At 35.1% G+C, this 72,089-nt stretch overlaps 2 protein-coding genes across 3 annotated transcripts; both read right to left on the reverse strand.

The window, feature by feature from the left end:
• Positions 1–10,330: 10,330 nt before the first annotated feature.
• LOC141712554 (transcription factor bHLH48-like) lies at positions 10,331–17,563 on the reverse strand. Of its 2 annotated transcripts, XM_074515538.1 has the most exons (7): positions 16,542–17,557; positions 16,345–16,461; positions 16,157–16,222; positions 14,376–14,444; positions 13,916–13,987; positions 11,282–11,495; positions 10,331–10,820 (listed from the first exon to the last, which is right to left on the reverse strand). In XM_074515538.1, exons 1-7 carry the CDS (start codon positions 16,947–16,949, stop codon positions 10,783–10,785), a joined length of 984 nt encoding a protein of 327 aa, XP_074371639.1. In that variant the 5' UTR covers positions 16,950–17,557; the 3' UTR covers positions 10,331–10,782. The 2 variants fall into 2 exon arrangements, with proteins under 2 accessions (XP_074371639.1, XP_074371640.1); XM_074515539.1 differs by lacking the exon at positions 13,916–13,987 and having other exon boundaries at positions 16,542–17,563.
• Positions 17,564–27,580: 10,017 nt separating this feature from the next.
• Positions 27,581–28,703, reverse strand: LOC141710809 (uncharacterized). The gene is made up of 2 exons (XM_074513338.1): positions 28,340–28,703; positions 27,581–28,215 (listed from the first exon to the last, which is right to left on the reverse strand). The coding sequence occupies exons 1-2, from the start codon at positions 28,700–28,702 to the stop codon at positions 27,718–27,720; spliced, it is 861 nt and encodes a 286-aa protein (XP_074369439.1). The 5' UTR covers position 28,703; the 3' UTR covers positions 27,581–27,717.
• Between the last annotated feature and the right edge of the window lie 43,386 nt (positions 28,704–72,089).

Raw genomic sequence — 72,089 nt, forward strand, 5'->3', positions numbered from 1 at the left:
AATGAAGTCATCAACGGATGTTCAGAAAGTCGACGGATGATCATATATCCAACGAATGTTCATAAAATCCAACGGATGATTATATAAAGAATTCAAACAGCAGTTGAACAGTGAAAGCTGATCACAGCCGTCGAGATGTATACAAATCTACTGTGGAAGCCCATTAACTAGGTAATAGAGGACGAAAAGCAGCAAAGCTTAAGTCTGATAGTTTTTATATTTATTCAGTTTTTTTGACTTTGTAATCTTGGTAATATATAAACCAAGAACGTAGCAAATAGATATACGAGAGTTGAGACACAAAAACAGAGAAATCTTTGTAAGCAAAATCCTTAGCATTTCCCTGTATCCTCAGCAGTTCGATTTTGTAAGCAGCTGTGAGCATTCTTGCACACAGAGTCCTCTCGATATATAATATATATCTCTGGTGGAATTGTTTAAATCCACCAGAAAGTTTTTAAAGACTCTTGTTTTTAATTACTTATGTTTTGATTCAATTATGTTTCTATTCCGCATTGTGCTAATCAAAACATTTATATCTATATTCGAGTTGAACATTTTTATTTCGAGAAAAAGGTTCAAGAATTCCATTCAACCCCCCTTCTGTAATTCTTGCTATATTGTTAAGGGACTAACAATTGGTATCAGAGCAGGCTCTTAATCTACAAAGAGTTTAAAGATCAAAACAATTCAGCAAGATGAACAAGAAAGACGTTAGAGTCAAATTCCTTTTCTAGATAAAGATAATTACGATCATTGGAAGGTAAAGATGCATCTTCATATGCTTTCTCAAGATGTGGCCTATGTGGACTGCATAGAAAGAGGTCCTCATGTTCCAATGAGAGCTGCAACAGAAAATGAGCCATCAGTCCCCAAACCAAGGCACGAATGGTCTGATCCTGATATTGAACAAGTCAGGAAGGATAAAAAGGCCATGAACATTCTGTTCAATGGAGTTGATGCAGACATGTTTGACAACATTATTAACTGCAAAACTGCCAAGGAAGTCTGGGATACTATACAGATAATCTGTGATGGCACTGAGCAAGTTAGAGAAAATAAAATGCAGCTCTTAATTCAGCAATATGAGCATTTTCATAATGAGGAAAGTGAGTCACTCACTGACATTTTTAGTAGATTCCAAAAACTAAATGCTCTTAAGTTGCATGGAAGAGTCTATCAGACTAAAGATTCTAATCTGAAATTCCCTAGATCTCTTCCAAAGGAATGGAAACCAATGAAAGTCTCATTAAGAAACTCACAAGATTATAAAGAGTTTACTTTGGAGAGACTGTATGGAATCTTGAAGACCTATGAGCTTGAGATAGAGCAGGATGAAAGGATGGAGAGAGGAAAGAAGAAAGGAGGATCCATTGCACTAGTTGCTGATTTGGAAAAGGAGAAGGAAGTGAAGATGGAAGTTGTAGAATCAACTTCAAAGGTCTGTGAGAATAAGGGCAAGGGGCTTGCAGCAGAAAGTGAAGATTCATTGAACCAAGATGACATGGAGGACATTGATGAGCACCTAGCATTTCTTTCCAGGAGATTTGACAAGCTCAAGTTTAAAAAGAACTTTGGAGCAGCCAAGCCAAATAGAAACATGGTGGATAAGTCAAAATTCAAATGTTTCAAATATGGCTTGGCAGGGCATTTTACAAATGAGTGTAGAAAGTCAGATTCCAGTAAGAAAAGGTTTGAGTCTGTGGATTATAAGCACAAATACTTTGATCTACTCAAATAAAAGGAAAGGGCTTTTATTACACAAGAGAATGACTGGGCAGCAGATGGTTTGGATGAAGATGAGGATGTCAGTTATGTCAATCTAGCCCTAATGGCAAAGTCTGATGAAACAGAGACAAGTTCCTCAAGCAATCAGGTAATTACTACAAACCTTGCACATTTATCTAAAGTTGAGTGTAATGATGCCATAAATGACATGTCTACAGAATTATATCATTTGCGTGTTACACTTAAGTCTCTTACTAAAGAAAATGCTAAAATCAAAGAAAATAACTTGTTTTTAAGTGAGAGGAATAATGTGCTTGAGTCTTAGTTTATTGATTTTGAGAAATTAAGAATTGAGTCTAAGATTGCTAAGGAGGAATTAACTGAGTCCTTGAAAAAGGAAGAGATTTTAAAGAAGCAGCTCGAGCCTGAACAAGAGGTGATTAAAGCATGGAAAACATCCAGGGATGTCCATGCTCAAATCACCAAAGTTCAAGGAATTGAGTCTTTTTGTGATGAAGCCTGGAAAAAGAATAAAGAGAAACTAGAACCTAATTTGGTAGATGGTTTGCTGGCAGATGTAGACTCGACGGATGATGAGGATTATCCGTCGGATAACAAAAAGTGTTATCCGTCGAAAGATGAAATTCCTCATCCGTCGGCTGTGAGCAAGTCCATTAGCAAAGCCAAACTAATCAAGCTAAATGAGAAGTATGGGTCTGTTTCCAAGAACTTTATTTCAGGAGAGTCAAGTCAAGTTAAGAAAGGGAAAAAGGCTAATGTTGGTCACATGACTGTCAAACAGTTGAATGACAGACTTGAGAAAATTGAGGTAAAAACAGAGACTAAAAGGAAAAACAATAGGAATGGTAAAGTAGGGATTAACAAACACAATAACTACACACCTGATAAATATGCTCCTAGAAAAATCTGTGTCAAGTGTGGTAGTGTGAATCATTTATCTGTTAATTGCAAATATGCCATGCCTACTCCCATGTCCATTCAGTCTCAATTTCCTAACGTGAATGCCATACCTCCCATGCCTGTTAATGTTATGCCTACACAGAATATGAATGCACAGTTTGCTAATATTCCATTTGCACCTAATCCATATTATGCTGTATATAGTATGCCTCAAATGCCATTTAGCATGCCTTACTGGAATAACATGTTTACACCAAGCATGCCATATCCTGGTAGCTATAATAAGCATGATAATTCTGTTGCATTGAATGGTTTAAAGGCCCAACCCAAATGACTAAGGAATAATCTGAAATTCCTAAGTCAAATGAGTTAAGACCTAAGAAATAGAAGAAGAAAGCTAACAAGGCAGGACCCAAGGAAACTTGGGTACCAAAATCAACTTGATTTGATTTTGATGTGTGTAGGGAAACAGAAGGAATCTTTGGTACTTGGATAGTGGTTGTTCAAGACACATGACTGGTGATTCTACCCTGCTCACAGAGTTTAAGGAGAGAGCTGGCCCAAGTATTACTTTTGGAGATGACAGCAAGGGTTAACTATGGGATATGGCTTGATTTCAAAGGACAATATCATCATAGAGGAGGTTGCCTTAGTGGATGGTCTCAAACACAATCTGTTGAGTATCAGCCAGCTTTGTGACAAAGGCAATTCAGTAACCTTCAACAAAGAAGCCTGTGTTGTGACTAATAATCAAAGCAACAAAGTGGTTCTCACTGGTGTGAGAAGAGGAAATGTGTACCTAGCTGATTTCAACTCAACTAAAGCAGAATCTGTAACTTGTCTTCTCAGTAAAGCAAGTCAAGATGAAAGTTGGCTATGGCACAAGAAGCTATCCCATTTAAACTTCAAGACCATGAATGAGCTGGTAAAGAAAGAACTAGTAAGAGGCATTCCTCTAGTGGAGTTTACAAAGGATGGACTGTGTGATGCCTGCCAAAAGGGGAAGCAGATTAAAGCATCATTCAGGAAGAAACTTGATTCAGCAATTGAAGAGCTTTTGCAACTGCTTCACATGGATTTATTTGGACCAGTCAATGTATTGTCAATTTCAAGGAAAAGATTTTGCCTAGTAATTGTAGATGATTTCTCAAAGTTCTCTTGGACATATTTCCTAAAGTCTAAAGATGAGGCTAGTAAAATCATCATCAATCACATAAGGCAAGTTAACAATCATCCTGATTTCAAAGTTAGAAGAATCAAGAGTGACAATGGAACTGAGTTCAAGAACTATGTCATGAGAGCATTTTGTGAAGAAAATGGGATCTTGCATGAGTTTTCAGCAGCAAGAACTCCACAACAGAATGGAGTAGTGGAAAGGAAGAACTGATCACTTATTGAAGCTGCAAGGACAATGCTTAAAGAATCTAAACTACCAACATATTTCTGGGCTGAAGCTGTAAATACTGCATGCTACACTTAGAACATTTCTCTGATTAATCAAGCAAGATGCATGACTCCCTAGCAATTGTTCAAGAACAAGAAGCCAACTCTAAACTTTCTTCATGTCTTTGGCTGCAAATGCTATATCCTGAGAAATCAAACTGATCAAAATGGGAAGTTTGATGCTAAAGCAGATGAAGGAATTTTTATTGGATATGCTGTTTGTAAAGCATATAGAGTCTACAATCTAAGAACCAACATTGTTGTGGAATCTATACATGTTGTGTTTGATGATAAAAAGATTGAAGGACTGGAAGATGGAGATTACCATGAGAGCCTCAAATTCGACAATGTTGAGATGGTTAGTGATGAAAGTGATGATGAGAGTGATCAAGAAACAGTGTCTAAGGATAATGCAGACAAATCTACCACCAATGAAGCACAAAACTCAACATCCGTCGAGTTGCATAATACTTCATCCGTCGGAAGGCAATCTGTGTTATCCGTCGGAAGACAACCTGCCTCATCCGTCGGTACTCAAAATTCACCATCCGTCGTGTTATCAAAAGGAGCAGGAAGTCAAGACAGATCACCTACAGAAAATTCTCCTTTCTCAAATCAAAGATCCACAAACTCAGGGGGAGTTTCTAGCAATCAAAACTCAATCACACATCAAAACAATCATGAGGCCTCTTCATCTAGAGCTAATCTACCTCAGCAAAGGAAATGGACAAAAGATCACCCCTTTGAGCTTATCATTGGTGATGTTTCTTCTAGAGTTCAAACAAGAAGAGCAACTCAGGAAGAATGTCTATACAGCAGCTTTCTATCAAAGGAATAACCAAAGAAGGTAGAAGAAGCTTTGTTGGATCCTGATTGGATTTTAGCTATGCAGGAGGAGCTAAACCAATTTGAAAGGAATAAAGTATGGAAGCTGGTACCCAAGCCTAAAGGAAAGAATCCAATAGACACCAAGTGGGTATTCAGAAACAAGATGGATGAAAATGGAATAGTAATCAGGAATAAAGTTAGATTGGTTGCTAAGGGTTATTGTCAGCAAGAAGGAATAGATTTTGATGAAACTTTTGCTCCTGTTGCAAGACTTGAAGCCATCAGAATCTTCTTAGCCTATGCAGCCCATGCCAATTTCAAGGTCTATCAAATGGATGTCAAAAGTGCCTTTCTGAATGGAGATTTGGAGGAAGAAGTATATGTCAGTCAACCTCCTGATTTTCAGGATCCAAATTTTCCAGAATATGTCTATTAACTTCTGAAAGCACTTTATGGACTGAAGCAAGCACCTAGAGCCTGGTATGACACTTTATCAAAGTTCCTTTTGGAAAATCACTTCACAAGAGGTACTGTAGATAAAACTTTATTTTTCAGAAATGTTAATGGCTCTAGCATACTTGTTCAAATTTATGTAGATGATATTATTTTTGGCTCTACAGATGAGAAACTTTGTAAAAAAGTTTGCCAAATTGATGCAAAGTAAGTATGAAATGAGTATGATGGGAGAACTAACTTACTTTCTTGGTTTACAAGTTAAGCAAGTTAGTGATGGAATATTCATTAGTTAAACTAAATATATTTTTGATCTTTTAAAGAAGTTTGATCTAATGGATTGCACATCTGCAAAAACTCCCATGGCCACTGCAACTAAGCTTGAATTAAACACTACTGAAAAGTCTGTGGATATTTCAAGTTATAGAGGCATGGTTGGCTCTCTTCTGTACTTAACAGCTAGTAGGCCAGATATAATGTTTGCTACATGTTTGTGTGCTAGATTTCAGGCTGATCCTAGAGAATCTCACTTGATAGCTATTAAGAGAATTTTCAGATATCTCCAGGTAACACCAAAACTTGGCATTTGGTACCCTAGAGATTCTGGTTTTGATCTAACTGGTTATTCAGATGCAGATTATGCAGGTTATAGAATTGACAGAAAGAGCACAACAGGAACCTGTCAATTTCTAGGAAACAAGCTTGTGTCCTGGTTCAGTAAAAAGCAAAATTCAGTTTCTACTTCTACAGCTGAAGCTGAATATATTGCTGCTGGCAGTTGCTGTGCACAGATTTTATGGATGAAAAATCAATTGCTAGACTATGGTTTGCAAGTTGAGAGGATTCCTATTTTCTGTGATAACACGAGTGCAATTGCCATCACTGAAAATCCAGTGCAACATTCAAGGACAAAGCACATAGACATCAAGTACCATTTCATAAGGGAACATATGATGAATGGTACTGTGGAATTACATTTTGTTCCAAGTGAGAAGCAACTTGCAGATATCTTTACCAAGCCACTGGATGAATCCACATTTTCAAGGTTGGTAAGTGAGTTAGGTATGCTTAATTACACTTAAATTTATCTGAGTTATTTTACAAGTTGGAATGTAGCCAGAAAGGTAGTTGATTTTTAAGTCTTGGATGAAATTTTGGCTAAGTCAAAATTTGCATCTCGACGGATGACCCTTATCCATCGAGTTTAGTCATCCGTCGATATATTACTTGCTAATAAAAGTCAATTATCTTTCTGGAATACTTTATGTCTCGACGGATATCTGTTTATCCTCATCCGTTGAATTGTCTTAATCTCAGCCGTTAATTCCCTGAACATTATCCATCGAGTATACTTACAGTTTGTACGCATTACACGACGGATAATGGGTGGAATTTTTACAGTTTACTTTTAAACGGCTATTTTAGGCAATTTCTATTGGTTAATTTATCTTTCTTTATTATTTTTGTCAGTTAATTTTGAGATAGTATAAAAGCTTATTTCATTCCAATTATTTTCTTTTATCATTCTCAAATTCAACTGCTCTTATTTCATTCTCTCTCAAGCAAATATTCTCTTTCTCTTCAAGCTTTCTTTCTCTAACAATGGCACCTATAGTAAAGATTATGTCTCAAACTGGGTTCATTTATGAGAAGAACAACTTCACTGCATTGGTCAATAAGGGTATTCAGCAATCAGAGGACTATCACAAGATGATGGACTTTGTGAAGAACTGCAAGCTAAATTACGCCATGCTGGAATCACCCACAATCTTCTGTGAAGTTGTAGAAGAGATGTGGACCACTGCAATCTACAACTCTACTGACAAGACCATCACTCTAACCATCAAAGGTAATGAATTCTGTATCAATAGTGATGTGATAAAAGCATGTTTAAAAATCCCTGATAATAATGTGACTTCACCACACACTGACACTGATATTATCAATATGCTTAATTCCATACATTATGCACTTCCTACTTCTAAACTGAGTGATTTTGGAAGAATAAGTCTTAGGAAGGAGTGGAGTTTTATGTGTGATGTAGTTACTAAGGTTTTCTCTGGAAAAGTCAGTAATTTTGATTCTGTGAACATTTCCATGCTTCACATGCTATACATGCTAGTTACAGATAAATTTTATAATTTCAGTGACCTTGTCTTGATTGAGTTAGGTTTTAAACTAGGTGAGTTAGATAAAAGAGGAAAGAATGTGTATTATGCTAGTTTTTTTATTTTATTGGCTAACCATCTATGTCAAGAGATTGTACTTGAGAACCCAAACAACAAACTGGCTTGTTGGGTTCAAGAGAGAAGACTCATTGCAGATTTGAACAGAGCCAACCATCACAGGGATGTGCCAATGTTCTATTTTCCTGTAATGCAGGCACCTCATGTAAGTGAGGTAAGTTCATCCATCCCTACAACTATTCCAACCTCCTCAATTTCTTTGAGTTCAGGAGTAGTTATGGCAACTGTGACAATGACCAAACGGTTGCCTACCAAAGCTGCCAAAACTACTGCTATTTCTAAATCCAAATCAAAGAAAACCCCCTCTGGTATCTCTCAAAAGGTACCGGTTGAAAAATCCACCAAAACCAAAGAGGGGAGTGTGAAGGAGGGTAAGTTAGGTGAGGGAAGGGGTGAACATCAAAGAAACCCCAAGAATAAGGTTGGAGAGTTGAGTGAATCCCAGCCTAGCCACACTGCAGTTTCCCAACAAACTACAGTGCTTAAAAAGGATAAAAGCTCACTTCTAGCTGCATCCTCCCAAAAGGATGCAGTTATTGAACAAAGCTCTCAGCCAAGAGCACAGGCCAAAAGGGTTAGGGACACAAGCTCACCTCAAACTTACACAAGAAAGAAGAAATCTAAAACCTCTGGGGATGCACAGGGCACACACACAGTGCAAACTGGTGCTAAAGACACTGGTCCATGCACTTTCTCAAATTCAGTTTAATGTGGCTCCAATAAATGTGGAGTCACAGCCAAAATCTCTAATAAAAGAAGCATCTGAAACACCATACTCACCAACAAACTCTCTGGAAGTGGATATGATAAACACTTCAATTCCTGATTCCCCTTATTTAACTCTGTTGGGGAAGCCAAAATCTAGTGCAAGTGAGCATCATCTTTTAGATAATTTGTTGGCTCACTTGTCAATTCTTTCAGATTTTATTGTGACATCTGTGCCTCAAATATCTTCAATCAACATAGAGTCAACAATAGTTTCTCTTCCCACCTCATTCATTTCTACTCTCTCGATGGATATTACTCATCCGTCGAGTAGTGATTGTATCCCGACGGATAAGCCTAACAGCAGTTATCCGTCGAATAGCATTACCACTCACTCGACGGATATCACTTATTCATCGAGTATCTCTGCACAACTTCAAACTTCAATTATTTCAAGTGCAGAAGATTTAGAGTTGTACAGTCACTCTTAGGACTGAGAGAGGAGAGTGTATTGAGTGAGAGGCTGGGTTGCTCCCAGGCAAAAGGAGAGGAAAAGAGTGAAACTCAGCAATCCATTTATTCAGGATTGGCAAAAGTGAGTGAGAGGAGTCCCACCTTAGTAGGTGAAGGTGAGGGTGTGAGGGTGGGGAGCCAGGGTGAGACCCTGATGCAACAAAAAAGAGATTATGAGAGAAAGGCAGGTACAGGAGAAATAAGGGTGTTCTTGCCATGGTTGTTGTGCTTTCCCACAGACGGCGCCAAATGTTATTGATCAAAAACTAAGGTATATTAATTGTTATATTTATTACTAAGGAACGTGAGTTTCGAGACTCAATTTGACTGCTCTTATGTTTCGTGACTCGATCTGCCTTAACAAGATACCTACGTACCTTGCTGATTGTCAAGGATCAAGTCAAAAACATAATTCTGATTAGTGGGATGAGGCCCCTTATATAGATGTTGGGAGTCCTTGAATTGAACTAGGGTTAGGAGACTTGGTGGACAAGTCTCTGAATTAGAATGGACTTTGGAGTCCTAAGAAGTTGGAAGTTGATTCATTATCTCATGAGGTTCTTTGGAGGCCAATTTACAAGGATTTAAATCCACACTAGGACTCATCTTAATAGTTGTGTTTTTTCCTATTAATTAATTACGAAATTAATTAATATTCAGGGTTTTGGGCCTTGTTAGCTGGGCTTCATTACTAGACCACATCAGGTCTAATTAATTTGACATTAATTATTTATGTAGGCTATATTTAGGCCTATATCAATATTCAATTTAGATTTTTAAAAAATCCATTGAAATCTGATAGTATTTAAAAGTCCAAGGATTTTTTGTATTTTATAAAATTGTAGATTTTGATTGATTTGTTAGTGTATTTTTTGTTTTCAAAAATCTTAGTAAAATCCAATATATTTTGATGGATTTGTAGAAATCACTGTTCAAATCAGCTAAGACTATACAAGATTTATTCAACAACTCCACTAAAATCCGTGTACAATTAAAATTAACCAAAATCAACAACAATCATTAAAAATAAATAGATTATTATAAATTCTCTAAAATCTGAATCGAATACATCCTTAAGTTTCGACATAAAATGCTTTATTTCGGGGGAAACTTTTAATTTCCAAACGCATTTCCACCAATTATTAAACAAACTCATATCTCAAGGTTCCGGAACCTCGGTATCTCTCATAGTTATTTTCTTATATTTCTAAACAATTAAACAGAATTTTTTAAAAAAAAAACATAATATTCAGATTTATCTTAGAACAGGATAAAAACCATGACAACTGGAATATAGACAAGAAAAAACAACTGGGCGGCATGTTAAAGTAGGCGCCCTGTTCAGGTAGGCGCCCCTTGGGACCGATTTAATTCAATTATATGCGGCTGCCCCGCGACCCCAAGTCTGATCTCATGACATTAATAGTTTGTATTATTGTACTGTGGATCTAGGTGTCCTCCTTTCACAAATACTTGTACTTGAATCTAAAACAGAAGCGAAGTACAGTCTTATTCCTAATCACTGAAGTACAGTCTTATTCCTAATCACTGAAAACACAAGTTAACCCCCAGCCTGCCAAGCCATCACTCATTGATGGAAAGAGATTCGACGCAAAGGGCAGAGAGATAAGATGATAGAATGTGATAAATAGTCCCTACATACATATTCCATAACATATATAGAATCTCCACTCTGGCTGTTCTTTTTTCTTTTTTACACAAAGAGACCAATCATCTCACGCTTAAATGGTGGAACGAACATGTCTCCAAGTTAGTATTAGAGATATACCATGCTAAAAATCTCCCAGCAGCTAAGGGATTCTGACTGTCGCATCAAAAGCTAATTCAACGCATAGGCTTCCCCTCTGCTTATCCACTATCTACTAATACTATATCCAATATATACAATCTAGCTACCAGTAATGCCTGTGACTTCCCTCAATCTTCACATCTCCATCTTCATCTGGTTTGATTGCAAAGAAGCTGTAGCACAAAACAACCTCGAATTATCAGAATTGCAATATCATTACACATCACACACACTCTGATTACCCTTTTCGACCCTAAATATTTATTCCGTTATATTGTTCACAAAAAAAAAACATTATGTACCCTGTGGGTGGACAGACTAATTCATGTGTTACACCAAATATAGATCAGTGTAAAGGTATGAATCTCTGCTACACGGTGTGCCCTAAATAACTTGAAATGGGTTAATATGTGAACATAAATACACGTCCCAATGTCAATCTCGGGGATATTTTGAAACCAAAATGAAATTTCTGGTATCTATTTCTAAGTGCAGTATCCGCATTATACTCAGAGTAAAGAACTAGAGAGTATGGATAACGTAAATTACAGTTGGTTTTTATGAGTAGAGCACACAGAATACAAAATAAATCATTGTCTGATTAGAAGCAGTTATTCTGACAAGTGTAGAGTACCTGAATTTGCCACTGAATCGTAGCTTAAGAGCGAATTATCTGGTGTAATGAAATTAGTATTGTCTTCTTCCCTAACCCAGGCAGGCTGATTGTGCAAGTCAAACTGCCATAGATGTTGATAATGTTGTCTGTTGATGTTTCCACTGACTTGTCCTTCCAGACATGTAGACGGCATACACATGCTCGGAAAGCTGCTTTCTATCATCGATCCACCCTAGAAGATAAAAGAAACAAAGGATTAAACTCATGATACACAAACTTATAGGGCACTAGAAGTTGTGTGGATCTAGTGTTGAACCTTAACTTATTGACACGACTTGTCTGTCCAGGAACAAATCTGGCCGGTTCACAATTTTTCATTTATCCAACATAATAACTATTAGTCTGATTGGCAAAATATTTCCATAGACTTTTTTATACATATATTTTCTTCCTGGGTTATTTCATATATTTAACTTAAAAGAAACAGTTTGTGTTTGCCACAACTCGAAACACAAAAGATAACATAGCTGTCGATAGGGGGCTTAGGCAAACAGAGTCATAGATAAATTCACTTAACTAAATTCTAAATCTCATTGCGCCAAACCATGCCATTTGAAGCTCGCTCTTATTTAGCACTAATCAGGAATGCAAAGATGATACTTCATTTTAAAATTTCTCTCTTCCAGATTCTCTCCTTAAATGACATGGTGAAAATGCATATTAAAAAGAGTTATCATACACTAGTATAGGGGGCATCTATCAGATGCCCATTCTTCTATGGACTGTGTTGGGGGACCTATTATCCTGGAAATCCTTGCAATAGTAGTTCCTAATACAACTGAAAGTAACCCAAGCTTGACGTTACCCTTTTGGCATCTTAACAAGCAGTTGAAGGGGTAAATATGCCAGACAGAAAATGGCATAATGATCCAAATATGACCCACTGTCTTGCCCCAGTATTAATGGTAAAACACTATCCTTTGAGATATTGTACAGGGACCCAATAAAGAAGAGAATTAAAATAAGTCCAATTTTTTATTGTCCTTCCCACTTGCCGATTTATGATGGATATTTATACGGCATTCAGAAGGATAATGTTCCAGAGTAGAGCTGGCAAGATGGTCCTAAAACTTTTACCCGACCCATTAAACCTGCACCTGTTGGGTTGGTTATCCATTAATATGTACATGGTTTTATAAACCAGCCTCAACCATGTAAAGATAACTGAATCTAGATAACCACCTAACTAAGACTTACAATAATATATAAGGAATAGTTTATGTAGGTGAGTTGGTAAAATTTTATCTTGTGTTGTTTTTGTTATAAATTTCTTTCTTTTGTCCCACAACACAACAGTATAAAAGCAATATGCCAATATTACATATATTGTAAATGACAATGTAATAAAAGATTAAAATATATAGTAGTAGGTCGCACTCTATGGAGAACACATATTAGGGGGAGAAAAATTGTTCAACACGCTTAAAAAAGTGCACATCAACTTTTCTACATGTTCTCCACATTTTTCATATTATACTGTTCTGAACAATTGTTCTCACGGCAAGAACTGTTCTCCACCAATTCATTGCCCAGAGTAGTATCTTTTAAAAAACTAAAAAGGAAATTTTCCTAAGAGAAAAATATAATTTAAAATACTATATTTTTATAGACGCTTTAAATATATATAAGTTATAAAATAATTTAGAACTGCATACGAATATATGTAGCATATAATTTATTATAACTTAATGGCAAATCCGAACCAAAGCGGTGCTAGTTAGCATAGTGATTATAATCCTAGCGTATCATACTTATGAAATTGTTGGACATTTATTGTTCATATGCTTTGTTTTTAAAGTAGATGCTCATGAAAAGTGAACAAAATATATTATGCAAGGCTCATAAGATTCATTGATAACTTGGTGGAAAGACTCTTTCTATCCTCTCCTCGTGACAAAAGGTCATTGGTTAAGATCTTCATTCCCACTCCTTCAAATACTTATCAGCTAAGCATCGAGACATATGTAACATACCCAAAAAAAAGAACCAGAAGAGACAAGTAAGAAAGAATGGACAAGTATAATGATGATCAAGTTAAAAGATGAGGGCAGAATAGTGGCTGAATGTAAAAATATTACTACTATTTTAACTGAAAGAAGATTTAACTTCGCTAAATGAATAATATATACATATATATATAAATATATATATATGTTAGAGAAAGACTATAGAACTTACATAGATGTTGATAGAGTTCTATATATAAAGCTACCCCAGGTCGAAAAGAAAGAGCTGTGATTTGGTAGTCAGTAAGTACTAGCACAAAATAATGTACTTAGTCTCCATTACTCCCCAGTTTACTGATTAGACAGACAGGAACCTACCAGGCTAAAACAAAAACTATATAGTTACGGCCTAAATGGCTTGTCCTGAACCATAATAGATTTCAAACTGCTTTGACCATAACTGATGTTAAAATGGTTTGGTTTAATGATGGATTAAAATTTATAGCTAATGTCAAATTTACTCATGAACTTGTCTGTGAGGCCCACAACAGAGTATAAGATTATTGGTGCCAATCATGTTGCTTAAAATTAAAAATTATTTGCTATTGCTGCTAAAATTAAGTAAGACATGTTTCGTAACACTTACTTCTGTGGTGAAGAGACCATCGAGGTTGATATCGACTCTTGGATTTACAGCAGCAAGTCTCATTGATAAGAACTGAATCATAATAGACATGCAAATAAGTTGATGAATAAACCAAAGCTGTATTATATCTTTGACTTCATCGTTCAACCAAACTATTGCAAAGAGAATGAAAAATATTATCTTGAACAGAGGAATTGCAATTTTAACAGAATTTAAGCAGAGAAGTTAAGACTATCACAGCAACTACTGATGGACGAGTCTTAGGTGTACAATGATATTTTGGCATGCATTACGAGTAGCTTCAAAATTATTATTTTCCTGGTGAGCTTAGATCTTAGGAAAAGATCATATTTATCCCCAACTAAGCTGTAGAGCAAGCTTTCAGTATATCACTGACTAACCAATATATTTAGTAGAAAAATAAGAATAACATTACGTGCAAAAAAAACAAAGGCCTCACCTCAACTTGGCGTTGTAGGGATTGTACATGATTGATGATCTCGTCCAATACCATTGCAGTACCTGAAATCTGCAAAGTAATCCATTTAATATTCTATGCTTATAACAGGAGAAGCGCTTCAGGCAGAGACTATACACTACTCAACATATGAGGCCACTTGTCATAAATCTCTGAGGTGCTCTGAACCGGTTACTTAAAACCCCCAAGAAGTGTTATGCACAGATAGAAAGCAAAATTTAAGGGTTACTTAAATGTAATGATTCTATAAGCACAATGAATCCCTTCCCTGGATTTATAAAATTTACAGGCATTTGAAGTAACAATGACTACTCAAAAGAACAGAAAATTTTAACTGAAGAGAAGAACCATTGTTCTAAATGCCACTAAGATATCCTGCCGACACTTCTTGAAGAATTGCAACTTGCAAGGGCCAAGCCAGTGTCCAACCACTTAATTTCAGACCTTGATGATCTTAAAGTCACAATGTCACGTTTCAAAAATAGAATAATTCGGATGATGCAAAAAAGAAGTCTGAAAGACAGAATAAAGGCATATATACAAAAAATACTATTATTTAAAAAATGCATTGTAGAACTGAACAGAACAAAGAAAGATAAAGTAGCACAGAAGACTAGTAAGAAGTGAGAAACAATATTATATGGGTAAGAAACCAATTATAAAATAACTCCCTCTAAATGGCTTGAATGATGCCAATTTCACAAATTATGTACACTGGCATATACAGAAAATTTTCTGCACTTGTATTGTTTATGAACACTTGTTATGGGTTAAATCATAGCCTAAAAGAGTGGCACAGGCTAGACTGATATAAGACCTCAAAGGGATCAAAATTTAAATCTGAAACAACTTCATCTGTGTAAGGTATTTTACATTTCAGATTACAAAATGCACAATTAAATGTCCTAGTAATTTTCTTAAATAGGTTTAGTAATAAAATATTATTTCAACAGGTAAAAAATACTATTTATAAATGTCAGCCTACCTGTGACTGCAAATGGTATTACATATGCCTAATATTTTTGGGATGCTTATAAGAGTCTACTTTCTGCCATGGTTGACAACTATCACATCATAACCAAACAAATGTCTATGGTTTTAACTAGTTGGGACAACGAACCTGGTTTAGTTATCATTTTAGATTCATCCCCCACCTATATGATATATTGCTTGTAATATGCACCTCTAAGTGCCAAATAAACATCTCAAAAGACTCAATCAAGTTGAAATAGATATATTAATAGCAGTAATTGGGGCCACAATCCACATCAAGATTAGCTTGCAATATACATTCCTGTCCCCAAGAGATCCGGTGCATTATGCATTTGACATTAAGTGATTCCCAAACCACATTTAATTAATCTGATAGCAATCTTTTGCCATTTGTAAGGATATTTTAGAAGTTAAGCATTCTGCTTCCCCCTGGAACGGTTACTCAACCTCTCAACTAATTGAATACAACCCACCAATCACTAGAGAAAGAAGGATATGTACTTGGTACTTGCAAAATCAAAACAAAAATAAGAAGAAAGTTCTTTCTTTACTTAAAATAACAAAAAAAAAGTCTTCAAAAAATGTACAGAGATACACCAACCAAGCAGCTGGCACTTTTCTTAGTGCAAAGACTAACAATTGTTATTAAAATCTTAATCTGAAAGCAATATATTATAATAATTTTCAGTAGACTACTTTTCATTAGCATCATTTGACATAAACATAATCAATCTAATTACTTTTAATTTAATGATTACATAGTACTGTACCTTGTTGCAACCTGGGACCAGTTCCTGGAGCAGCTTCATCCTCGCATTTATCTTCTCTCTCCTTGCCTGCCCCGCATTATAATTTGAAAATATAAATATAACTCGTAATCAAATAAAATATTAATTAAATAATTATAAGTACTTAACAACTAATGACAACTTAAGAATTGAGCTAATAATGAGATTACTCTTTCAGCTAAGCTATGGCTATCTGTAGCTTGGCCTCGACGAGCTCGGACGTGAACATACGGAAGCTTCTCCTTATCATTCTCAGTGTTTTTACTCTTTTTCGATGGTGCTTTCACCTAATTTCACAAAAAAAACATCAAATTAGCCACAAAAACATAAATTACCATAAACGGAAACCCTAATTACACACTCCTACCTTCTTTTCCCTCTCTTTTCGCTTACTCGACTTATGATCACTACTCGGAACCACTGAATCAGACATTCCTGGTGACGAATTACGATGCGAATCGGACTCAACAGGCTCCTGCTTCACAGGAACTGAATTCTCTGTAGCGAAAACAGAGAATTTGGAAGCTCGGTCAATTAGAGCAGAATTGGAAGGAAACATAGGAGCATAGGAATACAGTTTGGGAGGTCCGGTTTTTTCGGGAGTGTGTAACAGCTTAACGGCTTGATTTGGCGGGAGTTCTAAAAGAGCTGTGAAAGAATTGCCGGATTCAGGTGGCACGGACATCAAGGTTTGAAGCTCTTCTCCGAATTGAAGTGACTCTTCGGCGATTTCTTCGGGTATTTTACCGGATCGAAGCTCTTCTGTTGGCTCCATGATAAATTTGATTTAATTGTTGAAATATTTAAGTAATTTAATTTATAATTGTTGAAGGTACAGAATACAACTAAAGAGAGAAAGAACAGGATGGAAATGGTACTTGAACACTTCCAACAGCAGGTTTGTATATATAAAAATATGCAAGTAAGTGGGAGAGAGAGAGAGAGAGAGAGAGAGAGAGAGAGGATATCGATGGCGGTGAGTGAATATTATTATATTTTCATAATTAGGAAAAGAGAAAGGAAATGGAAACAAGGGAAATGAAGTAGAGGGAAAGCAACGTTGTAAGAGAGAAGGGGGGGGGGGTACTTAGTGGTTAAGTGGCGCAGGGGAAGGGGACCGTGACCCGACAGTAGATTATAACCGTAGAAACCAGGGCTGATCCGTCATTATCCTTGCATTTATATCTAGAGGAGGGTACTACTATTTTACTCTTTCCAGCTAAACACCATACTACTTGTACCCCCCTATTTACTTGCGTACCATCCAACTTGCTGCAACTTCCGAGTTGCACTCTCGTTATAGATGCACCTTAAGCAACTCCGGTGCCCAACTTTACTGGACTTTGGTTGGCCGGTATTGAACCTCTGTCTACCCACTAATTCTCGCATTACAATTCCACTACAATACTAGTGTGCCACGGCTTCGTTTGGTTATTCTAGGGTTGTCAAACCGATGATATCGATATGAATGTGCTTATATTCGTATCCGGATCCGAATTCGAAAATCTATATTCGGATCAGAATATATTTAAAGAATAATATTTAAATCCGGATCCGACGGATACTATATGAATATTGATAATATCCGGATTCGAATCCGATTTTTAATCATATTTTTTATTTTTATTTTAGAAATTGAAAAAAGTTGAAAAATTATTGTAAAAATTAAATATTTATTTTTAAAAATTAAAATAAAAGTTAAAGTGATTTATCATTTTTTTAAAAAATTATTTATTTTTTCAATATAATGGTTATCTTTAAATTGTTGAACTCAAATGATTTTTTGTACATGTATATAAAATTTGTACAAACATAATATTTAATATATATGTATAGATATACACATACACACTATAAAATTTATTATATAAATTTTAAATTATTTAAATATTTAAATATGATATATTTTTATTCGGATTCGAATATTATCGGATATTAATATGCCTATATCTGTATCTGTATTCGCAATCGTCGGATTCGAAAATAAATAATATCTATTTTATTTCATATATGGATAATATCCGTTTTATTTTTAATATAAATACAATTTTTTGGATGAATATCGAATTTTTAAAATTTTTTTGACAACAATTCCCTGCAACTAACTTCATGTGGAAAAATTCCTCTAAGATAATAAAAAACCGTGTTCGGTTAACCAGCATGTAACTTGTAGTTAATTATTTTATTTCACAATTCTAATATTTAATATGAATATTTCTTTTGAACAGGAATATCTTTTATGATTACTAATTATATTAATACAAAGATAAATATTTAATTAATATCAAATAACTCCAGATGACCACGATTATGTTAATAAACTAGGTTACCGTATTTTATAGTAACTCAAGAATCATTGGAAGTGTAGGTTAACATTTTTTTCAACCAAACATTCTATAGCTTCTTGGAGTTCCAAGGTAGTGGTATTTCCATTGTTGGGTTATAACATACCAAACGAGACATATATATTTTAAGTTTTTAATCGATTACTTAAGATGTGTGTTGCAAAGAGTAAAATTTGAAATAACATTTTAGTCATGTTTTTTTTCAAAAATATTGATTTAATTAATTATATATTTTTAAATAATTAAAATTATATTTAAAATAATATTTTTTAATCAATATTAAAATTGAAAGATAGACATTATACGAAAAGTGTAGATAAATTAAGATATGATATGTATTTAGTGAATATTGTAATATATTTGTAAGTAAATCCTTTATTAAAATCTATAATATTATATATAAGAGTTAATTAAAAATGTTAAGTAACCCGCAAGGGTTGGTTCAGTTAGTTAAAGAGGGGATAACTATCCTCTTCGTCACATGTTCGAATTCCACGTGAGGAAAATTTATGATTATGCCTCCAGAGCCAGAGCCGGAGTCTGTCGCTTAAATGCGGTTTACCTTGATTCACGTGATTTGCAGGCTATTGCGTGAGCCCGTAGGGATTTACCCAGTGCGCACTCGAAGGGTAGCTGCTTGCGGGTTAACTACGATAAAAAAAATGTCAAGTAATCATGTTCACACTAATACGAAGAATAAAATAAATAGTTTATAATGTGTGTTCATTCAATAAAAATTATATTGTTATAAAGTATATGTTATATAATTATAAGGAAAGCATGTGTTAAATTGAAGTCATTTGACTATATTGATCACAAAAAATTAAATAAGTCAACAATTATGGGATATATTGAGTAGCGTAAAGTGTATTCACAATCCCTAAATTCATTCGATTTTTTACTCAGACTACTATATTTAAGATTATTTCAAATTTAACATCAGAATCTACTCGATTTAAAAAACACAAAAATTGATCATTTTTCAGAAATGTATCGGATCTTATACGAGTTGAAGTGCATTTTTCAGTTAACAAATTTAGAAAGTATGTTTATTGTACCGAATAGAACGTCATACAAAGAAAAAAAGTATTTGTAATATTACATTCTTAATGTGTTCAAGACCGACCAAGTCAATAAATAATATATATCAAAATTGCAAGATTAGTTTATTGTGATTTGTCATTGACTTGACCCGATTTTATGAAAATTACTCATTATTTGGTCCACATTATCGCACGATCAGGTAAAGTTACGTGATTGTACTCAGCTAATTTTTTCCATATTCTAATTTATTTAAACAAAATATACAGTAATATCAAAATTTAAACTATATGTATGTGATTTTTTTTAATAAAGGTGAATTATTAAAGAGCAAATTCTAATTTCTAATTTATTTTCATATAAAATCAAAAGAAAGATGTTAACTTTTTTTAACAATTATAAAAAATCTAGCAGTTAATGTTATTTAAAAAATGTATTGACTAACGATTTCAGATAGTACTATAATTATTAAAAAAAATTGTATATTACTTCATAGAATCAAAATTATGTATGTATTTAAAAGTTTTAAAATGAAACACTGAACTTCTTGCAAATGTTTAATTTTCTATAAAATTGTTTCATGTTATTGTAGAATTATTTATATATATGAAATTATAATATATGACTAAAACTTATATATGCACTAAAATATGTTATTTGATTTGATCTTTATACTAAAAATAAAAATTAATTATATTGATCAAATGAATTATCGTATTATTTATGTCATAATAACATTAGCATTAGAAATTTATATAATATATTTATGAATATTCTATCAAATTTAGAAAAGTTTGGTACGGGAAGCCAATATATAGGATTATTAAATCTGTATCTGAAACAAGATTGAAATCATTCACGAAGAAAGATACAACGATTACAAATAACCTACATTAATCTTTATAATAGAACATATTACGTGGTTTGCCACCATCCCTACCACATATTTTTTATGCCCCCAAATTCATCACCTTGCGAATTTTAGTCATCACGGTGCCATTCACTTAACCTGTATTATTATAATATTTATATTCATAAATCACATCTACAGTGGCTAACACTCCATAAATCACATCTACAGTTTGCTGTGATAGGGATTTTGAGTAGAGAGTTTGCAGTAGATTTTGTACATGTACATGGGATTTGAGGTTTAGATATTTTGAGATAATATTTGGCTAGGTGTTTGAGTTGGGATTGGCAAGGTTTTGGATATTTGGTTTAAAGGTGTTTTCTGTGTGTCTCTTTCATCTTCTTCATCCTTCTTCTTCTTCTTCTTATTGTCATCATTTCCCTTATTTTCATCCTTTCCCTTTTTCTTGTCATCCTTACTAGATTTATCATTTTTATGGCTCACATTACCTTTGCTTGATTGACTTGGATTTGATCCAAAAGATTTATGATCATCTTTCTTTTGTTCATCATCATCCAAGTCATCATCTTTTTTATTTATTTATGTCCTTGGTAGCATAGTATCTACATTTTTCAGATATCTAGCAAAGATCTTGATCATCTCCACATTCTCATTGGTTTTATTTTTCTTACTCTTCAACTTAGTCTTTATGATCATCATCAGCTTCTTGTTGCCCATTACAAAGTGTTTTGGTAGTTGGAAGTGTTTGCATCTTTTGGTGTTGGGGTAAATTTAGGCCACTCCTTTACTTGGTTGTAGGTAGGCTTCATGGAAAGTTTCTATTTGACCATTTTTAAGCTCATGAGGAAAAAGAGTATCCTCTGGACTCATCACCTTGACCTTGTTGATTAATATATCCAGTTCAGATGCCCTTCGAGATTGCAGAAAAGATAGGGAGACTAGCATGCATCTATCAACACCAGAGTCATTTACATTCACAACCACTCTCGTTTCTCTGAAATTTTGTCTGGTCACTAGCACCTCTCTCAGAAAGTTGATATTCTTGTCCCCGACCTTCTTGTAGGTAAAGTGATTGAAATTGAGGGAGACTCACAGGGCTTCCAAAAATTCAGCAAATTCCTTATCAAGGGAAGAACCTTCAGCTGTCATCTTGAGTCTTTCAAAACCAATGTCATCTTTACTTTGGCTTGATTTTAGCTTGGGCTCCATCATCTCCTCCTTAAGCTTGGTAGCAGGCAAGGTTGAGTGTTGAGTGATCTGGGCCCTTACCATTTGAGGTATTTCCTGGAGTGACACTCTTAAAGCACCTATAATAGCTCCTAGAGACAAATTTATTTACAGTTCAAGTACTTTTGGGAGTCTATTAGGAACTTGATGTCATGTTGTTGTCTTTGGACGAAAGCTGTGAGTTGAGAGAATTGATTGGTGAGAGAAGCATTTGAAGCTTGTAATTCAGTGATTTGATGTTGTAGAGCTTGAACTTGAGGAGTGGAAGATGTGGCAGGAGCGGACTGTGGGCTTGTTTAGAGAGAGGTACCAAGAGTACTTTGCTCTGCATTTCTGATCTCCTCTATAACCAATGCAGAAGGCTCATAACTAGCTTTGTATAACTGATCCAACTTGACCTTGTTGTCATTGTTGTTTGTAATTTGTTGTTGGATCATATTATGCAGTGCAATGAAAGAGTCCCTTAGCTTCTTGATACTTTCTTCAACTGGAGTGAGAGAAAGAAAGAGCTTGAAATTTGACTGAGAACTTTATGTATTTTTTTCTTTATATCATTGAGAGCGGGCATCAGTTCATCAATTCTCTTATTCACTAGCTCATTGAATGCATTGTGATGACCAAAAAGAGTCTATCTACAGCCTTGCCAACAAAATTGAAGGCTTTGAGTCGAGCTTTGTAGATTTTGTAATGGTATCATAAACCTCTTGTGGAGTGAGTACCTTGACATTATTTCCTAGAATTGTGATATACTCCTCCTTAAATCTGGAAAGTGCCTCCTCCATGTTGATTGAGAAAGTTTTGGAGAGCCAGACATCCACATTTCCATCTCTGTCAGCTTCATCTACAATTTTATCTTGCTATTTTTCAACTTTTTCCCTGTAGGTGAGAACGATGGCTCGGTCGTCTTGGTTTGTCATGTCTGATGTAAGCAATTATTGAGCAATGTTAGCAAACCCTTCAATTTGATCTATCAGCATCTCATCAACAGTTTGGGTTGGAGGTTGAGTGTCTTGTAGCCACTGAGATAGGAGGTGTGAAGGTTTTGTAGAAGTTGAATATTGGTTAGGGTCAGTTGAGGTGGATGGAATGGAGGGTAAGATGGTACATGTGACTAGAGTCATAGTTGAACTCATAGTTGTAGTTTTAGTTATGGTTGTAACAGTGTGTTGTTCACTTGTACCATGACCTCAAACCCTTGTTCCTCCTGCAAGGAACTGGAACGTTAATGTGCTAAAGTACTTGCCTCCCTAGTAGCTGGATCATAGGCAATTGAACTCCTAGCTTCAATTTCAAAATAATTTCAGCTAGGGTTTTGAGGGGAGTTGTTTCTTCATGAGAAACCTCCAATTGAATGGGACAGAATTTGAGTAGCTCCCCCTCAAGGGTACTACCCTCAAACCTATCAGTCTTTGAAGATTGTTGTGCACATGAAGGTGCATTGGAAACTTGCACAGGGTCTTCAGTAAAAATTGATGAAACTTCTGTCTTTGTGATGGTGTCGTCAAGGTCTACCTCATTATGTAGTCTCTCACCATCTAGAGATTGTGTCTTAATGGTGATCATAGTTTCAGAAACCGTGTCACTTAATTTTGGCATGAGTTGAGAAAATTATTCAAGTCCTTCATTAAAAGTAGAAGAAATTTGAGAAATTAGAGTTGTGAGCTCATGAGTGATTTTTGTCAACTCCCCTGAACATATGAGGGAGTTTCAAGAGATGTGCTATCACCTATGTATGTGCCATCCAAATGACTTCTTTGACCCTCTTGAGAGTGCTCAAGAGGGTGTGCAGACTCTGTATAGGATGCATTTGGGAGAATACTTGATTCAATAGTGACATCTTGTTGAGAAGGTGCCATTAGAGTCTTTTTAGATCCCTTTTGTACAACTGTATCTTGTTGAGAAGATACAGAGGTGGTCACTTGAGTGGTCGACTCAGTTTTCTTTTACTTCTTTGGTTTCTTGACCAAGGGTGACACTGTTTCTGTTTGATCCTCACCACTCTCACTAACTACCACTAAAGTTGGTTGCTTTCTCTTATTTTTACTAACTCCATCATTTTGAGAGGATGAAGTGGTTGGCTGACTACTAGCTAATGGTTGTGAAAAAATGGATAATGCAGGACCAGGTACCATGGATGAACTAAAAATACAGTACTCCTCATGTCAGGAATAGGATAAGGATAGGTTCTAAATTTCTCCAATATAAAGTCAATGATACTTAGCTTAATCCTTAATCTGGTTCTTTGTATTAAATGATCCAAATAAAATTTTGGGAACTTGTTTACACATGCCTATTTAATTTACATATGTACCTTCTATCAAGTGTATGTCACTTACTTTATAATTTAAAATTGACATAATGAACCTAGGGAATAAAATTCCCTTACCCCTACTTACCAAATGCATAGTGAGCCTAATTAATCTGTTGTTAGCAGTCGTTGAAGAGTTTGGGTTTTAGTGGGTAAGTGTTTTGAGAGAGAGAAAGCTTGAAAATTTTGAGAATGGTGAAAAATCGCAAAAACTAGGTCAATTGAGATCTCGAAAGCGTAAAGAGGGGTTGTGTCGAGATGTTTGGGTATTTATAGGGTATAGATGTGACTTATCGGCAAAAGAAGAATTAACGGTTGTAAAATGGCTTGTAGAGAAGTCACATGACCTATAGAGAACTCATATCGAGATGTCACTTTCCAGACGAGAACTAGATAGTGACTTATCGAGATGTTGTACAAATACTCAGTTTGTCCTCATTGGATTGAATTATTCTAATTTATATTGATAAAATCAACATAAAATTATATCCAAATGTATTTTACTGAAATAATTTATTAAATTAAGTTATTTCAGTTTCGAGTTATCGAGAAGTCTAAAATTTGAACTATAGAGAACCCCATATCGATAAGTATATCGAAATCACTACATTATTTATCGAGAAGTCCATCGAGAAGTCATGAAGAAGACTTATCTAGAACTCTATCGAGAAGTCAGAAAATGTGATAAGTGGCATTTTATACCACTTAGAACGTCTTATAATGGCTTGAATTGATGTCTTGAAATCAGGTATTTTGTGTATTTGATGCGTTTTTCTAGTGTTTGTGCATTTCAGGGTATAACTTGCGTTACTGGGGAGATTTCATTAGGAATAAGCCTAAGGGAGTGCTAGGCATTGGATGTGGGAAGTTAGGAGCAGAACGCAGCAGAAATCGGGAGTAGAATAAGGATTTTTCCAGTAACCTGCTGGGCGCCCGCTCAGGAAAGCTGGGCGGCCGCTCAGGATGCTGGGTGCCCTCTCAGGATTGCTGGGCAGCCGCTCAGGGGCGAGAAATTTAATACTGATTTTCTATAATCCTTATTCTGTTGGACTTCTAAGACGGCTGGTTCTTGTGGGCTTCTATATAAGTAGTTTTCAGAGACGTTTCATAGTGTGTGGTATCAAGCAAGGAGCAAGGAGAGAAGGAAGAAGACCGTTTTAGCACATAGCAACGAAGAAGAGGAAGCATACATTTTCTTGTGATTCTTTTATTCGTTGTATCAGTGGATGCTAGTTTTTTTTTACTTTGAACCTTATTACTCTTGTGACGTACTCTGGTTTTAATAAGTATTTTTATTAGTTTATCTTGTGTATTATTATCATGTTTTCATATGAACCCCTGGTGACGATGCGTTCTATCATGGGCTAATCGTGATCATGGGATCATAACGGATTTACTACGGATTTCTTTAGTTAGTTGTTTAATACCTTAGTGTGTGATGATTGTATGATATCTAGCATAGGTTGCGCTTATTCGTATTATGTGCGTCGCGAACATATAAGATAGGCTGTTAATCTTTTGTGAAGCGACAGTGGATCTTGAGGTTTAGAACTTGCCATGCTAGCATAGGTTCATGTATGTGTATGCATGATTAGTGGGTAACTCTAACCGTTTTACTTGCCCTGTGTAATCATAAGGAATAACTTGAGCTTAAATCATTATGTTGTCAAATTTTGTAGACATATAGGGTCTCAACATAATTGATGTCTATTCAACTTCTATCTTAATTGTGGATGTTTGGTAGAATGGTATTAGGGCTCTGTTTGGTATTGCTGTTAAAAAGTGCTGTAGCTGTGAGAAAAAGTACTGTTAGAAAAAGTGCTGTTTCAAAAAGTTGCTGAGTGTTTGGTAAATTTTATATCAAATATGTTGTTGAACGAAAAGCAGATGTATAGGTGTTTGGTAAATAATTTGTGTAAGTGTTGTTTAGCAATGTGAGACATGTTAAGATAAACTAACTAGTTTTGGTCATCAGTTATATATAACTTTTGAGTTTTGTCGCTAACAAAATCAAAAACAAAAAAGATGGAACACTTAACAAAATTATTGTTATTCAGTTTGATGAAGTAAATTACAATAAAAAAATCTAATAAACTACGCCATCATCAAACTGGCAGCAATTTGATTTCGAAGTAAATCCACCTCACTTGTTCTATTGTTTGTTTGGCTTTGGTCCATTGATGTTAGTATATGATCCGAAAAATATCTCTTGGCACAAAGTCTGGATTTGCATCAATCCCATTAAAAATTGTATCTCCAGTGGAATTTAGTCTAATATAATTATGCAGTGCCATTAGTTGCGACAACGATATTTCTTTGAGCACCAAACCAGTAAGAAGGCATATTTGATAAAATCATCCACCGTTTTTTCCAAACTCCAAAAGTTCTTTCGATGCAACTTCTAAGTGATGAATGTACTTTATTAAATATTTCTTTGTATCCTTGTGCTGGTTGACCATGCCGAAATTCAGGAAGATGATATCTAACTGCTTTATATGGGCCAACATATTTCACTGATTGAGGATATCCTGCATCTACCAAGTAGTATTTACCTGTATCATTCATTAAAATGTTAGTTCACTTTATATAACTTCAAATGTATTAACGTGATAAATCTTACCATGTGGTGGAGATGGAAAATTAGAATTTGGCATATTAATGGCTGCATTAAAAATACGAGCGTCGTGAGCTATGTTTCCCAACCTGCTAGAACATATGTAAAACGCATGTCAAAACTGCAGGCCGCCATACCATTTTGCGTTGGTAGATTTTTTCTTCCCACGAATCGTACCTGATCATTTACAGGTACACATGCATGTATGTGAGTGCCGTCAATAGCACCAATACAATCCTATAAGTAAACACAATAATGAAATCATCATTATATTGCTTAACTAAAAAAGAAAGTAAATAGAATATTATTACCTTGAAATGAGGCATATATCTACGATCGTTGCGGATGTGAGATGGAATTTCCTTAAATTCTGGATCATCAGGTTTTATCAAATCTCTTGCCAATAAACAAACTGCATGGAGAACCTCATGAAAAACACGACTGACTGTTTCACCAGAATGTTGAAAACGTTCTTATGCATGCCTGTTCGATGCACCTTGGGCTATTATAAAGATAAATATTCCTATTTTTTCCACAACAGTCATCCTCCTCGAAGATGGAAGATGATACACATTTTCCAAGTCATTACATAACTTGAAAAATGTTTCTTTTTCCATTCGAAACATATTTTTGCATCTGACCTCATTCATAGTTAAAATTTCTTGCATCCATTTATGTCCAGTTTGATAAGATGTCATGCACGGTTCTTTATGGATAAATGTGCAATAATATTCAACAATTAAAGCAGTCGCGCATTTTACCAAATCCCAAAAATCATCTTTATCATCGACCTCGTCGTCACTATTGTGTAGAGTGAGACCGTTCATATCTATTAAGATGAAAATATAAAAAAAAAATTAGCTACCAAAAAATATTCATAATTGAGCATATATAAAGTTTGCTAAAAAATGAGTACCAACTAAAAGATTTTAACATAGTAGTCTTATACAATCATTCAAATGCAAAGTAAATAAAATGTAAAACTTATATGAGTATTCATATTAATTTTTATCGTTCACGCTATCTCCTTGTTTTTGATATTTCAACCAACCAACTTTAGCATCTGCTGTTTCCAAGTGTTTCCAGAGTTCTCTTTTTGCTTTGTGCTCAAACATTGACACTGCGAAAAAGTACAAGTCACTGTCCTTTCTCTATATCAGGAATATTATGTAAATCATCCATGGCATCTTTTATAGTATATCCATCCTCTGAAGTAGTTTTTTTCTCAACACTTGCCACCAACTTTGATATATCTGATCTTAATTTTGCTGCAACTCCTCCCTTTTGTATTTTACCTTTCTTCGGCTTATTTTCACTTGCATTACACTGAGATTCAAGTTTTCCTTTACCTTTTCTTTGTCTCTTACCTAAAGTTGTAGCACCATCTGACATATCATCATCTTCATTTAAAAACATTTCTACACTCTTTTCAAACGCGTCATCCTCAGAATCATTCAAATCAACAACATTTTCATCAGTACTATTTGGATGACTAACCAATGGCACATTGCAATTTGAAGATGGAGTCCAAGAAAACTCTCCTGTAGCCACTGTACTCCCAAACATAACATCATTTTTGGTTACAAGATCAGGTTCCAATCCCTTCTTGCGAAATTTAGCATACTCCTTATTAATCTGCAAATGCATAAAATATAGAAAAATGTATAAAATATATATGAATCAGAATTCCAAGCAAGTGCTAATAAGAATCAAAATTAATAACTAATCGCATGAAATTGAATATAATGATGTAGAATACCTTGATTTTATCATCCCACCAGTCAGTAGATGCATCTATCATTTCCAACCTCGGATCCCAACCTAACCCAGTTTCTTTACCGATTAATTCTTTCCACAATTTCCATTCCGTCTTCAACAAATCCCACTTGTTTTTTAACTTCCCCTTATCATATGTCAAGCTAGTGATTCTCTGAAAATTAGAAACAACAAATTGCCATCCTTCGACGGTGAAATGTGTAGAAGGGCGCATTCCTTTCTGAATAGCTTGTATACAAATATCACAGAAGGTGTGTGTAGTACTCATGGTCCATTTTGCTTTAGAATACCTCCTAGATTCTTGTATCGACTCTTGGATTGTGTTCTTTTGATTATTATTTGCCATCTTGTACAGTTACAACCAAGAGTAATTATAGATAATAATTTGCTAGTCAAAAGCTAGAAAGTTATTGGCAGAATATAAGATAAAGCAAATAAATATAATATAAATAATAAAGATGCATCAACCTACACCTAGTACAAGTAAATCAAAGGTGCCAAAAGTCAATTAATAATAAATCCTCATCAATTAATTAATAATAAATATATAGTCACAAAAGAATAGAAGATGAGAAACGATATTGTAAAGAATAATATATATAAAACAAATAATAAAAACAAATGGAAGCTTTGCTTGGTTCTTTTTGTCTTTCTATATACAATGTCAAAATTGCAGGTAACAGTTCTATTTGATCCAGGTTCATAAAATATTATTCAATGGAACAACAGAGAGAAATTGATGATATATTAAATTTATTAAACAATATCTAGTCATTCTTCTTGTACCACTCTGTAACTCTCTCATTCTCTTCCATTCTTCTCTCAGTTACTGTAGTAACTATCTGTAGAAAAATAGAGGGACGCCCCTCTCCTCTCCGTACAAAATACTGTTATAAGAACTTGCATCCTTTCTATCTAAATTTACCTTAATCTAACTATGCACATATCTATCTAAACTAACAGGAGCACTGTATGTAAGTTTTCAAAGCTAACAGGAGCACTCTTCTGAGAAAGCTTGAACACGCAGTGAGTGGTTGGCTAGGACAAATTTTTATGGACTCACACTACCAAGTACCAACTGTCATATCAAAACACAGACCAACATACATGCATGCATCAAGATATAGTAAAAACTACACATCAAGATATCACATACAAAAAAAGTAAACATACATGTAATAATATATGTGTTTTTATTAAGATGTAGAGATGAGTTTGTACCTGGAGATAGGTATATGTTATCTCTATGCCTATGAACGCTCTCAGCGCAGCACCCACTTTATAAACCCTAATAAACCTTATGTTCATACATGAATATATATAAAGATATATAACATGTTAGTTGTTTTATTATACATATATTTGATAAATATATTTGATTATTATTTTTAATAATAATACGTTACTTTTTATTATACATATATTTGATAAATCTGTAAAGTTGGAACAATTATCTTTTAAAATATAAATACATGTGTTACGCTAGCTTGTTCTGTTTGTAGGCTGGCACCCAGCCCAACTCACTTGGTATATACCGTCAACTGAAAGCAATATACTTGCGCTCTCTCTCGACCAAACAAATATGATAAACCTTTTACTTTGAAGAAAAGAGAGAGTTTATTCTCCCTGTGTAGTTTACTTTGAAGAAAAGAGAGAGTTTATTCTCCCTGTGTAGCTTTCAATCAGAAGCATATTAATTTTAACCGGTTAAATTCTTCTTGCGGTGCATGCTTGTTCAAAGGCCGAAAATTCGAGGTTTTACTGAGGTGGCATCACTGGCTTTTGGATTTTGTCCAAAAGATAATGATATTAAAGTGGTAAAGATGGTAATGTACTTAAGGGTCACACCCAATGCCCCTGATAATCTATACACCGTGGCTGATGTCTATAGCCTATCCACTAATAGCTGGAAGACAACTAATAATATTCTCATACTCGACTAGTGGCTTAGAAGTACTGCTGGGCTCTTTATAAAAGGTACTGCATCTTTTAGCGGCAGAAATGTTGATAAAAATGATATATAAGTGTGTCTTATGACACAGATAATGATACAATGAGAATGATTTCATTCCCATAAAATGCTCGTGCTACTTGTGGTTTCTCACTTGAAGTATTTGGTAAATCAGTTGCTCTTTTCATGAAAAAATCTGATTGCTGTGCTTTTAATGTGTGGTTTTTGAAAGAAGGCGACACAAATGAGGTTTATTGGGAGAAACAATTTTCAATTTGCCTGTAAGTGAAGATAGATTAGTCTTAGGTATTTGCAGCAATGGTGAAGTAATACTGGGAAATTCATCTGGATTAATGGATAAGTGCCAATATACAGTAAGAAAGTAAGAAGTGTAATGTTATATAATCCACGAAGAATGGGCCAAAGATTGAAAATGGTCGTGTGCCTACAAACTGATCTTTTTTGTATTAAATAAGTGTTTGCTGGGATTTGATCACCCTACCTGTTTTGCTGCTGCCCGCAGAAGCTGTTGTTCCTAAAAGCTTCTCTTCCCTGCTTTCCCAAAAAGCAGCTTTTTAATTGAAAGCACTGTTAGAAAAAGCTGCTTTTAAATTTACCAAACACTTCTCGAACCCGCTTTTCAGGAAAAAGCTGATGTTGCTTTCTGCAACAGCAATCCCAAACGCAGCCTAGTACAATGAAAGTTGGCTTTTATCAGTTTGTGTTGTTCGATTAATATCATCACCGTTTCATGCTAAGGGTAATAACGATAACTATTGAAGGAAGTAGTAATGAAGTTATGATCTCATGTGTGTTTAATATTCTTAATTCAAGTGTCAATTAAGTGTCTAATTCTCGTAGTTAATTGTAGTTAATAATTAGTTAATCAATTCTACGCGTTATTGTCTTGACATTAAGAAGTAATCATATAATGGTGAGTAAGTGTTAATTGAACATAATTAGTCTGAGTCTATGTGGGAACGAATTAGAAATTATTCTATATTACTTGCAAACGCGTATACTTGCGTGAATTATTAGTGCGTGTTTTGTGCCTAACAAAATGACTTATCGATAAGTCATTTAAACTTATCGAGAACTCGGTTCTCTACATAGTTTTGATCTTTCTTATATATGTCATATATTAATTTCACATAGTAATACTATGAACTAACATTTGGACAGTTTTTCTTTGATTTAGAAAAATTCCAAGTTAGATTTTATTTTTTGAAGAATAAATATACATAGAATTTTGAAATAGTTATATATCATATTCCAGTTAATTCCTAATTAAATCAAATTAGTTTTGATTTATCAAGAATTAATCTGCTGCAATATGTTAGGCAAGTTCTTTCCTTTAGTATGAAGAATTTAACGTACCAATTTTACTTACAAATCTAGTGAAAGTTGCTTCATCCAAAGGTTTAGTGAAAATGTCAGCTAATTGTTTTTCCGTTGGAACAAAAATAAGGTCAGTAGTACCATTAACAACATGTTCTCTAATAAAATGGTACCTTACATCGATGTGCTTAGTTCTAAAATGATTAATTGGATTAACAACAATATATATATTGCACTAGTATTGTCACACGTGATTGGAATCTTTTGTAACACTAGGTCATAATCCATTAGTTGATTTCTAATTCAAAGCACTTGAGCACAATAACTTCCAACAGCTATATATTCAGCTTCAGCTGTAGAAGTTAACACATATTGTTGTTTCTTACTATAGCAAGATACAAGTCGTTGACCAAGGAATTGACAGCGTTCACTTGTACTATTATGTCTACCCTGCATCCAGCAAAATCTGCATCTGTGTATCCAACAGCTTCAAAACCAGTTCCCTTAGTATACCAGAATCCCAAGTTTGGTGTTCCCTTCAAAAATATGAAAATCCTCTTGACGACCATTAAGTGTGATTCTTTATTATTTGCTTGAAATTTGGCACACAGACATGTGGCAAACATGATATCTGGTCTACTTGCAGTTAAGTAAAGCAAAGATCCAATCATTCCCCTATAGCTTGAGATGTCTACACTTTTTCCTTCTTATCTTCATCAAATTTAGTAGCTATAGACATTCAGGTGAGCAGTCCACCATTCCAAATTTCTTCAAAAGATCTTTGACATACTTGGTTTGATTGATAAAGATTTCATCACTTCTTTGGCTAACTTGAAGGCCAAGAAAGTAACTTAGTTCTCCCATCATGCTCATCCCATATTCACTATGCATAAGTTTTGTGAATCTTTGACATAGCTTTTCATTAGAAGAACCAAATATGATATCATCCACATATATTTAAACTAGGATGATATCATCACTATATTGCTTATAGAATAGAGTCTTGTCAATTGTACCTCTAGTGAATTCATGTTTGAGTGGAAATTCTGATAAAGTGTCATACCATGCTCTTGGTGCTTACTTCAATCCATAAAGAGCCTTTAAAAGTTTATAAATAAAATTTGAAAATTATGGATCTTCAAAACCAGATAGTTGTTGCATATAAAATTCTTCTTCTAATTCACTATTCAGGAATGCATTTTTCACATCCATTTGATACACCTTAAAATTTGAATATGCAGCAAATGCAAGGAAAATTCTTATTACTTCAAGCCTTGTGATAGGGAATAAAATAATCCCTGATTGCGTAATTAAAATCACATTAATTGTACCAGAATTAGGCTGACAGCTAAGCCCATTAGAAAGGGGCCCAAAACCCTGAATATTAATTAATTTCATAATTAATTAATTAAGGGAGAAATCAGCTGTTAAGATGAGTCCTGGCGAGGATATAAATCCTTGTAGATTAGCCTCCAAGGGACCTAATAGGATAAGGAATCAGTTTCTTACTTCCTAGGACTCCAAAGTCCATTCTAATTCTGAGACTTGCCCACCAAGTCTCCTAGATCTAGTTCAATTCAAGGACTCCCAACACCTGTATAAGGGGTCTCACCCCCGCCAATCAGAATTACGTTTTTTTGACTTGATCATTGGCAATCAGCAAGGTACGTAGGCATCTTGTTAAGGCAGATTGAGTCACGAGACACAAGAGCAGTCAAATCGAGCCTCGAAGCTCACGAACCATAGTATTAAGTACAATAATTAATATACCTTAGTTTTTAATCCATAACACCTTGCAACTGGAGCAAAAGTTTCATCATAATAAATTCCTCCTTCTTGTGAATAGCCTTTGGCAACCAATCTTGCTTTGTTTCTTGTCACAATACCATTTACGTCCATTTTGTCCTTATACAACCATTTTGTTCCAATAGTGCTTATGTTTCTTGGTGCATGAACCAATTCCCAAACTTTATTTCTTTGAAATTGATTTAGCTCTTCTTGTATAGCAGTTATTCAATCAGGGTCAAGTAGAGCTTCTTCATTTTTCTTAAGCTCAATTTGAGACAGAAAGTATTCATGCAAGCATTCATTTGTAGTGGCACTTCTAGTCCTCACTTCAGCATTAGTATCACCAATTATAGTATCTCTTATGTGACTTCTATCCTATTTTCTGGTGTGATGATTTTGGTGACAAGTATTATCTATATTTTCTTCATTATTGGCATGACTTGCAGAACTATCATCTCCTTCTCCCCCTGAGTTTGTGCCATTAAATTCAGGTGTGCTTCTTTCTTCAGATGAATTCTCATTGTCAGAATTCATTGGTTTACTTGTTTCTTCCTCATTCTATTATTTGTGTTGACTTTATCTTTATCTTCAAAATCACTGTCAATATTGAGATTTTCAAACTTTAAAGTTTCAGCTTCATTTTTATCAAGGCATTCCAAGCCTGGATACTTGTCATCATCAAATGTCACATTTGTTCACTCCATTAATTTTCTTCTGCTCTAGCACATAGACCCTGTAGGCAGTCCTTTCCAGTGAATATCCAAGAAAAATAGCTTCAAATACTTTGGAGTTAAATTTTCCAACATATCTAGAGTTGTCTTTTAGCACAAAGCACTTGCTTCTAAATACATGAAGATGCTTAACAGTAGGCTTTTTTGACAAAATTGAGTAGGGTGACTCGCCAATATTTTTGTTTAGTAAATATCTGTTATGAGTATAACATGTTGTGTTAACAGCTTCTTCCCAAAAACTGGTTGGCAGCTTGGCATCTAGCAACATTGTAATTGCAGCTTCAACTAGAGTTCTATTATTCCTTTCAACCACACCATTTTGTTAAGGTGTTCTTGTAGTTGTGAAGTCTTGAACAATGCCTTTATCTTTGAAAAATTCATGCCTTTATCTTTGAAAAATTCACTTAGATATGCATTCTTGAATTCTGTACCATTGTCAATTCTCAATCTTTTGACAGAATTTTGATCTTCAGTTTGCTTCTCAATTTATTTTATGTGTTTAATGATGATATGTGGAGTTTCATCTTTTGAATGCATAAATTCCACCAAGTGTACCTTGAGTAGTCATCTACCATCACCAAAGCATACTTCTTTTTGGATATGGACATGACATTTAGAGGTCCAAACAAATCCATGTGGATAAGCTGTAGTGGAGCATTAATGGAATTTACAGCTTTGCTTTGGTGACTGGATCTCTTTATTTTTCCTTTTTGACAAGCTTCACAAACTTCATTTTGAGCAAATTCCAAAGCTGGCATATCTCTCAGCAATTCTCTTTTCACCAGAGTATTAATTGCTTTTTAATTCAAGTAAAATAGCTTCTTGTTCCAGAGTTGGCTTTATTCACTAGATGCCTTGATGTAGAAACAACATATCCTGTCCTTGTTTGCTGAGTTCATGTCTATAACAATCAGGCTTCCCTTCCTTCCTCCTTTTAGAGCAACTTCACCAGTTTTCTTGCTTGTGATTGAGCAATCTTCTTTTTTTAAAATAACCTTGAAGCCTTTTCTGTAAATTGACTAACACTAAGAAGATTTAATTCAAGACCTGCAACCAGTGCTACATCTTCAATGACAACATTTCCATATATCAACTTACAATATCCCATTGTGAATCCCTTGCCGTTGTCTCCAAATATCACCAAAGGGTCAGCCGTCTCCTCAAATTGTGATAGCAGGGCTTTATCACTTGTCATATGTCTGGAACATCCACTATCAATGATCCATATGAATTTATTCTTTTTTTCCTTACATACAATGAGGTTTAAGTGTGTTTAGCAACCCAAGCAGTGTTGGACACTTTTTTTTGACAGAGTTAGCAGAAGTAGAACTTGAACATTAAAAAAACAACATTCTTAGTTTGATCAATATATTCTTTTTTGATCACAGATATAAAGTTAACTTCTTTTAAATTCTTTCTCAACTTATAATAACTGGTCAATAATTTCATGTTGTATGAAATGCAATCAAACTTGTCACAAAAAGAATTGGGGTCATTAGTTTGTGCCTAATTATATTTTCAAGCTCCATATTTTGTCTCACTAATAACCTTTTACAAAGATGAGTTAGATGATTTGTTGAGCCACATCTTTGACACTGCTTTCTAGGAGCATCTACAATATCTGCATAATTGTTGCTTTTGTTGACACTTATCTTCCCATTTTTGTTCTTCTTTTTCTTTCCAGTGCTATCATTCCTGATCTCATTTGCCGGTGTCTTGACAGTTGGACTAATTGTAGGCTTCTTCTCATATTTAGTGTTGAGAGTGGATTTTATATCCTTCTTTTCTTTGTCTTCATCTGTAATTTCTTGCTTGATGAAAAGCTCCACTTCACTGAAGTTCACCTCACTGAATTTCACCTCACAAGCTTTGAACAAGGGTGCAATCACCTTTTTGAGTACCCGAGGAATATCTTGATCCACACTTTCCTTTCCCTTGTCAACATCACTTTTCTTCTGAGAACTAACAGCCTTATAGTCCAAACCAATAGTTATGTTAGCACATGGCTTGTTCTTCTCATGATACTGACCAACCAATTGAGATGCATTTTTGGATGATTTGATCTTCAGCTTATTTTTCTCAACTTTTTCTCTCAATATAGCTTCTATTTCCTCTGCACACTTCAGCTTGTTCTTGAGGTATTCATTTTCTTGTCTAACTGCTTCTAGAATAATAAGCTTCAGTTCTAGTTCTTGCTTTTCAATCTCCAATTTTTCATTTACTTTTGACAGCTTACTTACTTCCTCAGTAGCTGCCACTATACTTATATAAATGTGGAACATTTCTAAACTCATCTTTTCAACAATTTCCTTATATTTTGTAGCATTTTAATCCATGTTGGTTAGGATAGGCACCTCAGACATAGATGCAGATGACTCTCCTTGCTCCATTACCATGAGAGCATAGTTTCCATATTCTTCACCATCATCTGTGTCATCCCCACTTTTATCTTCAGCAATATAAGCTTTTTCCTGTTGTTTTCTCAAAATTGCTTCATACTTAGCTTCAAGCTCCAAATAAGCCTTGTCCTTCTTCACCTTCTTTGGCTTCCTGCATTTTGTGGCAAAGTGACCAAGTTCATCACAGTTGTAGCATCTAATCTTTGACCTGTCCCTGGAGCCTGATTTGTAGCGACCCTTGCCTGTTGCATTTGTCTGAGTCTTTTCTTTCTAGTTGTTGTTGTAGGATGTTTGGCCTTTACCCTTGAAATATCTAGGTTTTTTTACTCTGATATTTGAATTTTTTTTCTAGATTAGTCATAGACTTGTCCATTTCATCCAACTCATCAAGAGTATAGTACTCATTCTCTTCCAATTCCAAAATAACTTGTTTTTTAGGTTCCTTTTTTTTCTGCTCAACATCTTGAATAACTTGAGTCTGGGGTTCAATTTCATCTTCAGTCATTTTCTTGTCATTTGCTATCAAGGTACTTAATACATCCACAAAATGCCCTTGACTCACTTTTAATGACTTTCTTTGCATCATTTCCAGCTTATAGGTTTTGGGAATATCATACAAAACCTCCAAAGTTATTCTTCCTAGATCTATTCCTTATCTTATTACAGAGATCTTTTATTCTAAGTGTTTAGAAATAGTGAGCAAGAATTTCAGGTAAACTTCTTCAGCTTCATAATACTTGTCATGAAGCTGTAAATCATTTATCAGCTTGTTAAATATCTCAAAGACCTCAGTAATGTCTTCTTTTGGTTTAACCATGAAACCCTGATATTGTGAAACCAAGATCCTTCTCTGGTTAGATCTCACATCTTCAGTTCCTTCACACAAGATCTCAATCTTTTCCCAGATTTGCTTAGATGACTCATAGTTGATAATATTGTTGTATATTATTATCAAGAGACTCAATGAGTATGAGTTGTAAGCCACTGTCAAGTACAACCTTCTCCTTTTCTGTTTCAGTGTAGGTAGATGGGTCTTTAGGACCAAAGTGCGCAAAAATGACCATATCACTTTCTGTTGATTCAGGCACATCCATGCTTAAGAATTTCAATATACATTGGACTGGCCATCCTGATAAACATCATCAGTTTCTTTTCCCATAAGGTGTAGTTTACTTTGTCAAAGACATGAATCTTGATACTACTAATCTTCCGTGCACTCATACTTCCAAGATCTAATATGTTTTCTTTCATATTTTGCTCTGATACCACTTGTTAGGTATGAAGTGCAACACAGAGTGGGAGTGAATATGTTTTCTTATTTTTAAGAATTAACTATGATGATTTTTGGCTTGGAACAAAATAGTTGTATGAACTTGTAGTGATTAAATACTAAATGCGAACACACAAGCAGATTTTCAAAAACTCACTTGATTTATATTAAATCAAATTTGTCTTGCTACAAATTTGTGTTCTTAAAAATAAGAACTCAGCTCCTTCTCATGAGAGAATTATAAGATACTCTAGATCTGTTTATTATATTTGAACAAAGGACCGGTGACATGATTTATAGATCAACATATACGATTTACATAACTTGCATTAAAGTAGACTAACATATTTTTTTAAAGCTACTTTGTCTATCTACATTTCTAGTGTTAACATATCTGTGTAGAATCTGCCAGGTCTGTGACCCTTCTTTGTCCAGTTCATCTTAGCCCTTGATCTTGTATTCTTCAAGCTGCATTTGTAGGCTTTCCAATTTAGTTATAGAATTATTTGTTGACTGATAATCTTGGATCTTTAAGTTGTCTGTATCCTGAATTATGAAGTTATTTGTCGAGATCTCTTTTGTTGTGTAGAGATGTCACATATCGATATAAAATAATTTATCGATATCTCAAGTTCTCTACATGGCTTTTGACTTGTCAAGGTCTCCAGTACTCTACAAGTAGAATGACTTGCCGATATCTCTAGTTCTCTACATAAGCTTTTTGACTTGTCAATATGCCCAGTTCTCTATTTGAGGAATTGACTTGTCGATATCTCCAGTTCTCTACATGGACATTTTGACTCATCAATATCTCTTGGGACTTCTCTAAGTTATTTTATACTTATCGACATACTTCTCTACATTCCTTGATCTGTGACTTATCAATATCTGACTTAGAACATTTTTCCTAAAACAATATCATTCAACTCCAAGCTTTTATAATTCTCTCTGAGGCATGATCACGATTGATCTTCATCCAGAGTTTATTTCTTAACTTGATGGTTGTTCATAGAAAAAACTTTAGTCTAATCAACTTAGCATTTTTACAGACTCAAGAAATACAATGACAAAATATAATTAAATTATCATACAACTTATGTTTAGGGTTGTTAAGATGACTTAGTCTTGTTATGTACATGCATGTCTTGCACAATAGATTACCTCTTTGAAATAGAAAAAAAACATTAGGAGGATGGAATAGCCTTGGAGTCTCATCTTCTTCCAAAAATAAAAAATAGAGACTAATGAATTTTAACTTAATTAAAGAAATTTATATTATCAAACTTAAGGGCATTTGCAATTAAGGACGTAAAGAATATTTATTTAGTAGGACAAAGTGCTTAAAATATTTTCAAGGAAGAGCAAGCTTATCTAGTAAGCTTTTAAATTTTGATATATTATTTTTAGTTACATATATTTTTTACCGAATTTCAGAGCAATGAAACAATAAATATATCAAAATATTTAACTTCTAAATCTTAATAATAATTATTCACCAATTTCATAATTACATAAATAATTTAACGGGTCCTCTACTTGCAAAATTTTTATATTAAATTTAATATAATTTTTACTCAGATAAATTACCTTGGTATTACACGAACTATCGAAATAGAATAATAATTTGTAAAATATTAAAATAGTAACGCTAATTTCCTTTCCAGTAAAAAACCAATGAACCTACATGAATTTAAACCTTAAATTTGCATACTAGCTGCTGACACGATACCCCAAGGCTCAAGTCGAGTTATTTTCTAAAATTTCTAATTAATAAATTATTTACTTAAATTGCGAATAAAACGTATCTACTTAAAAAAGTTACAGTCGTTACATTCTTCCATCTTAAAGGATTCCGTCCTCAGAATCAACATTGTTAAACAGGTACAAACAACTCTTACGAATCTCATTCTCGAGTTCCCAAGTCGCTTTCCCTATAGCGTGATTTCTCCAAATAACCTCGATCAAGTTTACTTTCTTATTCCTTAGTTCTTGCACTTTTGTATCCATGATTTGAATATGTTGCTCTATGTATGTCAAATCTAATCTCGCTTCTATTGGCTCATGATCTGATATGTGTCAATTGTCAGGGTTGTAAGCGTTTAAAACATAGACATGAATATATTACACATTCCGAGGAGCGGTAATCGGTAAGACACAACTCATCCTTTAAAAATCTTAAAAGGAATAATATCATAGATTCAACTTGCCTTTATTCCCGAGTTTTGATATACACTTTTGTAACCTTGAAATAATAACCGTTTTAAGAGTCATAAGAGTTTCGAATATAAACGCATCGGAGTTAATTAGGTGTTAAACAAAGGTCATGTGCAAAATAAATTGATAAAGAAATATTTTAAAATAGGTTAACTGAGAGGTCAATATGATCATTGAACTTCCGTTGCATTGCCATTAGGACCACCATCAAAGTATATAAGGTGGCCAGCCTTTAGTACTCTAATGACAAGTAACAAAAGAATCAGTGGCATCCCACCAAACTTTTATCACACAGACAGATAGTCTTTATCCCCCATATAGATAGGGTTGTTCATCTCGATGATAACGAAGAATATAAAAGATTGAGAGAGAGAAAAATACAGAATGATAGATAAATAACCCTCTGAACAATAGAGGTTCTTCTCAAAGAATAAAAAATATTCTTGCAAAATTTGAATCATAGAAATCGCTGAAAAAAGGTGAACTATCATCTTACATCCCTTCAAATCTTGACACTCCAGCTCGTAAAATATCTTCGATGGTCTCTGACATGCATTCATTATGTCTTTCGATCCAAAGATGATAAGTAATACTTAAGTTAAACATTGCGCCTAAGCGTTCTTCTAAACTCTTCTGAAATCTCGAAGTAAATCAAGCGTCACAATATGATACTATCAAATCAGGACTCCATACCTCACTTTAATATTCCTCGTATATACGCTTATCAAGGTGTTCCTCTCACTGAATGAAAGCAGATTTAGTTGGACAATCTACAATATTACATACCACGTTATGATTATCTCTTGTCCTTGATACTCATAATCTCTTCTCTTGTCAATTAAGGCTTCTTATTTTCCATCACTTCTTCTAGATATTGTCAGAACTTTTATAATATTTCTGGTTGTATTTGTATTTCACACTTTTATTTATTTGTTTAAACCAAGATCTTTATTTCCAACTTCATGTCGTCCATCTCACGAACTAACTCTTTAAGGTAACCATCATTTTTAACCCTTCATTCCTACTTGAATATATGCTATAATGTTTGTCTTTCCTAGGTGGTAATTGGTAATACGACCGTAGTTCTTAATAAACTTTATCCAACTTCTTTGTCTCATATTGAACTCATTCTAAACAACTCTCTCTATATATATATTCCCATATTTCAAATTTTCATTTCTTCCAAGGTAAGACCATCTAATCATCAACAATGTCGTGTTATTTGATCCAGTTACATTCTGTAAGATAGGAATAGGTTTGATAATTACTAATATCTCTTAGAATGAGTATTAGGACAAAAAATTCCATCAGATCATAAACTAGAGGCTCTAAATCATCTCTGGAGATTAATTAATAATTTCAAGTGTTTTTCTTTCTTGTTCTTGATCAATTTCGTCTTCTTATCTTCTTGTTAATTTCCTTAGTTTCAAATACACAAATTATTGTTGTTAATTCTCAATTCATGCGTAAGGTATCTCATTTTTTTATTGTTCACTAAAAGTTAGGTTGATGGTGTGGCTTTTTAAGAAATATCCTGCTAAACCAAAAGAACTTTTCTCTTTCTCCGGAATCTTAATTTGGTCGCTCCTACTTTACCACTACTTCTTCTTTTGCCAGGTCTGTAGCAATTCATTCACTACTCCCAACATACCTCAATGAATTGAACCTTTCTAATCAAAATTAAACTTTGAAATTTTTTCATACAATTTCTCTCTTCACAAGATTTATAAATCCAACCTAAGGCATTCAACATATTCTTTAGGGAACTTTGGATATACTTGCGTGTCATCAACATATATAATCACAAACTTATCCACTTACTCTTTGGAATATACTATTCATTGGATTCATAAGTGTGCCTTGTCTTGGCTAATCAAAAGGTAACACTAAAACTCATAGTGTTTGTCTTTCATCCTGAAGGTTGTCTTTGGCAAAACTTTGAAGTTTATCTTTAATAAATGATTATCTAATCATAGATCTTAGAGAGATAAATAACTCTTTTTAATCAAAGAAATCCTCACTCCTTAGAAGTTGATATTTATCTTTAACTGTTAATTTGTTTAATTTTCTATTATAAATGCACCATCTCACAGATCTATCTTTCTATTTTATAAAAAGAACTATTACTTCCATGGGAAATAGGATATCCTTAATCAATCCTTTGCTAAAGACTTCTGATAACTTGGTTTCCAATTCCTTTGTTCACTACAACTTTCTAAAACAGTTGTTATTATTGAGCAATACCTGGTGAAAACCTTTTCGCGTCTTATAAGAATTTTCTTCCATCTTAATTTCACATTCTCTCCTTAAATTTTCTTTTAAATTCTAAAACTTTCTCGCCTTTCCCTCAGTCATTGGAACCCAAATTTCTTTCACTCTTCATATAATCTACTTTTTTTACTAAAGGTGAATAGTTCATGATTCTTAAATATCTATTGAATTTGGAATTCCAAATTTCAGTTCTTGCTAACAATGTTTCACCCCTTCTTCATCCGTATATAGGTAATAGGGTATAGACCTAGAAGGTTCACATACCGTAATCCAATACCTTGCAACAATTATGTTTTCCATTTTTCACATCTAGAAACTTAAGATCCTTCTGATTCTCTAAATTCTTTGTAATGTAGTACTGTGAAACAAAATTTTGGACCTAATCCTTGGTGTGGCCACTTTTCCTTTCATGGTTCTTTTGACTTTCCATCAATAAATAGTCTCACCTTTCACCATATAAGTAACAAATTATATTATTACTCTCTTCTTTCCAACTATAAAAATATCTCCTTTTATGTCTTAAACTAAGCTCTAGTTTCAACTAAATCAATAGCTTCTTTGGAATCAGGGGGATTGAATATTTTGCATGACTTAAAAGTCACAGCACACGGGTTCTGTCTCTCAAGGGTCTTTTTCTCAATTTTGAGGGTTCTTAGTATTTGGTCGGATAAATTCTAATAGCGTATACCTAAGTTCATTATGACTTGACCTCTAGCAAATATTGATGGTCATTTCGGGATCTCTTCATTCTTTTAATAAGATTCAAAATATTTGGTTGGATCAAATTGGACCAATATAATCTGATAATTGTGAGGAATATGTTGTAGGCTTGATGATAACTCTACAAAACACTCTAAGTAGATAAGTTAAATGATTTTGTAACCATCAGAGTGATGGAGTAGCTTATGTTTAAATAAGTCTATAGCACATCCTGTACACTACAATATCTTAGAAGTTTAGAAGTCGTTAGAAATTCCAAGTCATGTTGACTACTAGCAAGATATGCAGAATAGGATTGCTAATTATAAATAGATGATGTATTGTGATTCTGCATAAGTGAAAGAGTATTAAGTGTTAAGGAAACACTATCAACGGAATGTGGCAGCCTGTAATCAGGATTATGAAGATCAAGAAGCATTTCCATTTTAATGCAAAACAGGGACGTTCAAAGATGTTATATCTATGTGGATTGCATGGGATATAGAAATGGAGCAACATTTGATTAGACCTAGATAATAGACGTATGTTTTATCTTATCATATATATAACTTGGTGATATATAAACCAAGTATAGCAAAGAGTTAATTATCGATTAACACAGTCAAAACAAGCAAGCACTTGAGAGCATTTGTAAGTTGTATCTTTTAAGAACTTCAAAACAAGCAAGCACTTGAGAGCATTTGTAAGATGGATCTTTTAAGAACTCTCAAGTTTAAGTTTGTAAAAACTCTTGTAAACAGCTGTGTGCTTTTGCATCACAGAAATCTTCTAAATATATATATGGTGGAAGATCAATCCACCAGAAAGTTTTTAAACATTTGTGTTTATTTACTTTGTATTTGAATACTTGAATATTTCTTATCCGCAACTAGCTAATTCAAACATTGTTATATATATATGTATATATATTTTTGTAAGAAGTTTTCAAATCTCCAAAAAAAACCAGAATTCCATTCAATCCACCTTCTGTAATTATATTTTTCGATTGTTCGAGAATAACAATTGGTATCAGAGCAAGCTCTTGACACACTAAGAGTTTAAATATAAAAAAAACTAACATCATGAACATGATGGATGTTGGAGTGAAGATCCTTTTTCTGGATAAAGACAACTATCACCACTGGAAGTAAAAATGCACCTGCATCTCCTCTCTCAAGATGAAAGGTACGTTAATTGCATCGAGAAAGGTCCTCATTTTCCTCGAAGAGTTGCTACAAACACTGATGGAGCTGTAGGCAATGAGCAAAGCATTCCAAAACCACAATCTGAGTGGACAGATGAAGACATTAAGGAAGTACAAAGATAAAAAGGCTATGAACATTTTGTTCAATGGTCTTGATAGCGATATATTTGACAATGTTATCAACTGTAAATATGCTAAGGATATTTGCGATACAATTCAAATCATATGTGATGGAACTGAACAAGTGAGGGAAAACAAGATGTAACTTCTAATCCAGCAGTATGAGCACTTTCATTGTGAAGACAGTAAATCTTTGAGTGATATTTTTAGTAGATTTCAAAAACTACTAAATGCACTGAAGCTGCATGGAAGAGTCTATCAGACAAAAGATTCTAACCTGAAATTCCTCAGATCTCTACCAAAAGATTGGAAACCTATGACTATTTCTCTTAAAAACTGTCAAAATTATAAGGAGTTCACTTTGGAAATACTTTATGGCATTCTGAAAACTTATGAGCTTGAGTTGGAACAAGATGAGCAGTTAGAGAAAGGAAGGAAGAATTGATGATCTATTGCATTGGTAGTTGAACAAGAGAGAGAGAGAGAGAGAGAGAGAGAGGGGACGGAGCTGTGAAATCTGCATCAAACTCAAGGGTTTGTGAAGGCAAAGGAAATGGCCTAATGGCTGAGGATGAAGACCATCCTAGTCAGGATGAAATTGAGGACATAGATGAACATCTGTCTTTTCTATCAAGAAGATTTTCCAAGCTCAAATTCAAAAAGAATTGTGGAGCAACCAAGCCAAATAGAAATATGGTGGATAAATCAAAATTCAAGTATTTCAAATATGGCTTGAGTGGTCATTTTGCCAATGAATGCAGAAAGCCCAATTCTGAGAAAAAGAAGTTTGAGCCAGTTGACTATAAGAAGAAATACTTCGAATTGCTCAAATAGAAGGAAAAGGGCTTTCCTTACTCAAGAAAATGACTGGGCAGCAGGTGAAGAAGATGAAGATGAAGAACCAGGCTATGTCAACCTAGCCCTAATGGCCAAATTAGATGAAGCAAAAGTTAGTTCTTCAAGCAATCAGGTAATCACTACTAATCTAGCACACCTTTCTAAAGATGAGTGTAATGAAGCTATAAATGACATGTCAACTGAATTATATCATTTACGTGTTACACTTAAATCACTCACTAAAGAAAACACAAGAATTAAAGATAACAATCTGTTTTTAAGTGAGAGAAATGTTGTGTTAGAAACTCAATTTATTGAGTTTAAGAAACTGAAGATAGAGTGACTGAATCTTTGAAGAAAAAGGAGATTTTAAGAAAGTAGCTATAACGACAAGCAAGAGGTAATCAAGGCTTGGAAGTCATCAAGAGATGTACATGCCCAAATTGCTAATGTTCAAGGAATAGAATCATTCTATGAAGAAGCCTGGAAAAAGAGCAAGGAGAAACTGGATCCTGAGTTAGTAGAAGGTGTATCAATGGATGATGAAGTTTATCCGTCGACAGCCAAAAAGGATTATCCATCGAAAGACAAGGAACCACATTCATCGGTAGAATAGAAGCCTATTAGCAAAGCCCGGCTAGCTAGACTTAATGAAAAATATCGATCAGTTTCTAAGAACTTTGTTACAGGAGAATCAAGTCAAGCCAAGAAGAACAAAAGAGTAAATGTGGGGCATCTGTCAATGAAGCAGTTGAGTGACAGACTGAAGAAAATTGAGGTCAAGGCAGATTCTAAAAAGAAGAACAATAGGAATGGGAAAGTAGGAATCAAAAAACATAACAACTATACACCAGACAAATATGCACCCAAAAAAATCTGTGTTAAATGTGGTAGTGTTAATCATTTGTCTATTAATTATAAATCTGCTATGCCTGTACCCATGTCTACACCTCCCTCATTTTCTAACATGTTCACATTACCAATGAATGCCATGCCTATTATGCTTGCACATAATTTAAATGCACAATTTTCTAATATGCTGTTTGCACAAAATCCTTATTATGTTGCATTCAATATGCCATAAATGCCTTTTAGCATGCCTTACTAGAATAACATGTTTGCACATTCTATGACATATCATGTTGATCAAACTGTGCATTAATAATTCTATAATTGATCATGGGATTCATAGTCAATCCCCTAGGACTAAGGTTGATTCTCAGTCATCTAAGTCTGATGGTGAAAAGTCTAAGAAACCTAAGAAAAAGGCTAATATGGCAGGACCCAAGGAAACTTGGATACCAAAATCAACTTGATTTAATTTTGATGTGTATAGGGAAACATAAAGAATCTTTGGTATCTAGATAGTGATTGCTCAAGGCACATGACTGGAGATTCTACCCTGCTAAATGAGTTCAAGGAGAGAGTTGGCCCAAGAATTACTTTTGAAGATGACATCAAAGGGTATATTGTGGGATATGGCTTGATTTCTAAAGACAATATCATCATTGAAGAAGTTGCCTTAGTTGATGGACTCAAGCACAATCTACTGAACAGTCAGCTATGTGACAAAAGTAACTCAGTAACTTCAATTCAGAAGCCTGTGTTATTACAAACAAGAAGAATAACAATGTGGTTCTCACTGGAGTGAGAAAAGAAAATGTGTATCTTGCTGGCTTCAACTCATCAAATTCAGAATCTGTCACTTGTCTTTTCAGCAAAGCAAGTCAAGATGAAAGTTGGCTATGGCACAAGAAGTTGTCTCATCTGAACTTCAAGACTATGAATGAGTTAGTCAGGAAAGACCTGGTCAGAGGATTTCCTCAAGTTGAGTTCACAAAAGATGGACTGTGTGATGCCTGTTAGAAAGGAAAGCAGATCAAGGCATCACTTGATAGGAATCTTGAATCTAAAATTGAAGAACCACTGCAACTATTGCACATGGACTTATTTGGACCATCCAATGTGTTGTCAATCTCAAAGAAAAGATATTGTCTAGTGATTGTGGATGATTTCTCAAAGTTCACTTGGATATATTTCCTTAAATCTAAAGATGAAGCTAGTGAAATCATTATCAATCACATAAGGCAAGTCAACAATCATCCTGAACTCAAGGTTAGAAGAATCAGGAGTGACAATGGAACTGAATTCAAGAATTATGCAATGAGGTTGTTTTGTGAAGAAAATGGGATCATGCATGAGTTTTCAGCAAGCAAGGACTCTACAACAAAATGGAGTGGTGGAAAGAAAGAATAGATCTCTTATTGAAGCTGCAAGGATAATGCTAGAAGGATCAAAGTTACCAACTTATTTTTGGGCAGAGCTGTAAACACTACACGCTACACTCATAATATTTCTTTGGTCAATCAAGCAAAATTCATGACTCCTTATCAATTGTTCAAGAACAGGAAGCCAACACTGAACTTTTTTCATGTCTTTGGCTGCAAATGCTATATTCTAAGAAATCAAATTGAGCTACATGGAAAGTTTGATGCCAAAGCAGATGAAGGTATATTAGTTGGGTATGCAGTTGGAAAAGCATACAGAGTTTACAATCTCAGAACCAATATTATTATGGAATCTGTACATATTGTGTTTTATGATAAGAAGATTGAAGGACTGCAAGATGAAGGTTTCCATGAAAGCCTCAAATTTGAAAATGTTGAGATGAACTGTGATGATAGTGATGATGAAAATGATCAAAAAATAATCTCTAAGGAAAATGCAGAAGGGTCAGCAACAAATGAAGCATATAATTCTACATCCGTCAAAAGATAAGGTGCATCATCCGTTGAAATACAAACTGCATCATCCGTCGAAAGGAAAAACTCACCATCCGTTGAACCATCAATAGGAGTTGAAAGTCAGTATATATCACACACAAAAAGGACCCGGACTTCAAGTCAAAGATCCACACACTCAGGGGGAGTTTCTTATAATGAAAACTCAGTCACACATTAAGACAACTTTGAGGCCTCTTCATCTAGAGCTAATCTACCACAACCAAGGAAATGGACTAGAGATCACCCATTTGAACTAATTATTGGTAATGCATCTTCAAGAGTGTAAACAAGGAAAGCTACTCAAGAAGAATGTCTATACAGTAGCTTTCTATCTCAGGAAGAGCCAAAGAAGGTAGAAGAAGCTTTGTTGGATCCTGATTGAGTTTTAGCCATGCAGAGGAGGTAAACCAATTTAAAAGGAATAAAGTATAGAAGCTGGTACCCAAACCTAAAGGCAAGAATTTAATTGAAACCAAATGGGTATTTAGTAACAAGATGGATGAAAATGGCATAGTTGTCAGGAACAAAGCTAGATTGGTTGCCAAAGGCTACTGTCAATAAGAAGGAATAGATTTTAATGAGAATTTTGCTCCTGTTGCAAGACTTGAAGCCATCAAAATCTTTCTAGCCTATGCAGCCCATGCCAATTTCAAAGTCTATCAAATGGATGTCAAAAGTGCATTTCTGAATGAAGATTTGGAGGAGGAAATCTATGTAAGTCAGCCTCCTGGTTTTGAAGACCCCAACTTTCTAGATTATGTCTACTATCTTTTGAAAGCACTTTATGGATTAAAGCAAGCACCTAGAGCCTGGTATGATACTTTGTCAAAGTTTCTTTTAGAAAATCATTTCACAAGAGGTACTGTTGACAAAACTCTTTTATTTAGAAATGTTAATGGCTCTAGTATACTTGTTCAAATTTATGTAGATGGTATTATGTTTGGATTTACAGATGAGAAACTTTGTAAAAACTTTTCCAAACTGATGCAAAGTAAGTATGAAATGAGCATGATGGGATAACTAACTTACTTTTTTGGTTTACAAGTTAAGCAAGTTAGTGATGGAATATTCATAAGTCAAACCAAACATATTCATGATCTGTTAAAAAAGTTTGACTTAATAGATTGCACATCTACAAAAACTCCCATAGCCACTGCTAGTAAGCTTGAATTGAACAATACTGAAAAGTCCGTGGACATTTCAAGTTATAGGGGCATGGTTGGCTCACTTTTATATTTAACAGCCAGTAGGCCAAATATAATGTTTGCTACTTATCTTTGTGCTAGATTTCAGGCTGGTCCTAGAGAATCTCATTTAGTAGCTATTAAGAGAATTTTCAGATATCTCAAAGGAACACCAAAACTTGGCATTTGGTATCCTAGAGTTTCTGATTTTGATCTAATTGGTTATTCATATACAAATTATGCAGGGTATAAAATAGACAGAAAAAGCCCTACATGAACCTGTCAGTTTCTAGGAAATAAACCTGTGTCCTGGTTCAGTAAGAAACAAAACTCAGTTTCTACTTCTACAGCTGAAGCTGAATATATTGTTGCTGGTAGCTGTTGTGCACAAATCTTGTGGATGAAGAATCAACTTTTGGATTATGGTTTTCTGTGACAATAAAAATGCCATTGCCATCACTGAAAATCCTGTGCAGCACTCAAGGACAAAGCACATAGACATCAAGTACCACTTCATCCGAGAACATGTTATGAATGGGACAATGAAACTTCATTTTGTTCCATGTGAGCAGCAACTTGCAGACATATTTACCAAACCACTTGATGAGTCCACCTTTACTAGGTTGGTAAGTGAGTTAGGTATGCTTAATTATTCCTAAAGTTATTTTGATGTCTAAGCAATTTGTAGCGCAGCCAGAAATTAGTCTGACCTTATTAAAGATACAAATTAGGATTTGCAAGTTATCAGATCCTGACATTGAGATCAGGATTTACAAGTGGTCAGATCCTGACATTAACCATTAGGATTTTCCAGTTGTCAGATCCTGACACCAAAATCAGGATTTGCTAAAGGTAAATACTGATAGCATTTAACGGATAAGAATTATCCGTTAAAAGTCCAAATATTTATGGGTACCTTATCATTCAACGGATAAAGGTACAACATATATCCGTTGAGTTGATTCAATCTTAACCGTTAATTCCAAATCCTAGCCATCGACTATACTTACAGCGTGTATGTATATGTCGACAGATTAATTTTGGAATTTCTACAGTCTGCTTTATTTTTAAACGGTTATTTTTGGCAAATTTCATTGGATACTTTATTTTATTCTATTTTTTAATTATTTATTCATCTTTTTCAGAGATAGTATAAAATCCCAATTCATTTCTGTAATTCACGTTTATCTCTCTCTGAATTACTTAACAACTTTTACTCTCTTCATCTCCAAAAACCCTCTTTCTTTGTAACTGCTCTCTAATCACAATAATGGCACCCGTAGTCAAGATTATGTCTCAGTCTGGGTTTGTCTATGAAAAGAACAACTTTGTGGCACTGGTGGACAAGAAGATTGCTGCTTCTGAGGACTATCACAAGATGATGGACTTCATTCGCAACTGTAAACTAAGCTATGGTATGCTTGAGTCTCCAGTAATCTATTATAAAGTTGTGGAGCAAATCTGGACGGCGGTGGTGTATAACTCGAAAGATAAAACCATTATTTTTTCTCTAAAAGGTAATGATTACTATATTAATTGTGATGAAATACAAGCATGCTTTCACTTGCCTAAAAATAACACTACTGTTCCACACACATACACAGATGTGAGCACCATGCTTAGGTCTAGGGGTTATTCTCTCATTCCCACCAAGTTTGGTAAGATTGGGAGAATGGACCTTATAAAAGAATGGAGCTTTCTTTGTGATTTTTTTATCAAAGTAATTTCTGGAAAAATTAGAAATTTTGATGCAATTACATATTCCATAGTTAACATGCTATACATGATTTTGAATGAAAAGTACTTTAACTTTAATAACTCTGTCATGATGGAATTAGGGTATAAATTTGGAGATATTAAGAAAAGGTCAAAGAACATATATTATGCTAGATTCTTTATGATGCTGGCTAACTTTGTTGATGAGAACCCAAACAACAAGCTTGACAGTTGGGTTCAAGAAAAGAGAGTGCTTGCAGATCTGAGCAGGAATAACCTCAGCAATTGAGTGCCCCTCAACTATCTTCCAATCTTTGAGGCACAACAATTAAATGAGGTAACTACTTCTGCTCCAATATCTTCTCAACCCATTATTTCTTTGACTTCAACTGTGGCATTGACATCTATGATAGTGACCAAACAGATGCCTACCCAAGCCATAAAACCTAAATCTAAATCCAAGTATAAGAATCCAAACTCTGTTGTCTCTCAAAAGATAGCGGTTGTAACAACTACTACTTCACTTGAGGGGAGTGCTCAGGTTAGTCAGATGGGTGAGGGAAGGGGTGAACATCAAATAAGCCCCAAGGATAAGGAGGGTGAGATATGTGTGACCCAAACCAACCACACTATAGTCTCCCAACAGACTATAGTGCTTGATAAAGAAACTAGTTCATTGTTAGTTGCATCCTCCCAAAAGGATGTGACTATTAAAACAAACTCTCAACCAAGAGCACATGCTAAAAGGGGAAGGGACACATACAAAACCCAAACTTATATAAGAAAGAAGAAATCTAAACCAATGGGGGAGTCACAGGGTACACACACAGTACCAACTGAAGTCAAAGACTCAGTTACTGCCACATCTCAAATTCAGATTGATGTATCTCCAATAAATGTGGAGTCACAACCAAAATCTCTCATTATTGAAACACCTCATACACAAAACTATCCAACTATCTCTCTAGATGTGGACATGATATACACATCAGTTCCTGATTCTCCGTCTCTTATATTCATGGAGGAGCCAAAAACTAGTGCAACTGAGCATCATCTTTTTGATGATTTGTTGGCTCGGTTGCCCATTCTTTCTCAAACTGTTGAAAAATCTGTACACCTAAATTTAAAATCAATCTCCACAAATTCTACAATAGTTTAACTCCTGTCTCTATTATCTCTACTTCTTCGATGGATATTCCCCATCTGTTGATCAGTAATTGTCCTTCGACGGATAAGCCTAATATCAGTCATCCGTTGATACTCACAGCTACTACTTCTACGAATATCACTCATCCGTTGATAGTACATGCACCTCATGATATATCTAAAATCGTTACTAGTGCAGATGATTTAGTAGTTGTTCGATCACTCTTAGGCTTGAGGGAAATGAGTGATATGAGTGCGAGGTTGGGTTGCTCCCAGGCAAAAGGAGAGGCTAAGAGCAAAGGATGCAATCAAATCTCTTCCACCTACAGCTGATGATGATTTCAAGTGTGATTCTGGTGACTCTTTTGGTGATGAGTCTAATGGGGAAGATATTGATGAAGCTGGCATAGACTTAGGGGGAGCTGCAGGTCCTAGTACCGTTACTAGTACTCCAGCCTGGATGTTAACCAAGGAGTACAACTATCACCATTTCAACTCCACAGTGTTCTAGATTATTTCTCAGACTCAATCAGCAATAGAAGCCACTGCCAATGCCAGTACCGGAAGTCTTCTAGAACCCTATCTTGAATCTCTACAGCTGCACAAAATTTAGACTCATAAACAGAATCAAGATGTGGTGAGCTCAACCAAACCATTGATGTAGTCAAGAATTAAACTTCCTGAGTCAACTATAATGGATATTCATCAGAAACTCACAAAGGACAATGATCTCAATAGAAAGGTTGAGGCCTTGGGTTCCGGAATGATAGTTATTGAGAACTCAGTAGCCAAGATGCTTTCAAACGAAGAAGCTCAAACTCAATTACTGCAACAGTTGATGGCTTCTCAAACTTCCAACCTTACTTCTCTTGATGATAATAAAAAGGGGGAGAAAAATGCATTTTTCCAACTCAATAAAGGGGAGAAGGATAGTAAAGGGGAGAAGAAAGTGAATATTCAAGTCAACAAAGTGGTGGTACCAGTTATCACTATCTCTAAGCCACTAGTTGTAGATAGTATTGATATGATCAATCTAGCAGCAGCTGAGCTCAGGATAAAAGAGCAAATGATCGAGACTGATGACAGAATTGAAAAGGTTTTTTGTTCAACTGCTATTAAAGCTTAATTAGTAAAACATCTCATTCAGTTGAGACCAATCACCATAAAAGACATGCAACTAAGGAAAGGAGATAAGGGTGAACCCTCTATGAAGAATGAGTTCAACAACTTTGTGGTGCTGAAACCCAATCAGACAAATGCCATTATGTCAGCAAAACATACTGTAGTATTTTATACATCACAGAAGCATGGTAAAACATTTTCTTGATATAAAATCCATATAAACGCATACAAATCGTGAATAAATCGAGGGATCGATTACTAACCTTTAATAGCGATCCAAGAACGATGAACGAAGATCCCTAACAGCTGCTCCTCAATTGTGAAGCACTCCACCGGTATCCACCAAGAGATCAAAATAATGGAGAGAGGAAGAGGTTGAGAGAATTAGTTGCCTCCCTCTCTTTTCTACTTTAGAATTAGGGTTTTATTTTGGGTTGAGGCAAATAGGGTTTATAATAGTATATTTATAGGCAAAATTTTCAGCTGAAATTTTTCCCATAAAATATTATTATTATTAACCTTTTAATTGATTATTCTTATTAACCAATTAACTAATAATTAAAACAACTTTTAATCATTAATCCATTTTCTAAATACTTTAGAAAAATAATTCTCTCACTTGATTTAATTTCCAAAATTAAATTCTTAATTAATAATATTAAGAACTTTTCTTAATTAATTTATAATTAATTAAATCTCATTTAATCAATTATTAAATTTGCTAATTAATTATTTATTTCACAAATAAATAATTACCAGCCATTATTAATTAATTCCTCCACCATTAAATCATTCTCTTTTATGGTGTGACCCTATAGGTTCAATATTAAGCCGGTAGTAGAAATAAATAATAATAAAACTATTTTATCATTATTTATATAAATTCTGTAATTCATTAAATATGATTAATTAATAAATTAATCATATTTATTCTACACCGTGAGGGATACTTCTCAGCATATCGCGACTATCCGGATAATACGAATTCACTGCTTAGAATACCAAGAACCTATTCAGTGAATAGTTACCGTATAATTAATTCCTTCTACCCTGCAATGTCATGATTAAATACAAGGCACGGAACTCGTGTCAAGCCTATCTTATTTAATCATATGTTTTCCCATTCACTATGCTTAGTTCTAATTAATGTGAATTAGAAACTCCTTTCTAATTTCATTCACTCTGGCCAGAGATTCCTGAACTAGCATAAGTGGATCAGCATTGAACATTCTCTTCCTTCACTGGAAGGGGTAGATCCTTTATTGATCATACATTATCTTCGTGTACAAATTCCTACACCCAGTAGAGCCCTTATTATTATCCCTAGAGACTAAGAACTAAACCAAAGTATAGTTCAGTGTACACAAGATGACTATGATGACCTCAAGTCTAAGGATACTTGTACAACTATCACTATGTGAACATCTGCTGACACGTGAGTGAACTTCATCAGTTGTTCAGCTGTGTGAGTCATGTTCAGTGAACTTATTCTATAATAAGCACCTACATACTAGCTATAGTGTCACCACACAAATGTCTATGAGAACAGACATCCTTCATAATGAAGCAAGCATAGTATGTACCGATCTTTATGGATTACTAATTACCAGTTAGTAATCCTACGACCAGGAAATATTTAAGTTCAGAGTTATCATCTTTTAGGTCTCATTATTATAATCTCATCATAATCCATAAAAAGCTTTACTCTAAACTATGGTATATCTTATTTAAACACTTAAATAGATAAAGCTCGCAATAAAACCAAAACAAGTCTTTTATTAATATCAATGAAATCAAAACAGATTACATAAAAGTTATTCCTAAATCATCATACATGATTGGACTTAGGACACATCTCTTTCAATCTCCCACTTGTACTAAAGCCAATCACTCTGGTATCTAATATCCATCTTGTCTTTATGACGATCAAAGTGACTTTGAGAAAGTGGCTTTGTTAAAGGGTCTGCTATGTTGTTATGTGTGTCAACTCTCTTGACGTTGACATCCCCTCTTTCAACAATCTCCCTAATCAGATGAAAGCGTCGCAAAACATTTCCTATAAGAAGTATGTCATCCACATACAATACAAGAAATGTTACCGCGCTCCCACTAACCTTCTTGTAGACACATGGTTCATCTATGTATTTGATAAAACCAAACTCATTGATTGTCTCATCAAAATGGATGTTCCATCTATGAGAAGCTTGCTTTAAACCATATATGGTCCGTAGCATCTTACACACTAGGTGTTCATTTCCCTTGGAAAGTAAACCCTCTGGCTGTGTCATATACACTTCCTCTTCAAGTTTCCCATTGAGAAAGGCCATTTTCACGTCCATTTTCCAGATCTCATAGTCGTAGTAAGCAGCAATCGCAAGCAAAATCTGAATTGATTTTAACAGGGCTACAGGTGAAAAAGTTTCATCAAAGTCAATCCCTTGCCTTTGTTTGAATCCTTTTGCCACGAGCCTGGCCTTATAGGTCTCCACCTGGCCATCTGCTCCAATCTTTCTTTTGTATACCCATTTACACTCAATAGGCTTCACACCCTCAGGTGCTTCAACCAAAGTCCATACTTGGTTGGTATACATAGATTCCATTTCAGATTTCATGGCACTTTGTCATTTCTCTGAGTCAACACTACTCATAGCCTCATTATAGGTCATAGGGTCGTCATCATCAATGATTGACAACTCATTGTCATTCTCAATGACAAGGCCATAATACCTCTCAGGTTGGCGAGATACTCTCCCTGTCCTACGAATGGGCTGTTGTAACACCCCCAAATCCGGGGTCGGGGATTCGGGTTATCACGAGATCCATTTCCCTTAATAACACCCAATCTTAATACACAATCAACTACTCTGAACTGTGACCCCACAATAAACACACACACCACAAGTTATAGTCTCAGAGATGAATATCCACAAATAATCACAAGTCGTTTTATTCCACAATTATATGTCAATACACCTTAAAAGGTTTTCTGGATAAATTTACATTTCTTTGCCATTATTATAATTCATAATATACATAAGTCTGGTACATTATTAGTTGAAAACTTAGCCTATTGGTAATTTCTACCTCAGCTACAGCTGCCTCAACGCTTCCAGAAAGCTGCGGAACGTTTCCTATCCGCTTGCGAATTGGGAGCTTGGTCCTGTTCATCTTATCTATCTGATGTTGTGTGATGAAAGAAGAAAGCAAGGGTGAGCAGCAAGCCCACCAAAATAATATATATAATGATTAACAATATATGAGCCTACTCATAATACTCATGAAAGTCTTGGTCAAAAGAAATGAACCAAGTTTGATATCTTAATGCGATGAAGTCGCAAAATATTCAGTATATATACATATATACTTTTCAAAATATTGGAAGTCCTCTTCCATGCATAATACACACAGAGTTCCAGTGTATAACTGTATAAAAAATATCATTGCAAGGTGATCTCATATATCTAACCTTGTCTCAACGTTTTTCTGAAAATCTTTGTCATTCATATGACAATTATTAACTAGATATAAGTTTAAAAGATGAAGTTACCAAATACTTCACTACACTTATACCATTTATAAAGCTACTTGAACTACCATTGTTCAAAGTATAATGAGCTTTCAACAGTTCATCACATAGATGAGACTACAAGATAAGATTTGAATAGATTAAATCTTTAAAATATTATTAAAGGAAATGAAGTTATGACATACTTCAATAAGTTCTGATATATATATATCCACATATACATCTTTCTTTATACATTTCCTGAAAACCTCTGTCATGTAAAGTATGAATAGAATTACAATATCCAATAAATTTGGAAAGGAAAAGAATTTTGGCATAAACCAGATATCTTGCTGATCAGGCAAAGATACCAATAAGTAACCTTTTCTACTAGTAGATGGACGAATTCCCTACTGGTCATCACCCTGGTCTCAATAGGACCTTATGCTGGACTGCCACTCAGCCACTTATGCATTTGATGGACTCCCACTGAGCCACTTACACTATCATGGATGCCCACTGAGCCCATGTTGCTTATGCCGACTCGATAGATGGACTTACTTCCCGAACGTTGGGTAAGTAATCAATTCATTTACCAAAACTGCAACCTTGTTGCGAATATAAAATACACCACAGAGCCGGATCCCTTAGATTTTTGAGCGAGTATTCAAGTCCCCTTAAAATGGAAGATCTTGAATTTGAAAACAAGTTTTGGGATCCGCTCTACCCTTTTTAAATTCATTTTGAAGACTCGAAAACATTTTTAAGAATGTTTGGAGTAATGCTGATTTATGAAATAAATCAGTCCCAATATGAAAGAAATATCTGAATATTATTATTTAAATAATATTCCCATAAAGAATAATGGAGGTAGAAGTTGGAAAACTTATACTCGAAATGAATAGCGAATAATCAAAGATATACTTATACGAAAGTAATATCTTTATTTGAATAATCAAAAATAAGTTTGATTATCGACACCTTATTCTTTAATAAAATAAAGAATATATTTCAGTAATAAGCGGAGTCGTAATACCTCGAATGAATATTATAAATAATATTCATAAAATAAAGGAGTCATACATCCTCAAATGAATATCCAAGTAATATCCAATAATAATATAAAAGAGTCATAAGCCCTCAAATAATATTCGAAATAATATTCAATAAATAATATAAAGAGTCATAAGCCCTCGAATGAATATTCAAATAATATTCATTTAATAAAATAAAGTTATCGAATAAACCTTATTCGATTAATAGTTTTGAAAACTATAACCATATATATATATAAATATATATGTATATATATACATATATACAAAATCTACTCGGGATCCTCGACTCCCGGTTTAGAAAATATTTTCACCTTTTGGGTCCTTATAATAAGGGTATATGCAAAATACTGCTATCCTCTAGCATAGGTATTATCAACTGAACCAACAGATATATATGGCAAGAATACGAAACAGGCATGCATATGTACCATATAACATGCTACAATATATCGCAAGAATCTGCTATAACAAATATGCATTTAACGCAAGATCATGCATATACACAAATACATCACAACAACAGTATAACGGATAGAAAACTTGCCTGAGCGACTTGGGGTGATAAAAGGCTCGGGACGAGTCTGGTAACCTATAAACAACAAGTAAGTTGGAATTAAACCAAAGTCACTTGTAAATCTATACTTTAACTAACTCAGACTCTAACGATCATTTTGCGCTTACTGATTCTCTTAAGTCACTCGAGTACCCTCGGCTCCACTATTTTTAATAAATTAACCATCACGAGTTTTAAAGCGATTCCTTCGCGAGTGTCTTACCAACTGCCTAACACTCTTACCATAATTGTTTCATACATTAATTAACCCTTTTTGGTCTTTAACCTATGTTTCAAAGTAAGGCGAGGGGAAATGTTTCGTTCGCGAAACGCCGTTACTTGAAACGGTCGTTTCTCCTAAACCGTGCATCGGAATCGAACGAACTACATATCAAAACGAAGCTCGTAACATGAACTATCTAATCATGGCAATGGTCAAAACCTAGCAGTGAGTTCAAGGGTTCTGATGTTAAGAACAAAAGCAGTCTAAGGTAAATCGGGCATTATGACGGCTATGTTTACGCGATTACCAATATTTATACCACTCCAATTCCTTACCAATTCACTACAAACCACCCAACCATCAACAATACATCAAACACAACTTAGATCAAGGCAAAGTCAGTCCATAATCTCAAGGTTTTCCAACTCATTCAACCACAAACATGATCTACTAACCATAACTTAAGATTCATTAACCATTAACCAAGATTCATATACAAAATCACCACAAATCCAACCAAACTATTTAACATACATGGATCTTGCTATACATACATGGATATTTCTATATATACATTAATCCATCCATAAACTCATCAAAAATCAAAGTTCAAACTATAAGTTAAAGGTGAAAGTTGTTTATACCTCCTTGAAGCTTCCTAACACAACCCAGGAGCTTTGAATGCCTAAAAGAACCTTGATCCTTGCTTGTATAACCTTAACATTGCATAAAAATGAATAAAACTAACATTAGTTCTTGAAAGTTACTATTCATCATCACTTTTGATGATTTTTTTGCCTAGGTTAAGAATGGAATTTGGCTTCCAAACTTCTACCATGCATTCACTAGTAGGTAAGGAAGCTATGGTAATTACCTTGTGATTTTAGAGCAAGAGAAGCTAAGATTTGGTTTTTGAAGAAAACCAACCGAGAGTTTAGGTGGGGAGAAGAAGAAAGCTTGCTTGATTCTTGAATTCTAAAGTTTGTGAAATGATTTGCTTGGCTAGGATTAATCCTTGGTAAATATCTTCCTTTAACTTTAATAAAGTGATGACATCACCTCCATTACATCATCACAAGGACACTTGTCCAAACCTTATGGTTGGATGATGTCACAACCCACTAATCCCATCTGATTAGTGCTTAATTACTTGGCTAATGGTCGTTATCTGTTTTACGGTTCGCTTAGCTTTCGTTCTCGTTTATCGTTTGAGAGATTATACCCGGGATCTTATTACTTGGGTTCCCCTAAACCTTTCTCAATATTTTATATTCCTTTTATGATCCTCTCTTATAATCCTTGAATTTAAATCCTTTTAATCATGTTACCTTATACTCAATTATTTCGGTATCTGGTGGATTTTCGGGAAAAATCAAAGTGTTCGGAATTGGATTCTGACGATCTTTACATACACTTATATCCCATATAAAGTACTAATAAAATCTCAGAATATCCATATCAGAACCCCTGCATAGTGTGGCATGAAAAGTTTTCTCATTCATCAAAAACACTATTCATAAGGGTTTCAAAAATTTCCCAAAAATTGGGGTTATTACAGCTGTTCCACAGAAGGTTGTTCAGTCTGAATAGGTGTTTCCACTTGAACCGTAGTAGTTTGTGCTTCTTGAACTTCATCAAGTTCAATCTTGCTCCCATTGTTTCCTTCAAGGATAAACTGCTTTCCAAGAAGGTAGAATGTCTGGAGACAAACACCCTATGATTGGTGAAAAAGTAATACCCTAAAGTCTCTTTAGTATATCCCACACAATTACATTTTACGGATCGAGATTCCAGCTTCTCTGGGTCAACTTTCTTGACATAAGCTGGACATCCCCAAATCTTAACGTGTTTAAGACTCGGTTTCCTTTCTTTCCATATCTCATATGGATTTTGAGGAACAGATTTGGAAGGCACCTTATTCAGTAAATATGCTGAGGTTTCCAATGCATAACCCCACAGGAATACTGGAAGATTCGCATAGCTCATCATGGACCGAACCATGTCTAACAAAGTTCAATTTCTCCTTTCATATACCACATTCAACTGTGGAGTATATGGAGGAGTCCACTGGGAGACTATAGCATTTTCTTTGAGATAAGCTAGAAACTCTCCATTCAAGTATTCACCACCTTGATCTGATCGAAGAGTTATAATACTATGTTTGGTTTGTTTCTCCACTTCATACTTATATTCTTTGAAATTTTCAAAGGCTTCAGACTTGTGTTTCATCAAATACACATATCCGAATCTAGATCGATCATCTATGAAAGTAATGAAGTATGGAAATCAACCCAAGGCTTGCGTAGACATTGGTCCACATACATCTGTGTGTACCAATCCTAGCAAATCTGCAGCCCTCTCTCCATGTCCACTAAATGGAGATTTGGTCATTTTACCCAATAGACAAGACTCGCATGTAGGATATGATTTAAAATCAAAGGGGTCAAGTAACCCTTCCTTATGCAATGTCCGCAGTCTATTTTCACTAATATGACCAAGTCTGTAGTGCCACAAGAAAGTGAGATTTTCATCATCCCTTTTTCTTTTATTAGTATGTCGAATTTGTAGTAAATTATGCTCTACGTCACATACATACAGACCATTATTTAAAATACCACTTCCATAAAGAACGTTATCTCTAAGAATTGAACATTTATTATTCTGAATAACAAACGAAAATCCAGCCAAGTCTAACATGGGAATAGAAATAATATTTCTCAAAATCGAGGGAAAAAAATAACAATTATTTAAAACAATAGTCTTTCCCGTAAGCATATGTAAATGAAATGAACCTACAGCTTCAGCAGCAACTCTTACTCCATTTCCCATTCATAGAATCACCTCCTCTTCTTCAAGAGTCCTACTTCTCCTTAGTCCCTGCAACAAATTGCAAATATGAGAACCACAGGCGGTATCTAATACCCAAGTAGAAATTTGATTTATGAAATATTCAATTCAATCATGAACATGCCTGAAACAGAAGCGGTAGTCTCACTACCGTTCTTCTTCTTCAATTCTGCAAGGTAAGCCTTGTAGTTCCTCTTCCAGTGCCCCACTTTGTTACAGTGAAAGCAAATAGCTTTGCTCTTGGGGTCTTCAGCTTTTGGTGGAACCGGCTTTTTCTCACCTACTTTCTTCTTCTTGGAAGGGTTCTTCTTCCTTTTCTTAGGATTGGAACCTTTACCAATTAGAAGAACAGAACTCTTCTTAGGGGGAAAATTCGATTCCGCAGTCTTCAACAAGTTGTGGAGTTCAGGCAGGCTGACATCCAACTAATTCATGTGAAAGTTCACAACAAACTGCGAGAATGAACCCGGAAGTGATTGCAAGACCAAGTCTTGGCTCAGCTCCCCATCCATGGCAAAACCAAGTTGTCCAAGACGTTCAATCAAATTGATCATCTTAAGTACATGGTCATTCACAGATGATCCATCAGACATCCTACAACCGAAAAGCTCCTTCGATATCTCATATCGAGTTGTCCTCCCTGCCACATCATACAACTCTTGTAGATGCATAAGGATAGTGTGAGCATCCATATGCTCATGCTGCTTCTGTAGCTCAATGTTCATGGAAGCTAGCATGATGCATTGAACAACATTTGCATCATATATCCACTTACGATACACAACATGTTCATCATTATGTGTATCGCTAGCAGGTTCAGTAGGCTTAGGTGAGTCAAGCACATATTACAGCTTCTCAACCCTGAGAACAATTCTCAGGTTTCGAAGCCAGTCAGCAAAATTAGGACCAGTCAACTTGTGAACATCTAGTATACTCCGGAGTGATAGTGCAGAAGACATAACGAATATAGTAAATCTGTAAATGATGAACACATAACAACACTTAGCAAATATTCGATTTCATTTCAAAACACTATATGAATCGGGTCTTTATTCATAAATGGCTCCCACTAGTTTATCTAAATTATATAACCCCCTTAAGTGAAAAATTAAGCATTCATAATGCTAGTGGGAATAGGGATCCTACATTCCATCACACAACCTCGGCTGTAGCACGAAACGTCATGTGATGTTCAATAGGCAGACAACTCTTGTCAATTACATCTTATTTTATTCCCTAATAAAACTTTAGCCTCTTGAATAATTGAGTCACAGATGTAGCACGACAGACTCAATATTCTAAGTCAAGTCTAACCCAATATTTTGTACAATTGAATCAGTCTCCAACGGCCCACGGCTGCAGCACGTAACGACCTTTAGATTCTAATTCAATGTACACATCTCTATGTAATAGACAAGTATTTCTTATTTCGAAATCAAAGCCCTCGGCTGTAGCACGAAACGATAATGATTTAAAAATAAGAACTACTTTCTACCATGTTGGAAGGCTTTGACCGACACAAGCCCGTTGTGTCATTGGCCAATTACTACTTGATATTATTTAATTTTAGAGGGATTATATTATGTTACAATCATAATCATATTATAAAGAGATTCTTCCTTTTAAATTAAAAATTTCAAATCAATAATCGATAATCAGATGATTCCCAGATCGGGGGGAGCATTGTCAAGAGGCGTCACTTAATACCCCTTTCTTACAGATAAAATCTGCTTTTGACAGAATCGTCCTTTCTCTCAATATTGAAAATTCATATTTAATTACGTGTTTCATAAATACAAGAATCTCATGATTGTATTCATAATATTATTGTTAAGGCAAGAAATGATTCATATTCTAGATTTTCTAGAGCACGCCTTATATTGATTTAAGTTCACCTAAATCTATCTTCGCATGGTAAACATAGGCATATATCTTATATATAAAAATAAATAAACAAGTAAGCATGCAAGCAATATCATGTCACACATTGATATAATGATGTATGAATTTATTATAGCATTTAAAAGCAATTAAAACAATTAAAACATGCTTTAATACACTTTCGGGAATATAAACAGTTCAAAACTTTTATATAAAAAAAATTTGACCACTCCATTAGATCCGTCTCGGAAAAATGAATTCAACGATATATTGCACGCCCAAAACGGAGTTACGAAACTCCCAGAAATCAAATTAAAAAAAATAGATAGGCTGTAACCATTACAGGAACGCGTTACAAGCCCTGTAACGCATTCCGGTAATGCGTTACAACCCTTTTAAGCCATTAAAATGTGTAACACATTCCGTGAATGTGCCACAGGTGTAACGCATTCCTGGAATGCGCGACACCCCCTTCCCCGCGTGCGCTGTACGCACCTGCAGCAGCCGACACATAATTTTTTTTATTATTATTTAATCAACAGCCGCCGCACTGTCTTACACCGAACGTCGTGCCACCCAACATCAACATCAGAACGTACTTTAACATTCAGCAGCATATAATATATATATATATATATATATATACATAACAGATTACACATATATGCATATTATTTAATTACAAATTTTAATTAAAACAACTTCAAAAAATCATAATAATTAATCCACACATCAAAAAATTATGAAAAAAATATCCAGACGATCTACAACACTTGTAGAACCCAGATCTACAGACAAAAAAATTTTGAGAAACAATTTTTAATCAATCATAATTAATCCATGATATAACTTGCAAAAATCATAATAAATTCATAAAAGTTCATAAAATTCTGAAATTTTTATCACAGATCTATATGCATACAACCTATGCTCTGATACCATTGTAGGATTTTATACATCACAGAAGCATGGTAAAACATTTTCTTGATATAAAATCCATATAAACACATACAAATCGTGAATAAATCGAGGGATCGATTACTAATCATTAATAGCGATCCAAGAATGAACGGAGATCCCTAACAGCTACTCCTCAATTGTGAAGCACTCCACCTGTATCCACCAAGAGATCAAAATAATGTAGGGAGGAAGAGGTTGAGAGAATTAGTTGCCTCCCTCTCTTTTCTACTTTAGAATTAGGGTTTTATTTTGGGTTGAGGCAAATAGGGTTTATAATAGTATATTTTTAGGCAAAATTTTCAGCTGAAAATTTCCCCATAAAATATTATTATTATTAACCCTTTAATTGATTATTCTTATTAACCAATTAACTAATAATTAAAACACCTTTTAATCATTAATCCCTTTTCTAAACACTTTAGAAAAATAATTCTCTCACTTGATTTAATTTCCAAAATTAAATTCTTAATTAATAATAATAATAAGAACTTTTCTTAATTAATTTATAATTAATTAAATCTCATTTAATCAATTATTAAATTTGTTAATTAATTATTTATTTCACAAATAAATAATTACCAGCCATTATTAATTAATTCCTCCACCATTAAATCATTATCTTTTATGGTGTGACCCTGTAGGTTCAATATTAAGCTGGTAGTAGAAATAAATAATAATAAAACTATTTTATCATTATTTATATAAATTCTCTAATTCATTAAATATGATTAATTAATAAATTAATCATATTTATTCTACATCGTGAGGGATACTTCTCAGCATATCGCGACTATCCGGATAATACGAATTCACTGCTTAGAATACCAAGAACCTATTTGTAAGAACCCTAATTTTTGTAATATTTTAAAACTTCAGTGAATAGTAACTGGAACTAATTATGTAATACGTATGGAGTTCATCACAAATATGAATAGTGGAATTTTGGAAATCCGAGATCATATTTTGTTTATTGAGGAAAATAAGTGAATGTAAAAGCCGTCGGAATTCGAAGATTTACGATTATACTACGTGTTTTCGTATCCGTAAGGAATGACGTAGAACCGGGAATACTATGTGGAATAAACATTATATTAAGGTGTCTCTATGATCAAGAGAAAGGAATAGGATTGGTCAAAGGATAATAAGCAATAAAAGAATTTACTACGAAACGAAATGTTATGAGAGTAAACTATAGGAATGGAACGAAAATCGCATGTACGATAAATAATCGAATGAGAAATTAATTCCATGCAAGTTGGGCATGCAAAACCAAGCTAACTAGTAGTTAGGAGATGTAACTAGGGAATTAGAAGCTAACTAGAATAGTTAGTGGAATAGTAAGTGAATAGTTAGTGAATAGTAATTGGGAGACAAGAAGGTACAAGGCCATACCTCCCCATTTCTACTCATCTAAAATTGTCAACTAAGCCATTTCTTTTGCTGATTATTATGCCCATATATACACACTATCAAATCCATCTTATACAGAAAAGGAGGGAGAGCCCTCTTCCTCACTTCACTTCTCCATCCTTACCTCTATTAAAAATTCTACAAATATTCACAAAGCTTCCTTACATCCTAGTAAAGGTATGTCTATGATTTCATGGCCAAATTCTTAATGGTTTGTGAGAAACAAATTCTTGAAGTTCAAGAACTTTATGGACAGTTTTGACTAACATGGTTTCTTGGTTTTGTTTCTTAAGGATCTAGCCCTTTTAAGTGTTTTTCAAGCAAACCAAGCCCTAATCATCTTATTACTAACCCTCCTAGTGCTCAAGAAGGTATAACTTCCAACTCTTTAAAGTTTTAAGGGTGGGTTTAAGAGTTATTTATGATGTAGTGTCAAGATCCAAGAGTTTGTGTATGTGTAAGGTTGTTTTGCTCATATTCTTGCTAAGTACTTGAGTTTTTGAGTTGTGATGATTGTATGTGATGCTAGATAAAGTATATAAGGTGTATGTGGGTGGATCTTGAGAAGTAAGAAGTGTTGTGTTGGTCATAAGTAGTGATTGTGTCAAGAACAAGTAGTAGGAATGGAATGTGGAGCCTATTGCAGTTGGTCTGCCTTCTGCAGTGTATTCGGCCATGTATTTTTTGAAACTTGTGAGTCACTGACCATGACTAGGTAGATCTTGATTTGTAGTTTCTGTACATGTGTGGATCGTCGTGAGGGGATTTACGGTGTAGGAGTTATGACCGTTTTAGTGTAGAGCGTTCATACGAAAAGTCAATTACACATAGGCCACTTGCATGATGATTTTGAAAGGCTAAAAATAATTTCAGAGTCTTGGAAAAATCATTTCAGAGTCTTGGAAAAATCATGATAAGTATATAATGCAGCAAGAAGACTGTCCAAAAAGAATTTTACGGAAATATTAATTTTTCGATTTTATAAAAATGTTTTAGTGAAGCGAATCGATAATCACGTACTAACTAAGATCGTTGGTTATTGATTTTAGATCGCCAACAAAAGCCCCGAGACCATACCACTCCTAGCACTCGAGGCAAGTTTACGAAACCCTAACACAAATTATCAATGCTATATATACTGTTGTGATATTGATGCCATGATTTACAGTTTGAAAATATATGTTTGTCTGTGATATCAATACATTCCAATTATGCGATTGTTTATGAAAACAAACTTCGTTTTATACGAGTATGAGAAATTGAAATGTAATTGTAATATAATACAAGATAGTGGGAGTCGGAGATATTTTTAAATCGATTTAATCCTGGAACGAGCCGGACGCAGAAGATTTCGATTTCAATAAACAAAGTACTTTCGCATAACATACATATTAAGCGAACGATTGAGATTTGATTTATAACTAAAAGAGATAATCGAATATTCACTCAAGGGATATCCTACTGGATTATTTATTTATAAGTAATACCTAAAGAGTTACTAAAATATCCGGAAAATACTTAAAGAGATATTGAAAAGTTTTTAAATCAATTCACTCTATCTAAAACATATGTAACCATTCGAAGGATAATTATAAGATGTCAAATCCTGTCTTAAGTATTTAATTAAGATTTTTATCAATTCATTGAATCTTATTGAGAAACATTTTGTACTTAAGGTTTATCAATTCATTGAACCCTTCTTAAAAATATTATGAGACCGTAAATATTTAATATTCTGTACTTCTAAAAATCATTTAAAAATAGACATAGTTCCCAAGGATACTTTCTAAATTATTCAAAATTCTCGGAAGAGATCAATCATCTGAAATTATCAAAACCTTAGGGAACTTAGTCTAGAAGCATAAGGGTTTTGCTTCCTCGCTCAATGAAAAGCAAGTGAACAATATATGTAAAACTCTACTACGGTTAAGGGTTTGAAAATGATTTTAAATTCAAAACTCCGACAACTCCCAAGGATCAATTGTATTAAAAGTGATGAATAAATCATCTTATTTAAAGGTCAACTAAGAACGATCTATTCCTTCGACAAAGAATTTTATGTAAATGATATAATTGTTTTGGGACTGGAATATGGCCTGCCCGGCACGGAGAGGTATCGGGTAGTGACCAAGCGCGGAGTGGCACAGTATATAGTTATATGGTCTCTGTGACCATTGACTTTCGGACTTGCACGGAAATGGGCAACCATCATGTAATGTCTTAATAAGCCCAAAGGCGGCTAGGTTTGTATTCCTTCTACTAGTAGAGAAAATTTCGTATTCGGCTGATCACCGGTACGTGGTTTATTCCAGTATAGTCCCTTTCCTCCATTTTGGATAAATTGTTGTGAAACCTACAGCAGAAGGCCGATAAGGCTGAGTTTTAAATAAGGTTGTTGATGAATATATATCACATCCATTTGAGAATCTTGGTTCAAGCATCATATTGAGATTTTGAGATGAAATGAGTACGAGTATAAACTGATTAAACTGATACATTTAAAGTTGAGTTTTTCATAAAAATTGACAAGAATATAAACTTTTAGAAACCTTGGATATACCATGCTTAATGGTTGTTTTTCCCTAAATGATCATATTTAAATAATGGATATCTATATCTTGCTGAGCATTAGTGCTCACTCTTTCTTTTATAAATATCATATCACAACAGATTACCAGCATGGCCCGAACCAGGACGATTGCCCGCAAGCGGGTAGGGGACGCATGTGAGTACCGTAGACTGTTCGTCCGCCAGCCACCTCAGGTAGACGAGTAGAGATAGTTTCCTTTTGAGTACTTGAACCAAGACTATTTGTAACCCGAGCCAGTCTCATGTAGAGCTGTTCTCGACGTTCACTCTTTTGAGATAATTTCCTTTGGTCTGTAATAACTTCAATACTTTAACGTTAATTTAATAATGTTTCTGAGCTTATAACCTGTGTGTGTGAGAGTTTGGTTAAAAGGTCGAGTAATGATGTGAAAAGAGGATTAATTATTTATTAGACAATATTAAGTAATCGTAACAACCCGAATTCCCGACCTTGAATTTGGGGGTGTTACAGAAATGATATCAGAGCTCTAGGTTATAAGTCTCAGAAACATTAGGGTGAATCAACTGAATCAATGAACTAGAACTCACATAGAGTTCGTAGTCGGGTTACGAGGGTAGGACTGACATTAAGAACCCTTAGGGGTGATTTAAGTATCCAATGATAGTAATGTGTGTGTTAAATGACTTATAGGAACCCGATGTGTCAGACCCTGAGGCTGTAAAGGCGTACGAGAGAGAGCATGATGAGGCCCTTTTAGCTGAGACCGAGGTAGCTGACCCTGCCCCCACTGTGGGCTTGGAGGTTTTTGTGGTCCCAGAGACTGACCCTGAGGAGGATCCAGAGGAGGACCCCACTGAGCTAGACACTGAGATAGCCCCTCATGAGGATATTCCATACGGCAGCACGGAGGTTCCATCTCCAAAGATGATGAGGGTGGATGCGCATCAGAGGTCGATAGAGCGTTTGTTAGATCGGCTCTCAACAGCCCAGGCTCGAGTCGCTGAGCTCGAGAACGAGACGGGAGTAGCAGATTTGATGGATAGGATGATAGCTCTGCAGGTCAGAGTCACTGCACTGACTGAGGAGTTAGAGGCGGAGTTAGGGGTAGCCACCCCAGTAAGGATACCCACCCCGTCCCCTGTACCAGTTAGTACCGCACATACTGAGATCGATGACGGCATGGACCATATTCTTGACGGTGTGGCAGTGACTCCTACAGATTCCCCACTTCCACCACCCCTACCAGTCATATCCCTAGCAGTTCACGATTGGGTGGTAGGTCGCTATGCTACTGATCTGACGGCGGCCGAGGCCCGTATTGCCGAGCTGAGGGACTAGCTTTCCATCGAGCGGCATATGAGGATAGAGGCCCGAGGCAGGCAAGGATACCCCAGTGCTCGACGCGTGCGCAGGACCATTCACCGCATAGAGCAGAGGACCCTCGGTAGGATTCACCGCTTATCCCCACAGCATGACTTGGTGAGTAGGCGCGAGGTTATCAGGGTTGTGGTCCACGCTATGAGGTGGATTCGTGATGTTGCTCGTGGTTAGTAGACACTAGTTAGTAGTTGGTTGTTGTTCCTCAGCAGTGGTACTTAGTTGTTTTGTGATAGTTGTTTTGGGTTGTTATCTTTGATAGTGCCACCAGCTAAGGATTATTGTATTAAGGCAGATTATACTTTTATTATTCAGTATGTTGTACCCAGACCTGGTGTATGGCCAAATTATGTATAATTATCGTGTTGATTAGTTGCGATTTCTAGATTGTGGTTTAATCTTCTTTCAAACCTGCATAATTACATACTGTCATAACAAATCAGGAAGCATGAGGATTGGCAAATGAAAACAACCTAAATAAGTTTATGTAACAGGAAAATGCCGCCAAGGAGAATAGTAAGAAGAACTCGCCCGGTTGCATCTAGCGGCCAGGTCAGTAATAATGAACAAGGGTGCCGAGCACAGACCCCACCATTAAGAATTAACGATGAACGAAATGAATATGATGATGAGGACTATGAAGAGTCAGAGGCTGAAGATACTCAGGGGATGGAGTTGCCAGTGAACCCTATGGAGCAGTTTGTAGAATTTCTGAGACAAAACCTGCAACCGCAACGACCACCCCAGGAACCCCAACAGGCCATGGCTAATGCATTTAAATATTTTAAGTCGGTCAAGCCCCCAGAGTTTCACTGGTGTTGCTGACCCAGTTCATGCCAGGGCTTGGCTGAAAGAGGTAGAAAAGATCTTTGAGCGAATTGGCACTGAGGAAGCCCACAAGACTAATTTCGCCACTTATCTCTTAAAGGGCGAGGCTAACTATTGGTGGGAAGCCAAGAAAAATATGGAGCCCCAAGGGATTGTTATTTGGAAAGATTCACTGAGTTGTTTTTAAAGAAGTATGTCCCGAAATTTATGGAGGATTCAGATGCAGCGAAAGTTCCTAGAGCTGAAACAAGAAAATATGAGCGTAGCGGAATATGAAGCTAAGTTCACAGAATTGTCAAGGTTTGTGCCATAGCTGGTGGGCACCGAAGAGCAAAAGGCTGAGAGATTTCAACAGGGATTGAAGCAGTGGATTCAGAATAAGCTGGCAATTCTGGAGATAACCGACTATGCCACCCTGGTGCAAAAGGCCACAATAGCTGAAGCAGGGAGTGAAATGAGCCAGAAAATGAAGCAAACAAAGAAACAAAAGTTTGATGGTCGAAGCAGGAGTGTGGGAGGGGAGAGCTTCCTTAGTAAGTTTGTCAGGGGGACGGCCTCCCAACCCAACCGCAGTACAGGATTCGGGGGATCAAAGAGCGTGAGTGTGGCCCGGAGCGGGAACCAGACGGGAATGTCTTATCATAGCCAACCACGACCTCCTCTGCTAGTGGTAAGAGGCATTCTGGGCAATGTATGCAAAAACCGGTGACATGCTTTAAATGTGGTAAGGTGGGGCACTATGCCACAGCTTGTAAGCTTGTAACCAGGAAGCGACTAAGTGTTTTCAGTGCGGAAAGATAGGACACATGAGGAAGGACTACCCTGCGGCAAGCCCCAGTTAGCTCGAGGGGTAGTGTAGCTGCATCTAACAGAGTGCCGACTGCCAAGACCTTTAATATGACTGTGAAAGATGTTGTAAGGAACACCAATGTTATAACAGGTACGCTCCTCCTAAACTCCAATACCGCCAATGTGCTATTTGATTCTAGAGCTACTAAGTCTTCCGTATCTAAGGAATTTGCTGAAAAATTGAACTTAAAAGTAGAACCTTTGAAAGAATCTTTGCAAGTGGAAATAGCTAATCAAGAGATTATCCCTGTAAATCAAGTTTATGCTAACTGTAACCTAAAATTAGGTGGAGTGAGATACCCAGTAGATTTAATTCCCTTTCGATTGGGGGAGTTTGATGTGATATTAGGAATGGATTGGCTATCTAGAAACCATGCCCAGATTGATTACGAGGGGAAGAAAGTAAAATTAAAAACACCTAGTGGTAAGAGTATAATAATTAAGGGGCAACGACAAACCAAGAAATTTCTAACTATGGTGCAGACCAAGAGACTTTTAAGGCAAGGATGTGAGGCTTACTTGGCTCACGTAGTGGATACCAAATGAGAAACCCATGAGATCCACACCATACCTGTAGTTAATGAGTTTGAGGAATGTATTTCCCAAGGATCTTCCCGGACTACCCCCGGATCGGGAGATAGAATTTGCCATTGATTTAGCTCCCGGCACGGAACCAGTATTAAATGCCCTGTATCGTTTGGACCCCCGTCGAAATGAAAGAGTTGGCTGATCAACTGCAAGATCTATTGGATAAAGGAATGATTAGACCGAGCGTATCCCCGTTGGGTGCACCCGTATTATTTGTGAAGAAGAAGGACAGCAGCATGAGACTGTGCATCGATTATCGAGAGCTGAACAAGCTGACCATTAAGAACAAGTACCCATTGCCAAGGATAGATGACCTATTTGACCAACTAA

The sequence above is a fragment of the Apium graveolens genome, chromosome 3, assembly GCF_009905375.1.
Source record: "Apium graveolens cultivar Ventura chromosome 3, ASM990537v1, whole genome shotgun sequence".
Lineage (NCBI taxonomy): Eukaryota > Viridiplantae > Streptophyta > Magnoliopsida > Apiales > Apiaceae > Apium > Apium graveolens.

Bases quoted from the DNA above. Each gene is read 5' to 3' on its own strand.
- LOC141712554 (XM_074515538.1), bottom strand. From the start codon at position 16,949: ATGGAGCCAACAGAAGAGCTTCGATCCGGTAAAATACCCGAAGAAATC. The intron at 11,496-13,915 runs GTAAGTGTTACG...TTTATCTTCTAG, and splicing joins ATGGTCTCTTCACCACAGAA to GGTGGATCGATGATAGAAAG. The intron at 10,821-11,281 runs GTACTCTACACT...TTTGTGCTACAG, and splicing joins CGATTCAGTGGCAAATTCAG to CTTCTTTGCAATCAAACCAG.
- LOC141710809 (XM_074513338.1), bottom strand. From the start codon at position 28,702: ATGGCAAATAATAATCAAAAGAACACAATCCAAGAGTCGATACAAGAA. The intron at 28,216-28,339 runs GTATTCTACATC...ATGCATTTGCAG, and splicing joins GGTGGGATGATAAAATCAAG to ATTAATAAGGAGTATGCTAA.